Genomic DNA, 72,089 nt, shown 5'->3' on the forward strand with positions numbered 1-72,089 from the left:
CCTACCCTGTATCGAAATGCTTCTATATCTTCATCTTCTTCTTCTTCCTCCTTGAAAAGGTTAAATGTTATAAAATATCACTGTCAGTAACACTATATACAGTATATGACTGTCCCTACTTTTCAGAGACGGCCCTGGCAAATTCGGGCTGCCTAAGGCCAAAATGAGTGTTCCCTGACATGCCCAGAATTTACTAAAATGTTGATAGGTATGGTATCATAGTTTATAAGGCTGAAGAAAGACATACGTCCATCCAGTTCAGTCTATAATCTGGCAAGGTTGACTCAAAACTAAGGCACAAAAACCCATGAGATAGAAGACAATTTTCCTTATTTTAGAGTACATTCATTACTAACTCCAAATCAGGAAATCAGAATAACTCCATAGATCAACGACCCGTTTATTCTAGTTTCACACTAGCTCTAACAGCCTGCTGTATCTCTCTGCATTCCGGCTTTGCTGGAAGCTCGAACGTTTCTGTACTGCCCCATTAACTATAATGGGGACTGGAGGAGATCCGGCCACAACCTGGCAAGTATGCCAATAATCAGCTGGAAGGATCCCTAGTGCTAGTGTGAAACTAGTCTAGCTGCTTTTAAAGTAAAAAAAAAAAACCTTCTATGTTGATGTAAAAACCTTCTTTCCTCTAGACCAGGGGTGGGGAACCTCCATGTGGCCCCCAGCCCCCTGCCAGAACACATAATGAAAATGCTAATGACCTCTTCCATTATGGAAGTAGCCATTAGCATGCGGGAGGCACGGGAAGATGAGAACAGCACTGCACTGGCTGTCCTCACTTTCCCTGGTCTTCTTCAGGCCCTGCTTTGTGTCCTGACACGTAAGGTGTAAGGACATAGTGCACGTAGATGTGCACTATGACCTGACGCTGTGTGCTGTCAGGTCACAGTACAGCGCGGCGGGAAGACAACCAGGGAGGGTACGTGAATCTGCCAAGTGGCAGCACCATCCAAAGCTGGAGAGGTAAGTTTATTTATTTAAATGTCTGATCTGAGTTCTGATTGGATGCTGGGGGGTCTGATTTGAGGCTGTGGAGGGTCTGATGGGGGTCTGATCTAAGACTAGGGAGGGTCTGATCTGAGGCTGGGGGGTCTGATGGGTGTCTGATCTAAAGCTGGGGAGGGTCTGATAAGGGTCTGATCTTTAGCTGGGGGGTCTGATCCGAGGCTGGGGGGTTTGATGGGAGTCTGATCCGAGGCTGGGGGATCTTATCTGAGGTTGGGGGGTCTGATGGGAGTCTGATGTAGGCTGGGAGGTCTAATAGGAGGCTGATGGAGGTGGGAGTGCGGATCTGAGGCTGAGAAAGGGACAGAGGCAGGGAAAGTTGCAAAAGAAGAGGCAGGGAGAGTGAAAGCTGGATGAACCCCTCTCTGGATCCCCCTGGGTTTAGCTTGTCTACCATTAATGGCAAATAAAGAACTAAATATATAACATTCTGAACTTAAAAATTAGACTGCTATGTTTGGTCAAAATGGCTCCTGTGCTATATGTAATATATATAGTGCAGGCGCCATTTTGTGCTACAAAAATACAGCTCTCTAGATTTTTTTTTTATTGATATGCAATTTATGTAACTTAATAAGTCAATTATACGTTAGACCAAATATAGCAGTCAACTTTTTAAGCTGAGAATTTTGTAAGGCCCATGAACGATGTTCCAAATATCCAAATGGCCCTCGGCAGCAAAGAGGTTCCCCACCCCTGCTCTAGACGCAGAGGATGTCCCCTCGTCACAGTCCTGGGGATAAATAGATGATGGGAGAGATCTCTGTACTGACCCCTGATATATTTATGCAGTTATTAGATCCCCCCTCAGTTGTCTTTTTAAAAAAACTAAATAACCCTAATTTCAATAGTCTTTTGGAGTACTGTAGTCCGGCCATTCCAGTTATTACTTTAGTGACCCTCTTCTGAACCCTGTCTAGCTCTGCTATGTCTTCCTTGTGCACAGGATCCCAACACTGTACACAATTCTCCATTTGTGGGCAATGCTTCATTCCAATCTCTGTTACACCAGCATTATTTTTAAGGTTAGGTTCACATCTGTGGCAGAGATTCCAGCAGAATGTTACAGAATCCGGCAAAAAGAAAAAAAACAACAAAAACAAAATACAGCTACAAGGAGCAGTTTTTTGTCCAGCAGAATGCATACTTAATGGACCCCATAATAGTCATTAGGATCTGTCGGGCATCGGTGGTCTCTAGCATAAGCCGGATCTTGATCCTGGATTCTATACCAGATCAGAAAATCTGAATTCTCAGCTAATACAGTACTACTTACATAGGACATTGCGGCGATCCTCAGGATATCTTCAATTGGCATAGGTGGAGGCTACAATGGAACACATTACATATAGATTTTGCCTTAATTTACAATATGGAAGATGAGAAATGAACATCTCTTTAATCAAACACAATTTTAAAGATATTCCTAATAAAAAACATATGGAAATAGGAGATGTTTAGAAACGAGAGTTTCACTTTCACTTAGACACTGGGCCACATTTACTAACGGGAGTACTCCTAAATGTGGACATAAATGGTGCCTAAAAGTGTCACAATCCTGTGCATCTAGTCTGTGGATATTGGAAAGGGGTGTAGCTTCACTGAAACGGTGCCTGGCCTAAGATGCAGTATTTTGCACCAAAATAGCGCCACTATTCTTACGCAAAATTCTGTTTTAAACTAAGACAGCGAATATCTGGTATAAAAGTTAGCCAAAAGTATCTAGCCCTGCACAAAATTTATCCTCCAGCCTGAGCCACTGTGATAAATCTGGTGCAGCTCAAGACAGCCTGAAATTCACCATCAGGATTAGTAGAAATCTCCCCAGAGTTTTTGACACATTACAGTACCCCTAACCCTGTGCCATATATCCTGTCTTCTTTCAGTCTTCAGTACCCATCCTGACTGGTCATCACCCTACTATTTTTTTTGTCCTATACCGGGTGCAACCCTGGGATATACATCATAACTGACATAACTAATGATGGTTCTACTGGATATGACATTAAAGCCCCTGGAGACCAATCAAAGTTCATTTCTTAACATGCTCTGGAAAAATGAAAGCTGCACCATGATTGGTTACTGTGCTCTGTTAGTCAGTTTTGGTGAATGAGGTCCAATGTTTATGACCTATGTATGAACATCAGACTCCTATGGGACCACAAGGCTGTAACTGCTTCCCCTTCACCACCCATAGCTGGATGTATGTACTGTACTATGACATTATCAGTGCATAGACTCTACTACTGACAGTATTGCTATAAGAGGCCAGCAGGGCTGAAGCCAACAGCCAGGAGACATCATGGATCTCTTCTTCCTGTGGAAGGTGCTCCATCTTCAGTGTTCTAAGCACAGTCTCTGTACTGGACTGGTTCCTGAGCAGAAAAGCAGACATTAAGTCATGTATTTATTTGTACGTGAAAATACATTTAGAAGATATATTGGGGCAGATTGACTAATCCTGTCTAATAGTTAGCCAGTATTCCCATCTCAGACAATGGGGGCATATCGCTAGGATATGCCCCCATTGTCTGATCGGTGTCTCTGGGACCCACACCTACATTGAGAACAGACCCCAGAAAATTGTGGAGGGCCCCATAGAAACGAATGGGAGAGGTGGCCGCGCAAACACAGTGCACTGCACTCCCATTCAATCCTATGGGGAGAGCACTTGGTGGTGGCCGGCCACCAGCTTCGACGTTCAGTCCTCAGTGTAGGTCCCAGAGGCATAGCGATATGCCCCCATTGTCTGAGATGGGAATATCCCTTTAAGGCCCTATTGCACAGGCAGATTATCCTGCCAATTATTGGAAACGAACATTTTTACGAACACTTGTTCCTGATAATTGACCTGTGTAAATGTCTCACCAATGCTCATTCATCAGGTAAAAGCATCGTTGATGTAGCTGATTTTGAATGGAACTTGCAGAAATCTATGTCATTTCTGCCAAAACAACCCTTTTCAGGTGAATGGAACTAATTTTCAATCACAGAAATTTCTGCAACAAAACCTGACACATGTTTTAAAGGCCCCCAAAATCATCATCTCTGAGCAGATGTGCACATTGCTGTACAATTTCACCACCATACTGTGTAAGTAAATGTCAACTATTCACTGGATTGTTTTTTTTAAACAACATAACTGTATATATTCAGAATTTTTTATGATCTATAAAATGATTATGACGTGATGGTGGAACACCCCTATAAACATTATGAGCACATATTGTGATTAAAGGGAACATTTGATACATGTGCAAATTAACCTGAGAGGAGTCCTGTCCCTGACTCATCTCATGTACAGGACTCATCTCAGGTTAATTTGCATATGTATCAAATAGGTTTTTTTACACAATGAAAGCACACAGAGCTATGGGAACTGGGTATTGCGGATGTGCTAGGGGCCATCTAGCAACCCATGTCCTCAGCTCCATACCCAAAATCCCGGTGACAAGTTCCCTTTAAACTCTCTAAAGCTATGTTCACATCTGCACCAGTTTTTCTGTTCCGTTTCTGGATGATGGAAATTTACAGCGCCTGATAGACCTCATTGACTATGATGTTGTCCGTTGGGTTTACTGGACAAAATAGCACCGCATGCTTCAACACAGATGTAAGCCTAGCCTAATATGTAGTACAATCTGTTATTAAAGATGTTCTCCCGTGAATACAACCCATCCACATGCCCGCGTGGATCTCACTCTATGAGCCCAAATGTAGAATGGGTCACCAACTCCTGCAGGGAAAATGACCCACAGCCTTCCCTGACAAAATCAGCTGCCTGCCAGGGATGTCAGAAACCAGTGGTGATATGTAAGAAATGATTTTCTACTTTTAAAGTGTCCATCACGGTCACCAAAAAAGTAATATATGTCATATACAAATGTGTCTTATTGACAGTTACATGGCTCCATAACATGAACAGATCACCTTCCCTATCTGTTCTTCTACATTGTATAATGTGTATAAATTGTCCCATGTGTAGTGTGTAAAGAGTAATACTTACCAGCAGAATGTTCTGGAAAGTACAGGAGATCTGTGCAGTCAAAATCAGATAGCTGTAAAAAAATAATACGCGCAGAAAATTGCTCCTCGGAAATCATGAGTCGCTAGAAGAGCCGCTACAACTCAACTGATCACGGCAGTTGGTCGGTAGCCTCACCAGCCAGTTCAAACCATAACATTCCGTGCAACCAACCAATCACAGCCAGGTATGCTGGTTACATGACCTCTTCACTGCAGCCAATTGTCTTTCAGGGATTATATTTAAAACTTGACGAATTTAGTTATCCAATGAATATAATTCTTTAGCTATAAAATACAGTTTACACAGATATGGTCATTTCATGGATGACAAACGTCCATAGTAAGATCATGTTCACAGCAGCAGCAGCAGATGATGATGATGATGATGAATGCAGTCACTATGGGGGAGATTTATCAAAACTGGTGTAAACTAGAACTGGCTGAGGGTTGCACAGAGCAACCAGTCAGATTCCACCTTTAATTTTTCAGAACTCCCTTGGAAAATGAAAAGTGAAATCTGATTGGTTGCTATGGGCAGCTAAGTCAGTTTTACTTTACACCAGATTTGATAAATCTGCCCCTATACAGTATGTACATCACTGTGTCCTGAAAACTGAAATTATTGAAACCCACACATATATGATATCTGTATGTGGAAGTTTTTGATGGTAAACTGAGTTGCATTCCCAATTATCTAGATCAGTGATGGCTAACCTCCGACACTCCAGCTGTGGTGAAACTATGACTCCCAGCATGCTCCATTCATTTCTCTGGAGCTCTGAGAATAGCCAAGCAAATTTACATCTTGGGAGTCGTAGTTTTACCACAGCTGGCGTGTAGTAATAAAAACCTGTCTGCTCATTGCAGTAATAAAGCAAGTGTCAGATGTAAACCTTTAAAGTGATGTATATGGTGCATTATGCCATTCAGCACCTCAAAAAATGTATTTGGTACATAACCCTGGCATTAGGTCATCCTACAGAAACCTATAAGAATATTACAGTATATAGACCGTTTAACACGGGCTGAGAATGAAGGCAGTTATAAGGAACGAGCATTCGTAGGGACTTAAATTCCCCAAACTTCCTCCATATAAAGGTGCTGATTCATCTGCTGACCATACCTTTTATGCAGCGCATAAAGTCATCGGGATGCTCTGCCAGCAAACAATGAACCGGGGGATGCAAGTATATGCAGCTCTCCTCTCTGCTCAACTATCAGGCAATTATCAGAAACGTTCTGTTTGTTCCCAAATATTGCCTATGCATTGGCCCGTATAAAAGTGCCTAATGTTTCAATACATTTTGGATATGACGGGAACAAAAACAAATAAAAGCTGCCAAACTAGAGACCGAGAGATTAATTGCCAAAGAGAGCAAAACTAACCCTAAAATGTTCTTCAATTATATAAATGGTAAAAAGTATAAATCTGAAGGTGTCAGCCCTTTACAGAGCAATGAGGGGGGAGTTGCAGAGAGCAATGAGGAGAAAGCAAAGCTATTAAATATTTTTTTCTCCAATGTATTCACTGAGAAAAATAAACTGTCAGATGAAATACAAAATGTAAAATTACATTCCCCATTAAAAGTGCCGTCTGACCCAGGAAGAAGTACAACAGTGACTTAAAAAGATTAAAATAGACAAATCGCCAGGACCAGATGGCATACACCCCCGTATCCTAAGAGAATTAAGTAATGTCATAGCCAGACCCTTATTTCTGATATTTACAGACTCTATACTGACAGGGAATGTTCCACAGGATTGGCACATAGCAAATGTGGTGCCAATATTCAAAAAGGGTGCAAAAACAGAGCCCAGAAACTATAGGCCGGTAAGTTTAACATCTGTTGTGGGTAAACTGTTTGAAGGTTTTATAAGAGATGCTATCTTGGAGGATGTCAATTAAAATAAGCAAATAACACCATATCAGTATGGCTTCATGAGGGATCGGTCATGTCAACCTAATTTAATCAGTTTCTATGAGGAGGTAAGTTCTAGACTTGACAGTGGTGAATCAATGGATGTCGTATATCTGGACTTCTCCAAAGCATTTGACACTGTACCACATAAAAGGTTAGTATATAAAATGAGAATGCTCGGACTGGGAGAAAATGTCTGTATGTGGGTAAGTAACTGGCTCAATGATAGAAAACAGAGGGTGGTTATTAACGGTACACACAGATTGGGTCAATGTCACTAGCGGATTACCTCAGGGGTCAGTATTGGGCCCTATTCTCTTCAATATATTTATTAATTATCTTGTAGAAGGCTTGCACAGTAAAATATCAATTTTCGCAGATGACACTAAACTGTGTAAAGTAATTAACACTGAAGAGGACATTATACTGCTACAGAGAGATCTGGATACATTAGAGGCTTGGGCAGTTAAGTGGCAGATGAGGTTTAACACTGATAAATGTAAGGTTATGCACATGGGAAGGAATAATGCAAATCATCCGTACATACTAAATGGTAAAACACTGGGTAACAATGACATGGAAAAGGACCTAGGAATTTTAATAAACAGCAAACTAAGCAGTAAAAATCAGTGTCAGCTCTAGATATGACCTATGATTTCTCCCCCCCCCTCCCCTCCTCTTGTGTGTCACCCTGTCTTCCCCCCTTTTATGTCAAGTTTGTCTAGAATTATTGGCCTATACATCATTTGTTTGAGGCCTTATTAAGCCCTTTAGGGCCTTTGTTTCCGCTGATTTTTTGTCAGCTGACTGTTTGTTATACAGATACAGATACATGCTTATACCTTGTCCTTTATGCTGTACTGCTGTTCATGATTGCATGTCGCAATGTATCTTTGTATGCGGTATGTATACTGCACTTTGGGATGTTCTCTTATGATTGTAATTGATAATAATAATAATAATAAAATCTTATTGAACCATAAAAATCAGTGTCAGCTTCTGCCAAGGCCAATAAGATAATGGGTTGCATCAAAAGGGGCATAGATGCCCGTGATGAGAACATAGTCCTACCACTTTACAAATCACTAGTCAGGCCACACATGGAGTACTGTGTGCAGTTCTGGGCTCTTGTGAACAAGGCAGACATAGAGCTGGAGAGGGTTCAGAGGAGGGCAACTAAAGTAATAACTGGAATGGGGCAACTACAGTACCCTGAAAGATTATCAACATTAGGGTTATTCACTTTGGAGAAAAGACGACTGAGGGGAGATCTAATTACTATATATATATATATATATATATATATATATATATAATCAGGGGTCAGTACAGAGATCTCTCCCATCATCTATTTATCCCCAGGACTGTGATGAGGGGACACCCTCTGCGTCTGGAGGAAAGAAGGTTTGTACACAAACATAGAAGAGGATTCTTTATGGTAAGAGCAGTGAGACTATGGAACTCTCTGCCTGAGGAGGTGGTGATGGTGAGTACAATAAAGGAATTCAAGAGGGGCCTGGATGGATTTCTGGAGCGTAATAATATTACAGGATATAGCTACTAGAGAGGGGTCGTTGATCCAGGGAGTTATTCTGATTGCCCGATTGGAGTCGGGAAGGAATTTTTTCCCCGTTAAGTGGGGAAAATTGTCTTCTACTTCACAGTTTTTTTTTTTTTCCTCTGGATCAACTTGCAGGATAACAGGTCAAACTGGATGGACAAATGTCTTTTTTCGGCCTTATATACTATGTTACTATGACAGGCTACCAATCTGTTTTTTTTATTTTTGTTCTTTGTACACAATGATACAAGGGGTGGACACATACAGTGGGGTTGGAGCCACCTTTTTCTGTAACAGAATTCCAATTCCCCTGCTTCCCCATAAACAGCCATACATTTAAAGAAGTAAATCACTAACGTAAATAATAAGTAACAGTGCATAAGTATTTGTGTTGTTCCTCTGTTGTTCTTCCTGGAAATGTAAGAATAAATAGAAGACTGGCTATTACCATGCTCCTTGTGAATGAGAGGTGTCTCTATACACTTTGACACTATGTAACCAGTGCTGGACATGTCAGAACACATAGGGACATATTCCATCGACAAGAAGATTGGGACAACCAGAAGACCTGATCCATGGGCTCCTAGTATTAAAAAAAAAAAAAAATGGAAAGGGAGGCAATCCTACTTAAAGGGAACATGTCACCTCCAAAAACCATCTGAAGCTGCCAGCAGTACCGGAGAGTAGCGAGCAGTGTGTTTGACGATTGTTTTGTTCCTGAAGACAGATGCGGCAAAAGCTCTGAAAACGTTCCTTTATCCCCTGCCGACGCGCTTCTCTAGACATGCTTGAAGTCAAGGGGGCAGCGGCCTCCTTGCTTCAAGTCAAGGTAACCATGCCCCCTTCCCTGTGACTGACAGCGCTTATGCAGAGAGTTTGGCAAAGCCAGCTAAACTGCCAGCTGTCAGTCACAGCGAAGGGGGCGCGGCTACCGTGACTTGAAGCAAGGCGGACGCTGCCCCCTTGACTTCAAGCATGTCTACAGAAGCGCGCCGGCCGTGGATAAAACAACGTTTTCAGAGCTTTTGCCACATCTGCCTTCAGGAACAAAACAATCGTCAGAAACACACTGCTGGCTACTCTCAGGTACTGCTGGCGGCTTCAGATGGTTTTTGGAGGTGACAGGTTCCCTTTAATAAATGGTCCTCCTTATTTCACCCTTACAAGCCTCAAAAAGGCTTTCCATAAGCTCATAAATTGCAAGGGTGAAATAAAGAGGGCCGTTCACTAGTGCTGTCTCCTTCTCCAATGTTTTGCATTCTAAGAAAAGTTGCTCCAGAATTATTATTTTATGAGTTTGTTTTTAGGTTATTTATCTGCACAGAATTATGGAGATACAAAAAATGAACAATGTAGTGTATCTAGTCAGGCAAGGTGCATACAGAGCTACTGAGAAATGCAACAATACAAGAACTTGGCATCCATTTTTTCATACAACAGTAGCACATTTTATACGTATCATTTAACTGAATATGTCAGCAATATGACTTCTCATTAAAATATGTGGGTGCATATTACAATTCTAACATCAACTAGGGTAACTCTACCAAAAAAAAGCACATCTGGCTGGAGGTACTTTATATGTACAGGGCAGCCCAGTGTGTATCCATCATTGGTGTAAATTTCAGCCACTATGAAAGTGAATAAATTTACTGCTCTCACCTTGGAACCATAGAAAGCACACCAGATATCCAGTATTCACATTTTATTAAGAGCCAGATAAAATTATTTGCATATACAAGTCTAATTAAAATTTGTAATCTTAAAACCACAAAAAGGATTTTATTTACATAAAGCAAAAGCTCACATAAAGGCCTAAAGTTTATAGCCCCTGCCCAGTAGCTACAGGTAAATGTAAAGTGGAATCCGCAAAATCCACAATATACTCATTTCACAAATGACCTACACTAGAGAGCAAGTGTGTGACACTGCCATTCAATTAATAGAGAGTAGAAACACCGTCTGCAATGGTCAAAAATACTGAGAGCTGCCACATGGGTACTTAAAGGGAACCTGTGACCAAAAAAATAAAAAATATGCAATCTGAAGGCAGCGTGTTATTGAACAGGAGGAACTGAGCAGATTAACATATACCATATTTTTCACTTTATAAGATGCACCTGATGATAAGACGCACCTATGTTTTAGAGGAGGAAAATAAGAAAAAATATCTTTTTCATCAGACCTCAGAATAGACCCCCAATCTTCATTAAACCTCAGAGCAGACCCCCACATCAAACCTCAGAGCAGACCCCCATTTCAGACCTCGGATCAGATCCCCATATCAAATCAGACTCCCATGTCAAACCTCAGATCAGACCCCCATGTGTCAGACCCCCATCAGAGATTAAATAAATTAACTTACCTCTCCTGCTACCACTCTGCAGATCTGGAGGTCTCTCCTGCACTCATCGCTTACTGGTCTTCTCCGGGCCCGCGCTGCACTGTGACCTGACTGTGTACAACATGAGATCATACTGCATGTACTACGTCCTGACGCAGTACGCAGTTAGGACAGTGCAGTGCGGAGCCTGGAGGAAGACCAGGGAGCAATGAGTACAGCGCTACACTCACTGCTCCTCAAGACTCCTGGATACTAGTGAGCGCTTCCATAATGGAAACACTCACTAGTATTTGCTTTATAAGAAACACTGCCATTTCCCCCCTTCTTTTTGGAGAAAAAAGTGCGTCTTATTAAACGGAAAACATGTTAGTTTTGTGGGGAAAGATTCAGTACACCATATATTTAATTTAACTCCCTGCTCATTCTGGATTAGGAGTGAAGGAGGCGGCCCTATCAGTGATTGACAGCTATTTGTGTATACACAGTCATAGAGGGAAGGCGGTCAATCACTGATAGGACCACCTTCTTGACTTGGTCCAAGAAAACCACTGCACGTCCTATTTTGATCTGTTTTTGCAAATCAGAATAGTCATGTTTTGCAAACGGAAAATTGGACACGTGTGAGTAACCTTTTCCCACAAAACTATAAATCAATCTGCTCAGCTCCTTTTGCTCTGTAACATGCTGCCCACACATCAGACACTATGTTCAACGTGACAGGTTGCCTTTAAGTGTCTAGGATACAGTATGTAGTATTAGAATGGAAAAATACATAACTGTCTGGAAAGTGAAATGTATGAAAATTCCATGCAGGGTAAGAGTATGCTTTTACAGTAATGGAAATTAAAATTCTCTTTGAGTCGGCAAACTAAGTAAATGACATAAACTGTGACCCTACAAGAATTTCAAGAGTCTAAATTACAAATTCAAACACACACTAAAATATAAAGTCTAAGCAGAAATCCCAGATATGAAGAAGCGTGTGTATGGGGCTTGGGAGACCAATTTTATGTCACAAAACAATTCTGCAAAATAATTCACAACAAATATTACATGACACTGCAACAGTAAAACATCAAATCCATGACAGGACTGCTAAGTACATGAGAGCATCCAAGGAACTGTAAATTTCCTCTCTTGGTTTCTTCCAACCTTGCCAAAAATGTAATGTTGTACCTAATTCTTTTACAGAAAATTGCACAAAAATAGTAGTTTTCTATTTGTACATTTTAAATCAGTAAAAATCTGCTTTTTGAATGAGAACGCTGCTAGCTTCTGAAATCACATTAGTGTGGCACACTGATACATCCCCAGCATGGATTTGTGGCTTTCTAGTCTAGCACAGTCCAGATCCATACCTGTGACATGAAAGACACAGTGATTCTAAGGCTCCCGGGGACATAAGTCAACACAATAATTAGAATCCTGCAGAGCCATAGGATTGAGAGATGAAGGAGACATCTTAAACACATGAGTATATCAGCATGTTGGGCAAAAGGAAACGGTAAGGTGAAGGGCAACACTGCTTTAGGAACTGATGGGTCCATTCTGCCATTTTATGAAGGCTTTCCAGTGCAATAACCCCTTGCCGTTCAAAAAAGTTCATTTTCTTCCTGATTTTATCGTCGAGAAAACCGATTCTTGAAAGCTTTTATTGTTTTGGCCATCATTGGAGCAACTTCTGAAAGACACAAGCATGAGGACCGTGTTGTTAGATAGCTACAATACTGAGTACAGCAAAATCTGTATAATCCATGCAATTGGCAGAATGACATCTTTAACGCCTTTAGGTAGTCTGGGATTTAAAAATGGCTCCCGCTCCTGAGCCATCCTGTTTTAAACTGCAGAAATCTGGGGCTAATGTCTGCGATCAGCAATAACACCAATCGCACACAGTTTAACCCCTCAGATGCTGTGATCAACGCCTTACCCGATCTCCACACATTTATTTCTTTTAGACTGGCTCTTGCTGAAGGGTTCCAGCCGAATAGTACTTTAGTTCCCATTGAGCCCTGCAGGTTACAGTATCAATAAAAACTACCAAAAAAAATTAGCCCTAACCCAGCTCCGCAGACATAAATATAAAAAGTTATGGGTGCCAGAATATGGTGATGTAGATAAAATAAAAAAATTACCATTTTTTTAATACCAAAGTTTAATTTTTTTTTAAACACAAGCAAAACTATATAAATTGTGGTGTTGCTGTAATCATACAGACTGAAAGAATAAAGGGCGTGGGTCAGTTTTACCGCATAGGGAACGCCATCAAAATAAAACCCATAAAACTCCACCCCATTTGCAATTTTCTTCCAGATTCCCACTACATCATATGCTATATTAAATGGTTCCGTTAGAAAGTGCAAGTTATTCCTCAAAAAACAAGACCTCTTATGGCTATATGAAAGGAAAAATAACAAATGATGGCTCAGGGAAGGCCGGGACTAAAAAAGGAAAACACAAAAACTGAAAATGGTCTAGTCATGAAAGGGATCAGTCTCAGACACTAGCACCACCTACAGGGCTGCAGAAGCACCTGCGTCATACTGCTGAATAGGACCGGGCACATTCTGGTTGAGACATCTAGAACATCTTCTCTAACATCAGCACTGCTGTCCGTCACAAGCTCACCATCAGTACAGTGAGACAGTACGGAACGTGTGCATTTAGAAAGCTGGTTGCTAGAGCTGGTGGCAAAACGCGTTGGGTCACAAAGCAGTAAGCAATTTTTTTTCCAATTATGGCTAGCAATGTTTGGCTGCATCAGACAACAACTAATATCTAAAACTTCTAGTAACCAACACATAGCTAGAATCGTACACAGAAGGTAAAGAGGTAAGGGAGGGGAGTAAGTGGCACAGCTGGCAGATATATGTGTTTTGTACAGCGGAGCAGCCACAAGGGGATTTTATAATAATGGTGACTGAACAACCCACCTAGCTTCACTGCCATTTAGCAGACCTAGCAGCTTTCACACAGAAACAGACACCTTATAACAGACAAATAGAAAAGGGGTCTTTTGTATATCACTACTGCAAGCCAGGGGCGGATTGGCCATGGACCCTACAGAGAAATTTCCCGGTGGGCCGATGCCCAGAGGGCCACTCAAGCCCTCTTGATGGCCGCAGGCCAGGTACATAATGATCTGATGCTCAACAGCCGCAGGTGCCATCCTGAACTCAACTGGTATTACTGTCCTCATGATGGTGATACAGTTGAATACTGTGGTGAGGGCGGCAGTATTTTGTGCCGTCCTTCGGTATTTTCTTCTGCTGGGGCGGTATTCTGTGCTGCAATACTTTGGTTGTCCCTGCCTACTAGTTTTGGCCCGTCTTCTGTCAGTTCGAACCCACCTACAACATGGGACCACTTTTCGTTTTTTTTCCAGGGGCTCTTTAAGTTCCCAATCCGCCCCCTGCTGCAAGCTACAAGCTTGAGATCAAACCAAATGAAAATTGCACAATCGTATAGTACCACCATTACTTACTTTTGACTTGTGGCTTCCGTGGATCATGTCCAGACTGGACTACACTGCTTGGTGTGGACGCTGTACTGCTGGTGCTCGGTCTGTCACATGAGCGGGGTTCTTCAGGTGACACACTTCTAGTACTACTACTACTGATTGGCATGAAGGGTTTAATCCTGTCACGATAGAAACATGTCAGGGTCTGAAATTCCACTAAGAATCATTGAGACACGGTTACACAAAAAAATGTCTGCTTGCCCTTCATTGTTTTTACCTTGTTTTTTCACTGACAACTGCTGCTCCCGTCCCAAACTTTTCTTGCCTTCTACGTACATCACGTGGTGGCTTCACTTCTGTATTCACAAATGCCATCTTCGCTTGTCGGACTGTCCAATAATAATTGACATGCAAATGCTAGTTAAACTGCAGTACAAGCCATGAAAAGCGATGGAAATAAAAAGGGTTGATCGATAAAATGACTAGCAGCAGGATGACCGACGTGGACTCCAAAACAGAACTGAGCAGGGGCAATTTTGTTTGCAACCACAGTCCATCTCTTTTTGATTACAATAAGGGCCTGTTCACACAACAGACTTCGTAAACATGCTGAAAAAAATCAGCGTGGAATCCACTCAGATTTTCTACACAGTTTTTTCAGCTTCCCATTCATTTCAATGGGAGAATCAGTGCAGATTCTGCTCCAAGATACAGCATGTGGCTTCTCCATGAATGGGAGGCTTTTAGAGTTTTTTGGGGGCAGATTCTGCACGGAAATCGCATGAAAAACAGTGTCAACATTATGCCGTGTGAATGGGCCCTTAGAGTATATGCACATGGAGCATGGATTTTGTGTGGAAAATCCACAGCCCAATACAATGCCAGCTAAGAAGATCAGCTTCTCAAGGTCTCGCGTACACAGTGCCAACATTTTCCATGTGCAGAACGAATTTTGAAATCCACAGCATGTCACTTGTTTGTGTGGCTTTTCACTGCAGATTTTACCCATTGCTATGTAAAGAGTGACACATGCATATTTGGTGTGGAAATGCAGTGAAAATGGCATGACAATCCGTGTGGAAAATCTGCATAAATGACACTGTCACGTGCATATACCATTATGGTTGACAAATGCAATTTGCTGCCTCTGGTAACATACACAGTGAAAGATGCAGAATGAAGAGGCACACACTGCTGGGTAATAACGTCTAAATGGTAAGAGCGGTCTTGAAGAATCGGATGCAAACTCACTTGGTCTGAATATGAGCCCCACTCTGTTCATGGTAGGGTGGTAAGCTTATACATGTTAAGCCTCTTTAGGTCCCTTTCACATGAGCGAGTTTTCCTCCCGGGTGCAATATGTGACGGGAACGCATAGCACCCGCACTGAATCCTGACCCATTCCTTTTAATGGGTCTGTGTACATGAGCGTTTTTTTTTCACGCATCATTTCTGAGTTGCGTGAGAATCGCAGCATGTTCTATATTCTGCGTTTTTCAGGTAGTTCTGGTCCCATAGAAGTGAATGGGGCTTCAGTGAAAAACGCATTGCATCCGGATGTAATACATTTTTCACTGATGGTTGCTAAGAGATGTTGTTTGTTAATCTTCAGTTTTTTTTTATCAAGCAAGCAAAAAACGCATAAAAACTGATTGCACTCGCGCGGAAATACTGAAAGCAATGGCAGACAAAACTGACTGAAATTGCTTGCAAAATGGTTTGAGTTTCACTGAACGCACCCTGACTCAATCCGTATAGTTTGTGTGAAAGGCACGTTCCCACACTGGATTTGGTGCATATTCCAAGCCAAAATCTATGGATTCCACCTCCTATTAGTTCTCATTGGGAATCTGCATTGCCATTCATATGACTTGCAGATTTTTCCAGTGTCGACGTTTCTTGAATAGTAGTAATCCACAGTTGGATCATTTCAACTACAAATTCCTGGCAGAAATCACAGGGTCAGCCTTGGATTTCTGCCCCAGATTCTGTGGAAAAACACATATTGAATTTTTCTGAAATGTATTTTAACCCCTTCCCGCATCCTCACGTACATGTACGTGAGCGAATGTGGCGGGTGCAGGAGCTGCACCCGCCCAATCCGCAGCACGGGCCCGGCTGTTATTGATAGCTGGGCCCCTGCTGCATCCGCTGGCATCGGTGTGTGTGGTGATGGCGGCGGATTAACCCTTTTACGTATGGCGGTCAGTGCTGACCGCGGCACATGCAGGGTATACAGAGGAAGGGGGCTCCTTCTGACTCCATCGCCCCCCCGCGCTGCGCTGGATGGTTGCCATGGCATCGGGGATCCCAGCCTACGGAAGCCCAAGAGATCCAGCCTGAGCGGTGGGTCTCCTAGGCAACTGTCAGTGTCTCACTGTGTGAGACGCTGACAGTTCAATTCAGTACAATACAGAATGTATTGTACTGAATTGAAACAGGGATCAAACCCTGAAAAGATGAAGGCCCACAGTGGGACAAATATAAAAAGTAAAATAAAGTGAAAAAAAAGTGTGGGTTCTTTTTTATAATAAAAAAAAATGAAAGTTTCAAGTAAAAAAAAAAAAGCGTCCTTTTTCCAAAATAAAGTTTAAAAAAGTTTTTTTTAAATGAGGGGAAAAAAAGAACAGTAGACATATTACATATCGCTGCGTCTGTATAGACTGGCTCTATAAAAATATTACATGACCTAACCCCTCAGGTGAACAATGTCAAAAAAGTAAAATAAAAACTGTTACCTTACATCACTAAAAGTGCAACACCAAGCGATCAAAAAGGCGTTTGCCCCCAAAATAGTACCAATCTAACCGTCACCTCATCCCACAAAAAACTATAGCTCTCAGACTATGGAGACACTAAAACATGATTTTTTTTGTTTCTAAAATATTAGTGTATAAAACTTTAATAAATAAAAAAAGCAGACATATTAGGTATTGCCACGTCCGTAACGACCTGGCTCTATAAATATCACATGATTTAACCCCTCAGGTGAACACCGTAAAAAATTAAATAAAAATAAAAACTGTGAAAAAAAAGCCAATTTTTGTCACCTTACATCACAAAAAGCATAATACAAATCAATTAAAAAGTCATACGCACCCCAAAATCATACCAATCATACCGTTATCTCATCCTGCAAGAATGAGACCCTACCTAAGACAATCGCCCTAAAAAATTAATAAAAAATATGTCTCTCAGAATATGGAGACACTAAAACATGATTTTTTTGTTTCAAAAATGCTGTTATTGTGTAAAAACTTAATAAATAAAAAAAGTATACATATTAGTTATCGCCGTGTCCGTAATATCCTGCTGTATAAAAATATCACATGACCTAACCCCTCAGGTGAACACCGTAAAAAAAAAAAGAAAAACGGTGTCAAAAAAGCAATTTTTTGTCACCTTACATTACAAAAAGTGTAATACCAAACGATCAAAAAGTCATACAAACTCCAAAATTGTACCAATAAAACAGTCTTCTCATCACGCAAAAAATTAGACCCTACATAAGACCGTCGCCCATAATTAAAAAAAAACTGGCTTTCAGAATATGGAGACACATAAAAAATTTTTTTTTTCAAAAATGCTTTATTATATAAAACTAAAACAAACAACCAAAAAAAGAAGTCATATTTGGTATTGTCGTGTCCGTAACAATCTGCTCTATAAAAATACCATATGATCTAACCTGTCAGATGAACATTGTAAATAATAAAAAAATAAAAATGGTGCCAAAACAGCTATTTCTTGTTACCTTGCCTCACAAAAAGTGTAATATAGAGCAACCAAAAATCATATGTACCCTAAAATAGTACGAACAAAACTGCCACCTTAACCCATAGTTTCCAAAATGGGGTCATTTTTTGGAGTTTCTATTCTAGGGGTGCATCAGGGGGTCTTCAAATGTGACATGCCATCTAAAAACCAGTTCAGCTAAATCTGCCCTCCAAAAACCATATGGCTTTCCTTTCCTTCTGCGCCCTGCCGTGTGCCCGTACAGCAGTTTACGATCACAAATTGGGTGTTTCTGTAATCTACAGAATCATGGTAATAAATATTGAGTCTTGTTTGGCTGTTAACAAGTAAAATTCAGAAATTTCATCTCCATTTTCCATTAATTTTTGTGGAACACCTAAAGGGTTAGCAAAGTTTGTAAAATCAGTTTTGAATACCTTGAAGGGTTTTGTTTCTAAAATGGGGTCATTTTTGGGTGGTTTCTATTATGTAAGCCCCACAAAGTGACTTCAGACCTGAACTGGTCCTTAAAAAAAGGGTTTTGGAAATTTTCTGAAAAATTTAAAGATTTGCTTCTAAACTTCTAAGCCTTCTAATGTCCCCAAAAAAATAAAATGGCATTCACAAAATGATCCAAACATGAAGTAGACATATGGGGAATGTAAAGTAATAACTATTTTTGGAGGTATTACTGTCTATTATAAAAGTAGAGAAATTGAAATTTGCTAATTATTCCAAATTTTTTGTAAATTTAGTTTGTTTTTTTTTTATTAAAAAAATTTAATTTTTTTGACTCAACTGTCATGAAGTACAATATGTGACGAGAAAACAATCTCATAATGGCCTGGATAATAAAAGTGTTTTAAAGTGATCACAACATAAGGTGACATGTCAGATTTGCTAAAAATGAAGGTAAAAACTAGCTTGGTCTTGAAGGGGTTAAGCTGTGTGAACATACCCCTAAGGCCCCTTTCACACGAGCGAGTATTCCGCGCGGATGCGATGCGGGAGGTGAACGCATTGCACCCGCACTGAATACTGACCCATTCATTTCTATGGGGCTGTGCACACGAGCGGTGATTTTCATGCATCACTTTTGCGTTGCGTGAAAATCGCAGCATGCTCCTCTTTGTGCGTTTTTCACGTAACGCAGACCCCATAGAAATGAATGGGGTTGCGTGAAAATCGCAAGCATCCGCAAGCAAGTGCGGTGCGATTTTCACGCACGGTTGCTAGGAGACGATCGGGATGGAGACCCGAACCTTATTATTTTCCCTTATAACATGGTTATAAGGGAAAATAATAGCATTCTGAATACAGAATGCTAAGTAAAACAGGGCTGGAGGGGGTTAAAAAAATTAAAAAGTCATTTAACTCACCTTTATCCACTTGCTCGCGTAGCCGGCATCTCCGTCTGACTCTTTTACTGTCTAGGACCTGTGGCGAGCATTAACTATAGTTTAAGGACCTGGGATGACGTCACTCCGGTCATCACATGGTACGTCACATGATCTTTTACCATGGTGATTCACCATGGTAAAAGATCATGTGACGTACCATGTGATGACCAGAGTGACGTCATCCCAGGTCCTTAAACTATAGTTAATGCTCTCCACAGGTCCTAGACAGTAAAAGAGTCAGACGGAGATGCCCGGCATCGCGAGCAAGTGGATTAAGGTGAGTTAAATGATTTTTTATTTTTTTTAACCCCCTCCAGCCCTGTTTTACTTAGCATTCTGTATTCATAATGTATAAGGGAAAATAATACTATTTACAGAACACCGATCCCAAGCCCGAACTTCTGTGAAGAAGTTCGGGTTTGGGTACCAAACACGCGCGATTTTTCTCACGCGAGTGCAAAACGCATTACAAGGTTTTGCACTCGCGCAGAAAAATCGCGGGTGTTCCCGCAACGCACCCGGACATTTTTCCGCAACGCCCGTGTGAAAGAGGCCTAAGGCTTTAAGCAGCAGTTTGGTAAAAGTGATGTTTAATTGATGGACTCATTGGTTTCGTTTCCGATATCCTCAGTCTGGAACAGTGTGTTTGGAGGATCCAAATTGCCAGTGACATTACTGGACAACATCCAAGAGCCTAGTAACCAGTGCCATGGGAAATTTGCCAACTACATTTTATGGAAGTTCTTATTGTGAGGCTACTTAAAAATGTTCCTGCTTTACTGGGATTGACTAGGAAATGTGGCGTGATTTATACAAGCTTTCAAGAAAGGAAAATAACCTCCGGATGAAGAATAGATGTGTAATGTCAGAAGCACACAGACAGCCACTATACCGTCTGTAAAGCCATTTAAAGGGATTTTGGGTATAGAGCTGAGGACATGGGCTGCAAGATCGCCGCTAGCACATCCACAATACCCAGTCCCCATAGCTCTGTGTGCTTTTATTGTTTAAAAAAAAACGATTTGATACATATGCAAATTAACCTGAGATGAGTCCAGCGTGAAGAAGCTCAGCACCGCCCCGCATCCTCAGAATCTCCTACTTGCTCCCTGACGTCAGAAAGCTAGAGCGCCGTAATCTCGTGATGCGTGAGCTAGCGCATGCGCAGTTCGCTCCCTGAGGCTAATGCCAGCACAGGAAAGGAACACTATGACGACTCTACACAGAAGGCTACATGTAGCATTCCTTTGGTCCAGGATTCCTTGCTTTCCTCTGACAGACTTCATCCCTACCTTACATGCCATACATGCCTTTAGTTGTGTACTGTCTCTCTAAACCTTACCTTTGGGTTTATTTGCATGTGAAGAGCGGATATTCTGAGTCAGCATGACCAGCCTGTGCTCCCGGGCTTCGTGGAGGCGAAGATACAACTCTCTCCATGTCTCATACTCATCTGGAGTCTCTTTTTTGAAATCTCTTTGACAGTGATTTTTCCATAGTTGGTCTGTGTCCTCAATCAGTACCTAAATTATAAAATAAAAGGTCAGTAACACACTAGGGAGCCCTGGAGGGGTCCATATTTGATTTATAATAAGACATTGGAGTAACAATGAATGGATATAAAATGTCCCCCTTGCCTTCTTTGATGAAAAAGTGCAGTGCAAAATGGTTTGTGCTCTTTAAAAGTGGGATATTAAGGTTATCAATGCCATGTAGAAAAAGCTTGTAGGGGTTGTCACTTCAGCAAATTTATCATGTAGAGAAGGTTAATACAAGGCACTTACTAATGTATTATTATCCATTTTCCCATCACATTATACACTGCTTGTTTCCATGGTTACGATCCACACTGCAATCCATCAGTGGTCGTGCTTGCACACTATAGGAAAAAATGCCGGCCTCTCTGCTGACCGGGACCGTGGGAGCGCTCATAGGCTGGTGCTTTTTTTCTATAGTGTGCAAGGGACAGCCACACTGATGGATTGCAGGGTGCTCGTAACCATGGAAACAAGCAGTGTATAATGTGATAGGAAAAATGAATCCAGACAGCAAAGGAGGCAATATGGATAATAACAATACATTAGTAAGTGCCTTGTATTAACTTTCCTCTACATAATAAATGCCATTTGCTGAAGTGACACAACTCCTATAAAAATATACTAGTTTTCAATCCAGCACCTGCATCTGAATACTTTTGTAATTGCATGTAATTCTAAATTTAACATATCCACCGAGTTATTTAATAAAATGTATCTGTATAGCGCCACCTGCTGTTTTTTTTTTCTTTTTTTACTTGTCCTGCTCACTGAGAAGGCCGCACATGCTCAGTTTCATCCTTCAACTGCCTCCTGAGCTGTGATAGGGGGAGCATAGACACGCCCCCTGAGCTGCAGCAGAAAAGACCCTCCCCTCGAGCTGTCAGCTTGATATAAATCTAGCAGAGCAATGGATGTGGAGAGCTCTGGATCCATGTGAACTACAGGGCTGGTCTAGCTTTGTTAGAAAGAGGCTGTCATGTACTATATCAGGGCTGGCCAACCTGCGGCTCTCCAGCTGTTGTAAAACTACAATTCCCACCGTGCCATGCTGTAGACTGATAGCTGTAGGCTGTCTGGGCATGCTGGGAGTTGTAGTTTTGCAACAGCTGGAGAGCCGCAGGTTGGCCAGCCCTGTACTATATGATGTCATTTATTACATTAGTCATGGGATAACCACTTTAAGGGGTCTAATAATAGACATCACCAGGGCCTAGTGCAAAGAAATCTGTGGAGTGGGGTAGCAGACCAATGTGACTTCTATAGCATGAGTGTGATTGTGTCAGTTCCACAAGGGGTGCCATTTCAAGGAGGACGACAGCATTTTCTAATAAGCACTTTTTAAAACTGCAAAAGTTTTTTTTTTACATTAATGATAACTACAAATTGCCAAAGGCATATATGTCACCAGACTGGCAAAACTGATAATCTAATTGCCCACTATCCTCTATAGCTATCACAGCACCAGTTAAGCAATGTTCACCTGCAGAGGATCATTTTTGTTGAGTAATATGCATCTAAAACCAGAATAAAAGTACAAGACGATGCATGGAAATGAATTTACCACACAAACCTCATACACATGCTGCAGGAAAACTCTACACAGATGTAAGGGCATGTTGAGTTTTTTTTTAAATATCCAGCATTTCTTATCTGTCATGGATGTCTTGTCCCTGAAACATGGAATTTCAGTTCACAGTTCACGCAGCTAATGAAACCAGCTGTATGTGAACGTAGCCTAAGGCTGGGTTCACACGGGCGTTGCAGGAAAATTTGCGGGTGCGTTGCAGGAACACCCGCGATTTTTCTGCGTGAGTGCAAAACATTGTAATGCGTTTTGCACTCGCATGAGAAAAATCACACATGTTTGGTACTCAAACCCGAACTTCTTCACAGAAGTTCGGGCTTGGGATCGGTGTTCTGTAGATTGTATTATTTTCCCTTATAACATGGTTATAAGGGAAAATAATAGCATTCTGAATACAGAATGCATAGTAAAACATCGCTGGAGGGGTTAAAAAAATAATAATAATAATTTAACTCACCTTAGTCCACTTGATCGCGTAGCCGGCATCTCCTTCTGTCTCCTTTGTTGAATAGGACCTGTGGTGAGCATTAATTACAGGAACAGGATCTTTGATGACGTCACTCCGGTCATCACATGATCCATCACCATGGTAAAAGATCATGTGACGTACCATGTGATGACCGGAGTGACGTCATCAAAGGTTCTGTTCCTGTAATTAATGCTCACCACAGGTCCTATTCAACAAAGGAGACAGAAGGAGATGCCGGCTACGCGATCAAGTGGACTAAGGTGAGTTAAATTATTATTATTTTTTTAACCCCTCCAGCGCTGTTTTACTATGCATTCTGTATTCAGAATGCTATTATTTTCCCTTATAACCATGTTATAAGGGAAAATAATGATGATCGGGTCTCCATCCTAATCGTCTCCTAGCAACCGTGCGTGAAAATCGCACCGCATCCGCACTTGCTTGCGGATGCTTGCGATTTTCACGCAACCCCATTCACTTCTATGTGGCCTGCGTTGCGTGAAAAACGCAGAATATAGAGCATGCTGCGATTTTCACGCAACGCATAAGTGAAGCGTGAAAATCACCGCTCATGTGAACAACCCCATAGAAATGAATGGGTCGGTATTCAGTGCGGGTGCAATGCGTTCACCTCACGCATCGCATCCGCACGGAATACTCGCCCGTGTGAAAGGGGCCTTAGGGAACAACCACACATGATGGAAACGCTGCCAATTGCATGCAGGAAATCTGCAGCAGGAGTAGACCTGCGGTGCATATTTTAAATCTGCAGCATTTTAATTCATGCTCTTAATTTCGGCCTCAGATTTGACCCTTTGCAACACAGAACGTGAAATCCGCAGCAAATATGCCTTTAAATCGTGTAGGATTTGTCGCCAAAAATTATGGACGCACCCTTAGAATTATATTATGTAACGCAATCCTGGGCCTGCTAAATAAAAAAAATGATCTTAAATTTAGAAGTTAATAGGTAGTGTTGTGTGATAGGGTTGTTGCGGGTATCGAAATTTCGATACCCAATCGATACTTTTGTCCCGGTATCGAGACGATACCGGGATTTCCATTTTTTCGATACTGGGCTGCGCGGTCTAGTATCTCTGAACATGAGCGCGCTGCCGTGAGTCCGCTCATGTTCTCTCAGCAGCACAGGGGAGAAGGAAGCAGTCTCTCCCTCCCCCCTGTGCCGCTGCCACCAATGGGGAGAGAGGGGCGGAGGAGGGGCGGGCGCACTGCGCCACCAATAATAAGGACTTTTCCTGGGTCCGGACTTTAAGTATTAGGCTACACAGAGCGGCACCCAGAGATGTCCCAGCACTTGCTATTAATCCTGGGCGCCGCTCCGTTCGCCCGCTGTGCGCCATATTACTGTCCCCTGCTCAATATTCTAATTACTATGGAGCAATGGGGAGGAGACATCAACTTCTCTAGTGGGCGTTCCTTCTCCCTGCGCTGTAGCGCTGTCTAATCGCAGCGCAGGGAGAAGGAACGCCCAGGAGAGAAGCTGATGTCTCCTCCCCATTGCTCCGATAGTAATTAGCATATGGAGCAGGAGACGGTCCCGGGGCCACAGCGGACGAACGGAGCGGCGCCCAGGAATAATAGTAAGTGCTGGGACATCTTTGTGCGCCGCTCTGTGTAGCCTAATACTTAAAGTCTGGACCCATATAAGGAGGTCTTTAACCTTGAATACAGGAGGCAGGTGCCGGCAGCAGAATCTCATAGCCAGCACCCTGCCTCTGACAAGGAGCTGCGATCAGCGGCAGTTAACCCCTCAGGTGCGGCACCTGAGGGGTTAACTGCCGCTGATCTGCTGCTGGCACCTGCTTCCTGTATTAAGGGGTTATTATCATTGGTGGCGCAGTGCGCCCCCCCCCCATTAAAATCATTGGTGGTGCAGTGCGCCCTCTCCCCCCTCAACCCCCCCAGTATTAAAATCATTGATGGCAGTGGCCATAGGGTCCCCTCTCTCCCCTCCCTCTCATTGGTGGCAGTGGCAGCTTCTGATCGGAACCCCAGCTGTGTAATCCTGGGGCTCCGATCAGTTACCATGGCAGCCAGGACGCTACTGAAGTCCTGGCTGCCATGATAAGCTCCCTGCTGCTGTGTGCATAAAGCACAGGGCAGCAGGGAGAGTGTGAAGTCCTATTCACTCTGATAGATCTCTATTAGGGTGAATAGGACAAGGGATCAAAAGATCCCAGGTTCTGGCCCCTAAGGGGGGGAAATGGTTATTAAATAAAAAGTGTAAAAAAATTAATTAAAATAAATAAAAAAAACACCAGAATATTAAGTATAAATCACCCCCTTTCCCAATTTCACATATAAAATATATAAACAATAAATAAACATATCACCACGTCAGAAAAGTCCAAACTATTAAAATATTTTAAAAAAAATCAATGCGGTGAACGCTGGAACAGAAAAAAGAAATTAAAACTGTGCGATTCGCCATTTTTTAAAATGCGGAAAGCACAAGGCTTTTTTGGGTTATTTTTTCGCGTGGTATCGAATGGTATTGAGTATCGCAATACTTTTTTATGGTATCGAAATCGAATCTAAAATTTGGTATCGCAACAACTCTATTGTGTGATTGTTCACCCCTGGCACGCCAGCTGTTGTAAAACTACGACTCCCAAGATGCAAACTTGCTTGGCTGTTCTCAGAACACCATAGAAATGAATGGAGCATGCTGGGAGTCGTAGTTTCACCACAGATGGAGTGCCGGAGGTTAGCCATCACTGAGGTAGTGCATATTCTATCTTGTATCCTTTATCAAACAAGGTGTACTGTACACAGCATTCAGTTTACAACATGAACTAAAAAAATAGCAGATATGATTCTTGACACATTAGTGGGCACGATAAACTCACATGATTGCAATCCTCTATCCGGTACAATTGCTCTGGGGTGCACTTCTCCAAAACTGGTTCTAGCATCGAAAAAGGGACACCTCCTACCTCATAGATTGCTTTAAAAAAAAGGAAAGGAAACATTACAAAAATACAGACGTCAGTACATACTAGCGTATACTGATCTGTCATGCTGCACAAAGTCTAAGTGGCAGCCTGCATGCTGTGTCTGGTTCACAATGGGGGATATTTATCAAACTGGTGTAAAGTAGAACTGGCTTAGTTGCCCATAGCAACCAGATTCCACCTTTCATTTTTCAAAGCTCCTTTGGAAAATGAAAGGTGGAATCTGATTGGTTGCTATGGGTAAGTAAGCCAGTTCTACTTTACACCAGTTTGATAAATCTTCCCCAATATACTCACTAAAAAGCTGCTTTATTGTTTTGCTGGCTGCTGACAATGGCTTAGCTGAGTAATTTCTGTGGCTTCATTCACACTGCCATAGACTAGGAATGTGCGAACTAATTTGTACAAATCGATTCTTTTAGGGCTCATGCACACCGATTTGCAAAAAACACGGATACCGGCCATGTGAACAGTCCTATCCTTGTCTGTAAAACGGACAAGAATAGGACATGTTCTATTTTTTTGCAGGGCCTCGGAACGGACATACCGATGCGGACAGCACACGAGTGTGCTTTCCGCATCTTTTGCAGCCCCACTGAAGTAAATAGGTCCATAAAAAATGCAGATTGGTTGCGGACCAAATATACGCTCATGTGCATGAGCCCCAAGTCTGTGAGGCAGCATTCCTCTACAGGCAAATAACCAATGTACCAGCAGATTAAGGCCTCTTTCACATGAGCGATACGGATTGTGTCAGGGTCTGTTCAGGGAAAAACTGATGGTTTTGCACACAAATTCAATCAGTTTTCTCTGTGATTGCATTCAGTGTTTGCTTTTTCTCCCTCCCGAATTGTATCCGGATTGCATGCATTTTTCATGCGCGTGAAAAAAAACCCCCTGAAGAATAACAATCTACATCTCCTAGCAACTATTGGTCCACATACCTTCTGTTTTTCATGCAAGCCCCATACATTTCTATGCAGCCAGGTGCATGCAAAAGACACAATATGGAACATGCTGCGATTTTTCCTGAATGCAGAGATGAGGCATGAAAAACCATAGCCATTGAAATGAATGGGTCAGGATTCGGTCTGGATGCTATGCGTTCACTACATGCATCACATCCGGAAAAAAACTCGCTTGTGTGAAAGAGCCCTAACATGGGCACACATCTTACATTTAATAATCTTGCTCATGCACCATTACTGCAAGTATCAGTGCATGCACAAATTATATGACTAGTTAAACGAAGCAGAGGTTGTGCACGCATCTCTAAAATTCACAGGAAATCTCAGGTCTCACGAGATGACGGCAATAGGCGTTGCTGAGACCTGAGAGCGCTGCCGTCCGGATGCCTATCGGCGTTATCGTGACGGCAAGCGGTTAAATATCATAGCTCATGCTATGCTAAAAAATGCGGCCTTATTAATCTGCCGGCAGAGGGAACATCCTGAGCTGTGGAGATTCTCCTTAAAAAGTGTACATTTGTTCAGATGACTGAATATATTTGTTAGAATCGATTTGCCAATCCCTACCATAGAGGAGATTGGTTTCCCAATCTACCACAAACTACAAAAATCTGGAAATAATCACAAAAACCTTCCCAAACTGGAAACCAAATCCCACATTTAGTTAAAGGGATTCTGTCACCAATTTTCAACCCTGTCAGCTAAACATATGCTGATGTTCAGGGCCTCATAACGATTCCTAATGTGGGCTTATAAATGTCATCTGTGGGCTTATTTAGCTAAAAAAAACAGCTTTTACTGACCTGTCAGTCAATCAAATAAGGTGCCCAAGGGGATGTGAAGCGATGCCAGGTGCCGGCCGCACCCGCCGCCGTTCGTGCCCAGCGCCGCCTTTCTGGACTTCTGCGCCGCCTCCTAATCCTCTGTGCCGCCTCTCGCTCTCCCTCCCTCCCTCCCCCCTCCTCCTGCTGCTGCTGCTGTAAGATCTCGCACGTGCGCACAGGCCTCTGCCTGATGCGCCCGTGCGGACTTCTCCATTCGGCTTCTTCCAGCGAAGTGCGCATGCGCCGGCACTTCGCTCAACCGAGATCTTACAGCAGGAGGAGGGGGGAGGGAGGGAGTAAGAGCGAGAGGCGGCACAAGGATTAGGAGGCGGCGCAGAAGTCCGGAAAGGCGGCGCTGGGCACGAACGGCGGCGGGTGCGGCCGGCACCTGGCATCGCTTCACATCCCCTTGGGCACCTTATTTGATGACATTTAAAAGCACACATTAGGAATCATTATGAGGCCCTGAACATCAGCATATGTTTAGCTGACAGGGTTGAAAACTGGTGACAGAATCCCTTTAAAACCACCTGAACTGAATGGATAAAGACCTGGAAATTGTTGTACGGAGGAATCCTCACTCAAATGGTTACTTAACTTTTCACATAAGGCTACTATCACACTCGCGTTTGGTGAGGATCCGTCTTGTATCTGCACAGATGGATCCGCACCGATAATGCAAACGCTTGTATCCGTTCATAACGGATCCGTTTGCATTATTCATTCAAAAAAAAAAGTTTAAGTTAAAACTGATCCGTCTTGACTTACATTGAAAGTCAATGGGGGACGGATCCGTTTTCAATTTCACCATATTGTGTCAGTGAAAAACGGATCCGTCCCCATTGACTTACATTGTAAGTCAGGACAGATCCGTTTGGCTCCGCATCGTCAGACGGTCACCAAAACGCTGCAAGCTGAGTTTTAGTGACCGTCTAAAAAACGCAACAGAGACCAAACGCAGCCAAACTGATGCATTCTGAACAGATCCTTATCCATTCAGAATGCATTGGGGCTGAACTGATCCGTTTTGGGCCGCTTGTGAGAGCCCTGAAATGGATCTCACAAGCGGACCCAGAAACGCCAGTGTGAAAGTAGCCTAATTTTGCATAAATCAATAGTACAAGGTGAATATAAGAAGCTTTGTAATATATCTTGCTTAAAGTAAGGGCCTTTTTACATAGGTTGAGGACTGGGACAATTATCAGGGACTAATGTTTGTTTGAACACTTGTTCTGGATAATTGTCCTGTGCAAAGGTTCCGCCAACTACCTGACCATTAACAGTTTGCTCATTCATTGGGTGATCTCAGCTTTCATGTGCCATCTAATATGTTTTGTGGGCAGCACATCGTCCTGTGTAAACAAGGACGCGCTAACAAACAATGGAGATACATGGGGATGAATGATCACAGTGGCGTTCGTTCATCCTCATACAGAGGGGATGATTGTTGCATGTAAGTAGATCTCTACTGTGGCTCAACAATCTGTTCATTCCCAATCAGTGTCCTAAGCATCAGCCTGTGTAAAAGGGCCCTGAGATGGACTTGTCAGTTCACTAAAGGATTAGAGTGCATGCTGCTCATAGAAGTCTATAAAGAGGTGAGCTGAAAGTCTGTCTTGAGACAGAGAATGTTAGCTTAGGAGGGTGTGTAAAAGGCATTTTTCTCAGATAAGATATATTACAAAGTTTGTCACATTCACCTGTACTATTGATTTAGCGAAAAAAGCTAGTGGCCGTTTAATAGTTCAACAAAATATAAAAGTATTAAAAGACATAAAATAATAAAATGGGTAACCGTACAAAAAGGATCTATGCCGTTTCGTGTCTATACATACAGAACAATATTGAACAACGTACAAGATTTATGTATGAGCACCTAAACTCCACACCTGTTGGATAGCTACATGACACATTATACTTACAGTCTATGTTGTTAGCCAGGACTCGGATACACTGCTGGTAGAGGGACATCATCTTTGGCAAGTAAGCGGATTTAGATCCAGAATACACCTGCATCTTGGAGTTTAACCTACGTCCAGTAAATCCGTTACCTTCATCTTCCTCTTGAGACAACAATGGAGCTAGGGAACAATAAAAGACACAGTCAGAATTTCAGATTACTTACCCCTACTTGCTGTCTGCATTTCTTCATCACGGTATCTTACCTTTCCTCTTATTAGGCAAGTAGGTTACCGCTTCAATGGAAGGAAGAGGTCGATAATTTGGCTGGATAGTTGGCAATGGTATATCAGGTAGAACAGGGACTTGATCTATCTGCACCTTAGTGACACAAAAATACTGGTCACTATTAACAGTAAAAATACCATAGTGCAATTTGAAGATTTATCCTGAAGCCCCATGTATCATGCATCACCAGGAATTTTTTATGTCTATAATTTAAATTGCTCCCTTTTACAAATGGAATTCGGGTCATTAATACAGGAAAGCAGTAGAGAACAAAGGTAGATCGGAACTATCCTCAAACTCTTGTCAGCTGACTACAGAGATAGAGATATATATATATATATATATATAGTAGATGAAAAACGGACAGCACTCCAGGTAAAAGTAGATGGTGTTTATTCACCCATGTGGATGGCAACGTTTCAGCTCATACAAGAGCCTTTGTCAAGCAATGAACACAATACAAAAGGGGGTTTATATAGGTCAACCCCTATGACATCACAATGTGATCAATTATCAGCCAAATACAATAAAGTGCAAATAGTGCATATGTGATACATAAAAGCATAAGTATATCAGTGTACAATATATCAATAAATCAGTGGTATATGTCAAATACATTATAATATCAATGCGTAAACGCAATAAAGTGCATAAAGGTAAATTGACAAATCAATAAACATCAGGTGTATCCTGGAATATATAATAAGTGGGAAGGACAAAACGATGCTGCCAAAGGGAGGAGGAGCAATGACATACCCGATGTCGCTCGATGCCACACATGTCGATAGCCGCCACGTCCGGCGTTCAGGTGGATGCAATGCGCAGGCGCCAAGTCGCGTGAGGAATAAGATGTAACTTCCTCAAGTGACGTAACCGGCGCATGCGCATGAGTTTCAAAAGCTGTGTCGGCCATCTTGAAAGTGGTAAAAACCACATATGGGAAGAAACGCAAGCAATAAACCGCAACAAGAACGCGATATAGTGTGATCTCCTCACAAATCACAGTGGGAGCATGCGCAGAATGACACTACTTAAATCAAACAGAAAAAAAGGTAACCTTTTTAGTTACCTTTTTTTCTGTTTGATTTAAGTAGTGTCATTCTGCGCATGCTCCCACTGTGATTTGTGAGGAGATCACACTATATCGCGTTCTTGTTGCGGTTTATTGCTTGCGTTTCTTCCCATATGTGGTTTTTACCACTTTCAAGATGGCCGACACAGCTTTTGAAACTCATGCGCATGCGCCGGTTACGTCACTTGAGGAAGTTACATCTTATTCCTCACGCGACTTGGCGCCTGCGCATTGCATCCACCTGAACGCCGGACGTGGCGGCTATCGACATGTGTGGCATCGAGCGACATCGGGTATGTCATTGCTCCTCCTCCCTTTGGCAGCATCGTTTTGTCCTTCCCACTTATTATATATTCCAGGATACACCTGATGTTTATTGATTTGTCAATTTACCTTTATGCACTTTATTGCGTTTACGCATTGATATTATAATGTATTTGACATATACCACTGATTTATTGATATATTGTACACTGATATACTTATGCTTTTATGTATCACATATGCACTATTTGCACTTTATTGTATTTGGCTGATAATTGATCACATTGTGATGTCATAGGGGTTGACCTATATAAACCCCCTTTTGTATTGTGTTCATTGCTTGACAAAGGCTCTTGTATGAGCTGAAACGTTGCCATCCACATGGGTGAATAAACACCATCTACTTTTACCTGGAGTGCTGTCCGTTTTTCATCTACTATTGACGGGGTAAGCTGCTACATCCCTGGACATAGCACCCTTTCTGTATTGTTCTTCCGGTGCCGCCATTGTTTTTCTTTTTTTTATATATATATATATATATATATATATAGTGAGCACACTTGGTTTTTATTATGACTGCATTCATACAGGGCACACACGCAAACTGATCCAGCATGGAAAAGAAATAAGACCAGTTGGAACATTGTGCACACATCTATGGTGCTCTGTACCGAAAATTTATTTTAAGACAGTCAAGTTCTCTAATGTTCAAAAACATCCAAAAAGCAAAGTAAAACATATTTTAGTGCAAAAATATTTAAACATTTTTATGTGATAGGGTTGTTTCTAAAAAAGGATTCTCGTAAAAGGATTCTCATAACATGCATTGCTCAAGTGGTTCTGGCATGTCCATGCATTGCATGGGGTCCGTTGGGGTTCCTGTACTTTGACGGCAAGAAAACTGCTGCAGATTATGCTAGTCTTGCCACCAAAAATCCCTGAAAGCCTGATGGTAGAGTGAATGATGCCGTACATTACACATAGAGTTCAAAGCAGTAAAGCAATACTCCGCTTGATAAAGTTTATCTCTTACCTTGGGCTCCCTCTTTTCCTTTTTTTCAAGCGGTTGCTTTTTTGATTTGCTTTTCTCTTTATGTTCTGCTTTACTCTCGCTGTGTTTCTTGGTGCTCTTTTCTGGTGTCGTCGCCTTCACAGTTGGTTTCTTCTTCTTAGCTTTCTGGGGTTGGTCATAGCTGAGATAGGACTCAAAAGACATTGTTGGTTGTTCAAATACATCTTCAGGCTCAGGTTCTGCAGGTGGGAGAGAGATCTTAATGGCTTTCTTATCATGTGCTCCTGAGTCATTTGGTTGGCTTTTGCTCTTGGTTTTATCTGATTTGTCCTTGGTCAGATTTTTTTCAGAGACTTTTTCTTTCTCAACATGCTCCGAACTTATTTTGTGTTTATCAGGTTTTGGTTTCTCCTGATGTTTCGGTACTTTAGCATGTAAAACATCATCTGTTTGACTCTTTGAAACACTATGCCTATTCTTTTCCTTTTTATGAGTACGATCTTTGCTCTCTGGAGATGGCAACTTCTCCCGGCTACTTCCTGCATGTGATGGAAAGTCTCTTGGTGGTTCCCTTGAGGATAATTTCTCCTTCTTTTTTTCTGGGCTAAGATTCTTCACCTCAGATCTGTGTTTATCTTTGTGAGAAAATTTGTGCTGTAGATGTTCCTTATGTGTGGTTGTGTCTCTGGACATACTTGGAGGACTGTAAGTGAGTTCAGGGGAATATCTTGTAACATCGTCAAAATCTTCATGGTCTGAATACTGTTGCCAAACATCTTCTTTTCCTGATCCACTGTGAGAGATATACCTTTCATCACTTTCCTCCTCATATTCATCATCTTCTACAGGGGATGGAGATCGTGGCCTCTTCCTAGAGCTGCTTTTACTGGGTTCACCTTCTTCCGGTTCTGCAGTCCTACATAAAAATGTAAGTGTAACAAGCAAATTAGCAGTTTTGTACATGAAGTTTTTTTGCAGATACTAAAGGGGTTGTACTGCCAGGAAAAATGTTTTAAAAAGGGACATAATGGCTTACAAACTGTTAAAAAATGTAATACTCACCTTACTGAGACCTTGTTGCTCCCGTTCTGACACTTCCAGGTTCCTCTCAACACAGAAAATGTGAGCGCTCAGCCAATCACTGCCCAGAGCAGCACCCTGACTTAGCCAGTGATTGGCTGAGCGTTCATATTTCTGTGTCAAGAGGAACCAGGAACTTAAGACCAAAAGGAACCTGGGAAGCGTCAGGGGATCAGTGAGGTATGACTTTTGCCATTTTTTTTCCAGATGGACAAACCCCTTTAAGAAAGCAAAGCATTGTAAAACAGCGTTACCTTGGAATCTCCTGTGGCACTAGTTTTTTCCATTGGGCAACCAAGTTCTTTGCAAGATCTCCAACTAGCTCATGCTTCCGCAGTCCATTTACAGACTTCCCGATCCTAGTGTCCTATATAAGGCACCATAGAAGATGTCGGTTAAATTAACAGTTAGGGCTCATGCACACGACCGTTGTTGTTTTGCGGTCCGTTTTTCACAGATCCGTTGTTCCGTATTTGAGGTTTTTTTTCCTCCGATTTAAGTCCTCTTCTGTTCTGTTATTCCACAAAACATATCCGTATGGTTTCCGCATGGGATCCGTTTTTTGCGGATCGGAAACGGAAACAGTAACTTATTAATCACCAAACACATGAGCAATATGGGCTGGGCATAGCATTTCTACAGTATGGATCCACAAAATACGGATGAAATACGGATGTGTCGGACCGTGATTTGCGAACAATAATAGGACATGCACTACTTTTTTGCGGAACGGAAATACGGAACGGAATGCCCACGGAGTACCTTCCGTTGTTTTTGCGGACCCATTGAAGTGAATGGTTCCGCATACGGTCCGCAAAAAAACCGGAATAGAAGAGCATGAGCCCTTATAGACACCCCTGTTTATACATATACATAAGCTGGCCTATATAATAATGAGATTTCAGGGATTAACCCCTTAAGGACACATGACGTATGGGTACGGCATGTTTCCCGAGTCCTTAAGGACACATGACGTACCGGTACGTCATGTGTTGTTCCGATCACTGCCGCCCGGCCGGCTGTGATCGGAACAAGGTGCCTGCTCAAATCATTGAGCAGGCACCTCGGCTAAATGCGCGGGGGGGTCCCGTGACCCCCCCATGTCCGCGATCGCAACAAACCGCAGGTCAATTCAGACCTGCGGTTTGTTGCGCTTTCTGCTGTTTCTGATCGCTGCGGTCCCTGACCGCGGCGATCAGAAACTTTAGTGTGCCGAAAATATATTTTTATCACCCCCCCCTGCACCTCTGAATGATTTTAGCCCGGTGGGAGGTGCAGGGGGGGTGTTGCGGGCGGTGGGGGCGGTGCGGGAGGCGGGCGGTGCGGCAGGCGGGATCGCGATCCCCCGCCCGCCTCCCATTGAATAATCGTTGGTGTAGAGTGGGTATACCAGGGTGCCAGCACATTGCTGGCACCCTGGTATAAACGGCTGACATCGGTGATGCGATGTCAGCCGTTTAACCCTTTCCATACAGCGGTCCGTACGGACCGCTGTATGGAAAAAGTTAACAGTAAGAGGGAGCTCCCTCCCTCTCCGATCGGGGGGCTGCTGTGCCTTTGCACCCCCCCGATGGAGAGGGAGAGAGCTCCCAGACAGCCCCCCGCCAGATCCCATCCTTACCCTTCCCCGTCTGCGCAGTTCTGAGCAGACGGGGAAGGTTCCCATGGCAACAGGACGCCTCTCAGGCGTCCTGCTGTCCATGGTGCTGAACAGATCTGTGCTGAAAGCATAGATCTGTTCAGTGTAAGTAAAATACAGTACAGAACAATATATATTGTACTGTACTGTATTATACAGACATCAGACCCACTGGATCTTCAAGAACCAAGTGGATCTGGGTAAAAAAAAAAGTGAAAAAAAGTGAAAAAAAAGTAAAAATCAAAAAACACATTTATCACTGATTAAAAATTAAAAAAATAACATTCCCTACACATGTTTGGTATCGCCGCGTCCGTAACGACCTGATCTATAAAACGGTCATGTTACTTTACCCGAACGGTGAACGCCATAAAAATAAAAAATAAAAAACTATGATGAAATTGAAATTTTGCTCACCTTACTTCCCAAAAAAAGGTAATAAAAGTGATCAAAAAAGTCGCATGTACGCCAAAATTGTAGCAATCAAACCGTCATCTCATCCCGCAAAAAATGAGACCCTACTTAAGATAATCACCCAAAAACTGAAAAAACTATGGCTCTTAGACTATGGAGACACTAAAACATAATTTTTTTTGTTTCAAAAATGAAATCATTGTGTAAAACTTACATAAATAAAAAAAAAGTATACATATTAGGTATTGCCGCGTCCGTATCGACCGACTCTATAAAAATATCACATGACCTAACCTCTCAGGTGACCACCGTAAAAAAAAAAAAAAAAAAAACTGTGTAAAAAAAGCAATTTTTTGTCATCTTACATCACAAAAAGTGTAATAGCAAGCGATCAAAAAGTCATATGCACCCCAAAATAGTGCCAATCAAACCGTCATCTCCTCCCGCAAAAAATGAGACCCTACTTAAGATAATCGCCCAAAAACTGAAAAAACTATGACTCTTAGACTATGGAGACACTAAAACTTTTTTTTGTTTTAAAAATGAAATCATTGGGTAAAACTTACATAAATTAAAAAAATGTAATACATATTAGGTATCGCCGCGTCCGTGACAACCTGCTCTATGAAATTACCACATGATCTAACCTGTCAGATGAATGTTGTAAATAACAAAAAAAAAAAAACGGTGCCAAAAAAGCTAATTCTTGTTACCTTGCCGCACAAAAAGTGTAATATAGAGCAACCAAAAATCATATGTACCCTAAACTAGTACCAACAATACTGCCACCCTATCCCGTAGTTTCTAAAATGGGGTCACTTTTCTGGAGTTTCTACTCTAGGGGTGCATCAGGGGGGCTTCAAATGGGACATGGTGTCAAAAAAACAGTCCAGCAAAACCTGCCTTCCAAAAACCGTATGGCATTCCTTTCCTTCTGCGCCCTGCCGTGTGCCCGTACAGCGGTTTACGACCACATATGGGGTGTTTCTGTAAACTACAGAATCAGGGCCATAAATAATGAGTTTTGTTTGGCTGTTAACCCTTGCTTTGTAACTGGAAAAAAAATATTAAAATGGAAAATCTGCCAAAAATGTGAAATTTTGAAATTGTGTCTCTATTTTCCATTAAATCTTGTGCAACACCTAAAGGGTTAACAAAGTTTGTAAAATCAGTTTTGAATACCTTGAGGGGTGTAGTTTCTTAGATGGGGTCACTTTTATGGAGTTTCTACTCTAGGGGTGCATCAGGGGGGCTTCAAATGGGACATGGTGTCAAAAAAACAGTCGGCGCACCTTTCACTCTACGCCCCGCTGTGTGGCCGTACAGTAGTTTACGGCCACATATGGGGTGTTTCTGTGAACAGCAGAGTCAGGGCAATAAAGATACAGTTTTGTTTGGCTGTTAACCCTTGCTTTGTTAGTGAAAAAAATGGGTTAAAATTGAAAATTAGGCAAAAAAATGAAATTCTCAAATTTCATCTCCATTTGCCAATAACTCTTGTGCAACACCTAAAGTGTTAACGACGTATGTAAAATCAGTTTTGAATACCTTGAGGGGTGTAGTTTCTTAGATGGGGTCACTTTTAGTGAGTTTCTCCTCTAGGGGTGCATCAGGGGGCTTCAAATGGGACATGGTGTAAATAAACCAGTCCATAAAAATCAGCCTACCAAAAACCAAACGGCGCACCTTTCACTCTACGCCCCGCTGTGAGGCCGTACAGTAGTTTACGGCCACATATTGGGTGTTTCTGTAAACAGCAGAGTCAGGGCAATAAAGATACAGTCTTGTTTGGCTGTTAACCCTTGCTTTGTTAGTGGAAAAAATGGGTTAAAATGAAAAATTAGACAAAAAAATCAAATTCTCAAATTTCCTCCCCATTTGCCAATAACTCTTGTGCAACACCTAAAGGGTTAACAATGTATGCAAAATCAGTTTTGAATACCTTGAGGGGTGTAGTTTCTTAGATGGGGTCATTTTTGGGTGGTTTCTATTATGTAAGCCTCGCAAAGTGACTTCAAACCTGAACTGGTCCCTAAAAATTGAGTTTTTGTAAATTTCGGAAAAATTTCAAGATTTGCTTCTAAACTTCTAAGCCTTATAACATCCCCAAAAAATAAAATATCATTCCCAAAACAATTCAAGCATGAAGTAGACATATGGGGAATGTAAAGTCATCACAATTTTTTGGGGTATTACTATGTATTACAGAAGTAGAGAAACTGAAACTTTGAAATTTGCAAATTTTTCCAAATTTTTGGTAAATTAGGTATTTCTTTGTGCAAAAAAAATAATTTTTTTGACTTCATTTTACCAGTGTCATGAAGTACAATATGTGACGAAAAAACAATCTCAGAATGGCCTGGATAAGTCAAAGCGTTTTAAAGTTATTAGCACTTAAAGTGACACTGGTCAGATTTCCAAAAAATGGCCTGGTCCTTAAGGTGAAAATGAGCCCGGTCCTTAAGGGGTTAAAGGGGCTGTCCAGTTTTATGTATTTGTATCAGGAAAGGTCAGTAATGGAAGCATTCTTCTTTACATCCAGAGGCTGAAAACCGATAGATATTACTAACAGCTGAGGGTTTGCTACAGTCTAGTCATGCTGATAGCACTTACCTACACTGATTATGTAGGTATGCCAAATACTCAACGTGGTGAGAGAGGTGTGTGATGGTGCTGGGCTCTGCTCATAGAAGTCTGTAGAAAACTTAGCTATGAGAAGCATTAGGTATCAGTCTGTATCCCTAGATGTAAAAAGGAATATTTCTACTCATTTGCAGTAAGTGGTCATGCACACAAGCTGATTTTTCTTCAGTGTGCTGTTTTTAAAGCAGATAGAGACTGATCCATATAAGTCAATGGAGCTATTCACACATCCTTTTTTTTACGGATCCGTCTGCCAGATCAAAGAATCTCACTGCAGGTCCTATTGCTGTCTGCTTTTCGGTAGATGAAAAAAGCCCATTCTATGGATGTGAGTGGGGGGAAAAAATGGAAAGCATGCAGAAATTATCAATTTTTCAAGGATAATTTTTTGCGGACCAAAAATCGAATGTGCATGAGGCCTAAGCAGGCTCTTGAATATGGTTGAGAAATCCAGCACAAAAGTAAATTAGGATATTGCATAACTTCTTTATACAGTTATTAAAACATATTCATATAGGATAGACAACCCTTTAAAGGCTTGTTTCCAGGGCTTCAATAGTGCTAATCTATCATTAGGATTAGATCGGTGGGGGTCCGACATGGAGTAACTCAACCGAGCAGCTGTTAGCAGGGGACATGGCCACCAGAATTTATACAGTGTACCGAGCTGGAAGCACTGAGCTGTGCTGGGTTGCTGCAGCTCAGCTCCCATTCACTAGAATAATACGTTTGTGCGAATAGCCCCCAATAGTCAGCTGGTCTGACCTCTTCTGATCCATTTTACAACAGAACCAGCACAAATATGAACAGAGCCAAACTAAATTACCATTCAATGCATGTTTATATAATGTACACAAATGTGACAGTACAATAGCCTTAAAGGGTAACTGTCATATTTTTTTTTATTTGCTAATTTATTAGAGCTAGGCAGGTATACCTGAGTTAGTCTGTCAATGATTGCCAAAAGATCAGTAATTACCTTATAATAACAGCTTTCATTAATGTCCTCTGTCCCTTTCCACTGCTCCCTTAAAAGACAGTTGCTATAGCTTGTCTGTCTCTGGCTAAGAAGACAGAGGGGCGGGTCCTTCACACTGCATACCTGCATTAGGCTTCAGAGTGAGGAGGTGTGTCTATCAGTAATCCAATCTGATTGGCTGGCAGGGAGCTGCTGGCTACAGCAAGTGTGTATGAGAAGTGAGGGAAAGCAGTTTTGGCCTCAGAGAACTGGCAGAGGAGCCATCTTGAGAAGGTCCTCAGATTGTAAATGTTTAAACAGCCGTAACTAAGGGAAAAACTCAAGGAAAACAGTGGTATGTGAAGAAACTAAAGATTGCTTTATGCATTATGCTAAAATAGTTTTTTATATAAAAACATGACAGTTACCCTTTAATAATCCCATTACACTTACCACCAAGATATCAACCGTAATTGGCAACTCAGCTAATCTCTTCAATGTCTTCAGCAGCTGTAACAAAAACAAAAAAAAGGTATAAAAAACAAAATAGACAGTCACAGGGCTCCAGGTGGCGACCAAAATGGTCGCCAATGCGACTTAGGCTGAGTTCACATCAGCGTTCAGCCTTTCCGTTCTCGGAGCAGGAGAACGGAAAGGACAGATTCGGTACATAACTGAGCCGAACGGAGTCTACAGACCCCATAGACTATAATGGGGTCCGTTAGGTTTCCGCTCAGAAGATGATTTTGGAGCGGAGACAAAAGTTGTGCATGCAGGACTTTTGTCTCCGCTCCAAAATCATCTTCTGAGCGGAAACCTAACAGACCCCATTATAGTCTATGAGGTCCGTAGGCTCCGTTCGGCTCAGTTATGTGCAGAATCCGTCCTTTCCGTTCTCCTGCTCCTATAATGGAGCAGGAGAACGGAAAGGCTGAACGCTGATGTCAACTCAGCCTTAGAATTTACAAATGGCGACAAGACTTTTTAGTCTTGTCGCCATTTGTGACTAGACCCGCCGCCGCAGCTCTGCAGTTGAATACAGTGGCGGGCACAGGAGCTGATAGTTCTCTTCCCCGCCGCCAATAAGAAGAGAGACAGGAGGAGGAGGGGAGGGGCTGTGGCCACTGCGCCACCAATGAAGATAACTGACCTGTTAATACAAATACAGGAGGAGAGTGCGGTACCTGAGGGGTTAACTGCAGCGGATCGCAGCTCCCTGTCATAGAAGTCGGGTGCCGGCTATTTGATTCCGGCACCCGCCTCCTGTATTTGTATTAACAGGTCAGTTATCTTCATTGGTGGCGCAGTGCGCTCCCCCCCAACACCCCAGTATAATAAACATTGGTGGCGCAGTGCCAATGAGGGTTAAAAAAATAAAAATAAAATGAACTCACCTCCTCCAATTGATCGCGTAGCTGCTGGTCTCCTGTTCTTTCTTCAGGACCTGTCAAAGGACCTGTGGTGACATCACTGAGCTCATCACATGGTCCATTACCATGGTGATGGATCAAGTGATGTACAATGTGATGAGCACAGTGATGTCACCACAGGTCCTTTGACAGGTCCTGAAGAAAGAACAGGAGACCGGCAGCTACGCGATCAATTGGAGGAGGTGAGTTCATTTTTTATTTATTTTTAACCCTCAATTGACCTTCTAAGCATTCTGTATTAAAGAATGTTATTATTTTCCCTTATAACCATGTTATAAGAAAAAATAACAGTGAATAGACTTTCATCCTAGCAACCATGCGTGAAAATCACACCGCATCCGCACTTGCTTGCGGATGCTTGAGATTTTCACGCAGCCCCATTAACTTCTATGGGGCCTGCATTGCGTGAAAATGCCCGCTCATGTGCACAGCACCATAGAAGTGAATGGGTCCGGATTCAGTGCGGGTGCAATGCGTTCACCTCACGCATTGCACCCGCGCAGAAATCTCGCCCATGTGAAAGGGGCCTAAGGGTGAATAGGACAAGGGTTCCAGCCCCTAAGGGGGCTAATAGTAAGTAAAAAAACAACAACAAAAAAACACAAACACTAAGGCTACTTTCACACTTGCGGCAGTGTGATCCGGCAAGCAGCTCCATCGTCGGAACTGCCTGCCGGATCCGCCGATCTGGATGTGACTGAAAGCATTTGTGAGAAGCATCCGGATGCGGATCCATCTCACAAATGCATTGCAAGAACGAATCCATCTCTCCGCTTGTCATGCGGACAGACGGATCCGTCTTGCATCTTTTTACACATTTTTACCGGTCTACGCATGCGCAGACAGGAAGGATGTGTACGGCATGCCAGGATTTTGAATGCCGGATCAGGCACAAATACATTCCTATGGGGAAAAATGCAGAATCCGGCATTCAGGCAAGTCTTCAGTTTTTTTTCGCCGGAGATAAAACCGTAGCATTCTACGGTTTTATCTTTTTCCTGATCAGTCAAAATGACTGAAGACATCCTGATGCATCCTGAACGGATTACTCTCCATTCAGAATGCATGCGGATAAAACTGATCAGTTCTTTTCCTGTATAGAGCCCCTGTGACGGAACTCTATGCCGGAAATGAAAAACGCTAGTGTGAAAGTACCCTAAAATATTAAAGGGCTTCTGTCACCCCACTAAACCTTTTTTTTTTGCTTACTTATAATCCCCACACTGCGATTTATGCCTACATAATCAAATTCATCATTTTGGTCCTTTAGATTTTGTTTAAAACATGCTTTTAAAATATGCAAAATACCTTTCTACCAGCAAGTGGGGCGGCTACTTGCTGGTAGCAGCCGCATCCTCCGATCCTAAAGACGCCCCCTCCGCATTGTGAATGACAGGGCCAGGGAACGGAATCGTTCTCTGCTGGCCCTGCCTGTTAGCATTCAAAATCTGGCGCCTGAGTACCTGTCTTCAATCGGCGCAGGCGCACTGAGAGGCGGCCGCTCCATCCTCAATGCGCCTGCGCCGGGTGTAGATGTGACATCATCGGCGCAGGCGCATTGAGGATGGAGCGGCCGCCTCTCAGTGCGCCTGCGCAGATTGAAGACAGGTACGGCCGCGGCGCAGGCGCCAGATTTTGAATGCTAACAGGCAGGGCCAGCAGAGAACGATCCCGTTCCCTGGCCCTGTCAATCACAATGCGGAGGGGGCGTCTTTAGGATCGGAGGATGCGGCTGCTACCAGCAAGTAGCCGCCCTACTTGCTGGTAGCAAGGTAATTTGCATATTTTAAAAGCATGTTTTAAACAAAATCTACAGGACCAAAAATATTAATTTGATTATGTAGGCATAAATCGCAGTGTGGGGATTATAAGTAAGCAAAAAAAATAATAAAAAAACATTTTAGTGGGCTGACAGAAGCCCTTTAAATTTAAATCCCCCCTTTCCCAATTTTACATATAAAATATATAAACAATAAATAAATAAACATATTACATAATGCTGCATCCGAAAAGTCCAAACTATTATATTATAAAAAAATATGTCCTATGCGGTGAGCGCCGTAACAGAAATAAATAAATAAAAAACATGCGATTCGCCATTTTTTTGTCCCCTTGTCACCCCAAAAAATAGGATAGGACTGTTCTATTATGGGCCGAACGTTTCATAAAATGCGAAATGCATGTAGATTTTTTGGGTATTTTTTTTTTGCGTGGCATTGAGTATCGCAATACTTTTTTATAGTGACTAAAGCGAATCAAAATGTTGGTATCGGCGTAGCGTTGTCACAATACCAAAATTTTGATTCGGTTTCGATTTGGCGACTAAAAATTTTATTTGGCTTCTAAATTTTTCAGTTCAGGAGCCAATGGCTACTAGGTATTTTTTTTTTTGTCTGGAGCACTGAGTCACAACTATGGCTATGGGTCACAGCAGTGTTAGTGCACCTACACTTTGTCGTAAACTGTACCAAAATCTGGTGCAAGCTGTGCATTTCCGCCATAGTTTTTTTAGAGAAATCTTGAAGGCTTGACAAAAGGGGGTGGACCCCCTAAACGTAGCAACTTGCTTGCTGGGCGCTGTGTATGCTGAATCCGGACTGTAACCCATTAATGCACACCGGATTTTATGATAAGTATGAACTTTAATAGACTTTCTTATATGGATTATGTGCTTGAAATACTGAATTTGCACACATTTCCTGAATAAAATACTGCAAAGTGAAGAATATGCGATTTTGGTGCGTCTTTTGGAAAATATTATTGGGAGAAGGTGCATGTCCTAAAATGAGACATTTTGCACAAAACTGCAGCACAGTTCTGGTGTAAAGTTCTGTCACAAAGTAAACCAACCGATAAGTGGTATAAAGTGTCTAGCCATACATCAAATCCACCATAGGCCACTTTGGTAAATCTGGTGCAGGCCTGGACAGCCGGTCTAAACTTGCACCATCTACAGGATTAAACTAGTATGTACAAAAATGGATGGTACTCCACACAGTTTGTGTAATGAAGGGGCTGGTAGCAGTGGTTCTCGATCAGTTTTGCACTAAAGCACATGCCTATGGGAGTCTGTGGAGGTTCTCATGCACCCAGGTCACGGTATATCAGTAGTAATAAGTCAGAGCCACTGGACTTGTATTTTCTGTAGACGAGGGCGTTTCATTAGTCATCCAACCGGCTTGCTCAGTTAGGAAGCCAGTCGAATGACTAATGAAACGTCCGGTTGCTCTGACTTATTACTACTGATATTATGGTCACCTACCACTGCTGCCAGAAAGGAGCTCACAGAAAGTGATGCAGAAAAGGGGATATGCTGCCATATTACATTACTCAGCTACTGATGGCCAATCCTTAGGATAGCTCACCGATCAGCCTTTTCAGCTAGGCGGGGGAAACTATACATTAAATGCAGCCTAAATCCGAAGTTCCAGCCGGGGGACTGCAGTTCAGCTCCCATAGAGGTGAGCTGCAATACTCTGGCACCAGAAACTACACAGCGGATGGAGCCTTTTGTCCATTGTATAGTTTCTGGCACCGGCAGCTACTGAAAACACCTGACTGATGGGGGAGCCAGCTGTGTGAACCACGCCAATCTGATACGGCTGACTCATCCCGAGGATAGGTCATCAATATCTAAGTCCTGGCAACCCATTCAAACTGTTGGAAAATTATTATTATTATTTTTTTAATTCAAACCGGTCTCTCTGAAGGAGCCAATATACATGATACAAAGGCACCGGGGAAATGCATAGGTTTACAACTTTTTCTGTTAAGGTCGTGTATCTCAACCATATAAGCCCAACATGCTTATTACAAACCTTTGAGGCGTTAAAAAAAAATAAAAAATAACAGAATCTTTACTGGGATGCTTTCCGGGTTCCTGACTTCACTTGCTGCTCTATGCCGGAAATGGCAGGCTCAACCAATCACTGTCCGCAGCAGTGACCCGGCTCAGCCAGCCATTGGTTGAATGGGCCTTTCCGGTAGTCTCCTGTGACAAGACCGGACCAGGCAGGTGACCAGTGAGTATCAATTCTTTTACTTTTTTTTTTTTAAACCACAATAAATAAATAAAAATCATAAATACACTTATTATTTTCCCACAAAACCCAAACCCATTAAAACAAAAGAATAAAAAATTGAATTAGATTCTAAAGACTCCTTTAGCGTGGTCAAGCATCCGCCAGATAATTGCTAGTAAGCATTCGTATGATAATCAGCCGGTGTAAAGGTGCTGCCGATTCCACAATGAATGAGCAAAACGCTCGTTCATCGGGTAATTGGATCTTTCATGCGGACACCTAAATCATCATTATGCCATCTAAACAGTCTCTGCTGCCGCCAGACAATGATTCTGTATGGGGACTAGCGATGGCATTAGCGGTCACTCCTCCCCATATCGTGGAGGAGATCCCTGCGTGTAAATGCAGCAGTTTCCTCCACTGATGAGCAGGATTGCTTCCTTCCCGACAACAGTCTGCTATAATCTAGCAGTGTAAAAGGGGCCTTTCTTCAAGATCCATTTTTGATGGTCACCAAGCAGCTCAATCCATATAATAGTACATTTCCAAACTTCACCTCTTTTTGAACAGCATGATTCTATTAACCAGATGAAGGCCACTTTCACACGGGCAGTATTTAGTCATATTTTTCGTCAGTACTTCAAAAGCTCAAAAGCAAGCATGGGACCTACAGAGTGGAAGGATTTGTGCCTCTTCTGCATTCTGGACCCACTCCTGGTTTTGTCTTACAAACTGATGAAAAATACTGACCAAAAACTGACCATGTGAAAGTGGCCCAATTGGAGAACTTTACAAAAAATGTTCTCCACTGGATAACCCCCCTTTATACACTTCTCAACCTACACCATACATGTACTGTGAGGTTGGGCTTTTAAAGATGGTGCCTGCTTAGGACCTGAGCTGACACTATAGCCAGCGGGCGTCTACTGTTTTACACCCTAGACACCTGGCAGCAGAGTCGGTGATGGGAGACAACTCTGATCATGGACTTTTAACCCCTGTGATTGTGACCAGGGCACTCACAATGATCGAACAGCCCCCCTGTGTTGAGGTCATAGGAACCATTCAGTTGCTATGGCAGCTTGAAACCTTTTTCTATTAGGGCTCATGCACATGACCGTATGTATTTTGCGGTCTGCAAAAAATATACATGATGTCCGTGTGCATTCCTTATTTTGCAGAACGGAAAACAGTCCTATCCTTGTCCGTATGCGGACAATAATAGGACATGTTCTATTTTTTTGCGGAACGGAAATACGGAAACGGAATGCACACGGAAAGAAAATACCCTTAAAGGGGTTGTCCAGGCTACAGATATTGATGACCTATCCTAAGGATATGTCAATAATATCAGATCAGCGAGGGTCAACACCTGGCACCCCCCCCCCCCCCCCCCCGGCGATCAGCTGTTTTGGGCTGATGCAGCTCTGGAAGCTAACACTGTAAGGAATGGAAGCAGAAAGCTCAGGACACTGTGTAGTTTTCGGGACCAGCGTTCTGAAACTCAGCTGCCATTCATTTTAATGGGAGCTGAGCCACGGTACCTTGGCACATCTACTACACAGTGTACTGAGCTGTCTGCCTCCAGCTCCATACCCTGCATAGTTTCTGGCACTGCAGCAGCCCCAAACAGCAGATCGGTAAGGGTGCCAGGTCATCAATATCTATAGTGAGCCCTACGGCAGGGCTTAAGGGTCCATTCACACATCCGTAGTATCGTTCCGCGGGTGCAGACCCATTCATTCTCTATGGGGAAGGAATACATTGTGCTGTCCGCATCCGCATTTCCGGAGCGCCCCCCCCCCCAATCTTCCCGTCCGCAGCTCTGGAAAAAAAATAGAGCATGTCCTATTCTTGTCCGCAATTGCAGACAAGAATAGGCATTTCTATGGGGGGTGCCGGCCGGGAGTATTGCAGATCCACGTCTGAATGAAGCCCAATAGAAACACAGTGCTTCTCCCATAGACTAAAATTCCCTGAGGGGAGGGGGGGGGGGGTCTAAAAATCTATTTAAAAAAATTTAAAAAGTTCAAATTACCTTATTTCCATTTTACAAATGAAAATAACAAAAATATACAAAACTGCATCTGCAAATGACTGAGCTATTAAGATATATTTGAAAGTATTCATTCCATATGATGAATGGCATAACAGAAAAAAAGGCAAAATTTATATTTTGTCACTTTGCCTCCACAAAAAAGTGATCAGAAATTCATACATACTCCAGAATAGTATCAATAAAAACCACTGATTGCCCTGCAAAACGGAGCCCCTACACAGCTCCATAGAACCATAAAAATGTTACAGATGTCAGATTAAGGCGATGCAAAGAAAACGTTTTTCCAAAGTTTTTTATTTTTAAAAGTATCAAAACAAAAAACAAAAAATTGGTATTGCTGATATCGTACTGACTCGCAGTACCGAAAAAAGAATGCTGTAAAAAATAAGACGGCTGTGCATTTTCCCCCCACCCCATTTAGAATTTTTCAGCTCCCCAATAGACATGGAATATTAAATGATGCCATTAAAAAGTACAACTTTTCAAGCAAAAAACAAGCCATGTGAATGGAAAAAAAAAAAAAAAAAAAAAAAAAAAAGGTATGGCTCGTGGAAGGCAGGGAGCATGAAATGAAAATGGAAAGTGGCTGCGTCGGGAAGAGGTTAATGCATTTGCGGACTTGTCAAATGCAGACAAAAAGAAAGGGAAGGATTTTGGTCACGTAACTAAACCCTGGATGTCCCTCACTGACCACATCCATGCAAGTACAGTCCACAGGGCACCGTTCGGTTATTTTTACATCTTCTCGAAAAGATTATGCAACCTAGTGCCAGGTACTGTGGTGGCACGGGCTTTTTGGGAAAGGACTGCAGTGGGGTGGAGTAGTACTGATGATGTCAGCGCTGTGCCCATCTCTTCCTCTATCTCAGACTACCAATGTCACACTGTGAATAGGGTCATCCGAGAAGCTAGCAATCAATGACAATCAGCAGATCTGTAAAGGTGGCACCATATGCATTGCCCGGCTGGTGTTCAATCTCTATACACAAAAACACCAATGGAAAAGAAGCAGGAGGAACTGCTCCCAGTGAAAACTTCCCAATTTTGCTGTAATAAACTCTGTGTGAACTGCACAGAATACATCCTGGGTAAGAGAGAACAGATTCACACGGGCGAGATTTCCACGCGGGTGCAATGCGTGAGGTGAACGCATTGCACCCGCACTAAATCCGGACCCATTCATTTCTATGGGGCTGTGCACATGAGCGGTGATTTTCACTTGTGCGTTGCGTGATAATCGCAGCATGCTCTATATTCTGCGTTTTTCACGCAACGCAGGCCCCATAGAAGTGAATGGGGCTGCGTGAAAATCGCATCGCATCCACAAGCAAGTGCGGATGCGGTGCAATTTTCACACATGGTTGCTAGGAGACGATTGGGATGGGGACCTGATCTTTATTATTTTCCCTTATAAACATGGTTATAAGGGAAAATAATACAGAATGCTTAGTAAAATAGGGATGGAGGGGTTAAAAAAATAAATAAATAATAATTTAACTCACCTCATCCACTTGTCCGCGCAGCCCGACTTCTCTTCTGTGTTCTTCTTTGATGCCCAGGAGGAAAAGGACCTGTGGTGACGTCACTGCGCTCATCACATGATCCACCACCATGGCCAAATTGTGGTTGTGGCCATGGTGATGGATCATGTGATGAGCGCAGTGACATCACCACAGGTCCTTTTCCTCCTGGGCATCAAAGAAGAAGACAGAAGAGAAGCCGGCATACAGTTCCGTCCTCCGGGCTCAATACTGGAAAAGAACTGATCAGGATTATCCCCATGCATTGTGAATGGAGAGCAATCCGTTCAGGATGCATCAGTTCAGTCATTTTGACTGATCAGGAAAAAGAGAAAACCGTAGCATTCTACGGTTTTATCTCCGGCGAAAAAACTGATGACTTCCCTGAATGCCGGATTCTGCATTTTTTTCCATAGGAATGTATTAGTGCCGGACCCGGAAAAAGGTGAAAAAATAAATGCCTGATGACACTGGAAAGACGGATCCGGCATTTCAATGCATTTTTTTTTTTTGACTGATCAGGATTCTGATCAGTCTTAGGGCTCTTTCACACCTGCGTTCTTTTCTTCCGGCATAGAGTTCCGTCGTCGGGGCTCTATGCCGGAAGAATCCTGATCAGTTTTATCCTAATGCATTCTGAATGGAGAGAAATCCGTTCAGGATGCATCAGGATGTCTTCAGTTCCGGAATGGAACGTTTTTTGGCCGGAGAAAATACTGCAGCATGCTGCGCTTTTTGCTCCGGCCAAAAATCCTGAAGACTTGCCGCAAGGCCGGATCCGGAATTAATGCCCATTGAAAGGCATTGATCCGGACTTAAGCTAAACGTCATTTCGGCACATTGCCGGATCCGACGTTTAGCTTTTTCTGAATGGTTACCATGGCTGCCAAGACGCTAAAGTCCTGGCAGCCATGGTAAAGTGTAGCGGGGAGCAGCATACTTACCATCCGTGCGGCTCCCGTGGCGCTCCAGAGTGACGTCAGGGCACCCCAAGCGCATGGATCACGTGATCGCATGGACACGTCATCCATGCGCATGGGGCGCTCTGATGTCATTCTGGAGCGCCCCGGGAGTAAGTATACTGCTCCCCCGCTCCTACTATGGCAACCAGGACTTTAATAGCGTCCTGGCTGCCATAGTAACACTGAAAGCATTTTGAAGACGGATCCGTCTTCAAATGCTTTCAGTACACTTGCGTTTTTCCGGATCCGGCGTGTAATTCCGGCAAGTGGAGTACACGCCGGATCCGGACAACGCAAGTGTGAAAGAGGCCTTAAAAATGCCTGATCAGTCTTACTAATGCCATCAGTTGGCATACGTTTTGCCGCATCCAGCAGGCAGTTCTGGTGACGGAACCGCTTACCGGATCACTCTGCCGCAAGTGTGAAAGTAGCCTTAGGGAGATTTATTAAACTGGTGGAAAGGAAAACTGGCTTAGTTGCCCATAGCAACCAGAGTCCACCTTTAATTTTTCAGAGCTCCTTTAAGAATTAAAAGGTGGACTTTGGTTGCTATGGGCAACTAAGCAAGTTTTTTGTTTTTCCTTTACACCAGTTTTGACAAATCTTCCAATATAGTAGTCATTAGAACATTACAGATCCGTTATATGGTGCCCATATTCCATAAACCTAGATAGTACTGTACCTTCAGTTTTACAGTGTAGGGAACTACTGTATGTGTGCTGCCATACACGGCTGGTACATGCATGTACTAGAACATTCACATATATGTTGTCACAATTGATCCTCCCACACAAGACTTGACCATCTAGTAGTAAGCCCTTACAAGCAACACAATCAGTTTGGGCAAAGTTGTCACAAAATTCCTCAAGATTTAAAGGAAACATACATTTGTGCCGGTCAGCTTCCCAGCACACCATGAAGTCACTGATGTAAAGGGATATGGCATATGGCTACCACACTAGGCCTGGCAGCACTCTGGTTCATTAGACTGAGCCCATACCAGGGTTCATTTTACCATCAGAATTGTGGGAGTGGGCATCATTACTGACACTGGACCTATGCCAATGGAGCCACCCCCTTATAAGATGGCACAGAGTAAGAGAGAAGGCAGCTACACCACTATGTGACCCAAATGATCCAGGAAGGGATGCCAGCATCCAGGCAGGCGGGGCGTAACAGAGCGGCCGCTGGACGGTGCCCACGGAGCAGGCATATGGCGGTGGTCGTAGCATGCAGCAGCCGTGCACGGTCGGCAGCACACCGAGGCACGGGCAGCCCTCCCGCCGCCGTACAGCACCGGCACCACGCGCTTCACACTACACTACCTTCTTAGGTTCAGCACTGGGCGAGAGTCTGGACTGCAGCTTCTCCACAACTTCCACCACGGAGTCTGCCATCTTTACCACTGGCAGGTGAGAGACCGGAAGACTTCTTCAGCTGCCTTCCTTCCACAGAGAGCTCGCCATCACAAATCCGGGCTGAAGGAAGCGGATGTTGCAGTGACGCGGTGGTGACGTACAGCGCTCCGCCATCTTGACTACTGGCAAGCAGCTGCCACACGTCACGGAGGCTGTCCCTCAGTACGGCCACCTGACGTGGGAAATACTCCACAGCTACGACTACTGTGCACGCTCCTGCTCCTCAGCTAGGTCTGCTCCTGCCCTAGTGACAGAGCAAGGCCCACAATTACTGGCTCCCAGAGCCCCTGCAGGGAAGGGGGTTACTATGGCGTGAGTAGTTCATAATTATCTGGCATTCCCCAGATACAGGGGGAACGAAGAGATACCACTGGAGGACGACTAGTCCTGGCAGCCATGTTCTTGTTTACTGTAACATGTTAGAATGGAAAAACTTACAATTCTCTGTAGTTTCAGCTCTAAGGGGGGTTGGACGCAGCTGTAGCACACCTAGCAGGTAGTAAATGCCACCTCTACTCCATGTCCAAGCAACACAGGATTAATATATACACGAATAGATCCATGCATACCCTGTGATGTGGCCATAGACATGTATAGCCCAAGGTGCAAAAGGCTGCCACCCCAGCTCCTGTACACCACACAAAGTAGAGAGCTGTATAATCATTCATCAAGCCTGTCCTTAGGGTTCACAGTAACCAAACCTCAGCTTGCCCTGCTCAGGGAAGTTGCTTTGTGATTGTTAGGTGTGTCAAATGTGGTCTTCACTGTTACAGATGGGTCCACTATATCAACCACATGGCCATAAGCCAGTGGAAGCCTAGTCTCCTCTAGTGTGTGGTGGTGGTGGTGGGGCTCCTGTTCCTCTGAAACCACAACTCTTAGCATGCAAACACACTGTTCTTTGAACTCCCATAGATGTTAATGAAGCATTCTGGGAGTTGTAGTTTCAGAAAAGCTGGAGTGCCAGGGGTTGCTGATCTCTGCTCTAGTGTGGTATGTACATTGGGAGATGCATGCAATCCATAGCAAGGCCTGAAGAGCACAACGGGTCTTCTCATAGAAGCTTACTGGCTGTTTGGCATGGAAAGCCAACCACTGCAATCTGTATATTGAAGAATACACAAAATAAAGACCAGGCACAAAGGCGTTTCAGAAGATATTTTATTGATTTTATATAAACTGACGGAGCTCATTTTCCAGGAAGGATGATTCCATCGTACTGAAAGAGAAAAACACAAGTTACTAAATTTTACACCAACAGCTATTTTAATTTATCAACATTCAGCCAGAGGTAGACCCATTTTCTGGTACCTACATTGAAGCAATATTCCATTGCTGTGCAGGAGTAGACCACCAATAAGTGTTTGGCACCACGCTAAACAAGTGCTATGCTTCAATAGATTGCAAGTCCATGCCCATCAGGGCTACAGACTATTCTGACCAGTAATCTACCAACTGTGCCTAGCATGGCATAAGTGTTTTTCCACCTTGCCATACAATGGGTGTTATTTAAAAACTAAAAACTTGCCACACTAACTTATGCTACATTCAGTTGCAGTCAGACATCTTGCAGGCTGTTCAAGCATGAAATGTCAGCTGGACAAAACATTGCATGTCATTTGTCCAGCCAAAACAGCATTTATGTGAAGAGTGGCTGATGTCATTATAGTCAATGGGATCTGGCTGTGAACGGTGGAATTCAGGAGTGCTGGATCCAGGTAACTCCAGCAGGATGCCCTCTACCAGATTAGTTGACTGGATGGGAATGAAGCCAGGAGGGGTGGTGTAAATTTAGACTGGGCAGTCTATAGACACCAGATTTATCAACCAGCATCAGCCACCGATAAACCTGGTGCAGTTTCAGACTTCATTTACCCTAGCTTTCAGACTATTACTAAACGACTTACCCCAGAGAAGCATCGCTTCGCTGTTTGGAACCCTAGTTGCATACTGTTGGCAATGGTTAACCCCAGTCAAGCTAATATTGATGCTCTGTCCTCAGGACAGGTCAATCAGCTGCTTACCAGCTCTGACATTGCAGTGGTGAGAAGGTGTAATTACAGCTCCTGTCCCATTCACTTGAACAGGAAGGTGCCGTTGTAGTTCCACTGTCCTATTCAACACCTGTTCACCACTGCAATAGACTGCGAGCAGGTAACGAGTGAACAGAACAAAGCACTTGCTGAACGTCAGGAGTTGGAACACCTATCTGATGTTGACCTACCCGTATGCAAACATTCCTGAAACAAGTCTGTTTCATATTACCATACCCTTAGTAACATGCTTTGAACTTCGTTATATGGCCTACAAGATGCAGGTAGTTCTGAGAGATCTGAAAAATGGTGCTTGTTGGTTGTATGCACCAGGCACAGCTACTGCAAGTCACCCATGTGGTTATGATATTGTTCTACAAGCCCCAAAAGCTTAAGTGTTTTTCCTACCCTCTGGATATGTCTTCTGTATTTGATCATGTGGGCCTAACACCCAGGCCCCCACTGATCAGCTGTTTGAGAAGGCAGTGGCACTCCTGTGAGCACCTCTGCCTTCTCCCTGCTTACCAAACAGCACTGTACATTGTATAGCAGGCTGGGCTTAGTATCTGCCCCATTCACTTCTATGGGGCTGAGCTGTGACTAAGCCTTGTGACAGATGTCTCGTCACTGGCCTAGGAACAGCTGTGAGGAGGCAGTTGTGATCCTGTGAGCACTGCCACCTTCTCAAACAGCTGATTGGCAGTGGTCCTAGGTGTTAGACCCCCACAACCTATGCAGAGGATAAAGGTCATCAGTACATGTCTCAGAAAAGTTTGATTCCAGTTAGAGCCAAAATTAAAGCACCCCACAGCTTACCTTCTGTTGGAACCAGCGCATTGCTTCCTCTTTACCAATTCTGTGCTTTGCACCAATAGTGCCAGCCTTGCGCTTTTTGTCTGCAATACTGAATCCGGGGCGCCCAAGTACCTGTAATATTTATATTTACAAAAGATTAAATCATGAAATGTGTATCATATTTCCCTATTGACTTCAGTCTATCAGCTTCAGAAAATCAGTTGGAGCATACTCTAGTTATGAGGACAAGGGGTCAGCACCCTCCAGCTGTTGTGAAACTACAACTCCCAGCATGCTCCATTCAATTCTATGGGAGCTGCAAAACCTGGTATTCATAAATTCAACCCATTCCTCGGCAATAATTGTCATACTGCAATCAGCACCCACTATCTGCTGACTGCTAGAGCTCATGCAGCTGAACGTAATAGTGTTTTAAAAAAAGTTCCACAATGAGAACTTGGTGCAGATTTTTAACCCACAGGCTGTCCCATTTAGGTTTGAGTTTTAACCCATGCAAAGCAGAGTTAAGTCTATGGCAAACCTGCAGAACTTGCACTATGGAGGTAATCATTCTCCCCTATGCCAGTTTCAGACAAGTCAAGCCATGCCACTAAATTTAGCTGCAAAATGTTTCTACACTGCCCTTGCCATTTTGCAAGAAGGGCGAGTGCCAGTGGGCCCAGCACATTTATCTTACTCCATTTTATCTGTTGTAAATGACAAGTCTATGACAGCTCAAAGCTGCCATAGATCTTCGTTTAGGTACCCAGACCACCAGGGGATATGCACAATTCTGCTCCACCACAAGTGAAGCACATCCTCGGGCAGAGCTGGGGATGGCAAAGACAAGCATACCACACCAGTCTTGTCTGGTGCAGAATTGCATATATACCACACTGTCTCATTTGATGTACCCCAAGGACAAGTAATAGGGACTATACAACTGATCACTAAGTGAATAGTACATTTGCATCTGCAAACACCTAAAGTTCACTGGAAGCCACACCAGACAAAGGAAAAGCATAACCAGGGCTTAAAAAAGACCCTTTTCAGAGTAAGTCAATAGGGCAGATTTATCAACATTTACACCAGTTTAGTATAAATACATTGATAAATACATTTGGGGCAGTTGTGATCAGAACTCTACAAACCCTGACTTTGTACTAAGGATTTCTGACACTTCTAAATACCTGGCGTTTCACAAACAACGGTCCAGATATACTCATGTATCTGTGCCACAAATTGGTGCATCCAGGGTTCCTACACTTCAATGTGCATAAAGTGTGGGGTTTAGCTAAAGTAGGAGGTGCTGCATGTGAAGGGGGACAATGCCTAAGGTGTGCCTTCATTTTGGTGCAATTCTGATGTAAAGCGGTCAAAGAACCAATAGCGAAAACCCTGCATTGCTCTAGGTAACTGATTGCAAAATACTGGATTCAATCTCAGTCCAAATGAGAAGGAACTGGCAGGGGCTGTAAATCAAATGGTTTGTTAGAAAGGGGAATTTACTTGAGAAGGGGAGCACTTAGAAGTCAGACCTCCAATTGTTTCTGAAATTTAAGTTCTGGCTTAGCCTCCCAGGATCTGACAAGAGCACAGCTGGTAGATACTATGGGAATATTTAGTTCTGCTCAGAGGTAGGAATACCAATAGATGACAATTGGATGTAGATGAGTGGAGTGGTTACCTTCTGGTAGGAATGAGGTATAGAAACTGCTTAGGGAGGGGAGGGGATTTTGTTTTGTACCACCGATTTGTATAAATTTTTTTTTTTTTTTTTAAAGAAAACCAATAGTTGGCATGAGGTTGAAGAATCTTAATCCACCCTGTTGGTGCAGGTCTTAATTAGTAAGTCTAGCCAATGCCTGCTGTCTTACACAAGACCAGTAAGTGTTCCCTGGTGGATACATTTACTAAAGGTTTAGAATAAAAGCACAATACCTCCCACTGAGGACACATTCTAGGTCCACTGCCACCCTCATATCTATCTATATAGAAACTATGGGTGAGAATTTGTCCAACCGTGCATTTAAAGATTCAATTTTGGCATTTAGGCCTTATGCACACAGCAAAGTCATTTTTAGTCCACACAAAACAATGCAGTTTCCATGGGGAGTCTGTTTCGTCACTCCCATCAATACAAAGGACTATTCTCCTCTAGAAATAGTCAATAGGACCTTGAGTGACATGCTCTGAGCACAGAACCAGGGAGGAAAAAAAAAAAAGAAAAACTACAGTCCATGTCCTAAAGCAGACCTGTACCTAGTCTAACCTTTTGCCAAATCTGGTATGAGTGAAATCTGCCAGCCAGAAGCACCCTGCCTCTACAATGAAGCAAGTCCTTGCCGCTGTCTTGCAGTTAAGGGGAACACGGAAAGAGCCCTGGGTCTTGTCATCCCTGCAGTCAGACCACAGCCCATCTGGTTGGAAAATCTGATCCCATGATCACAAGCCTCTGTAGTAATACACTAGTGTAGTTTAGGTTTCTTTGCCACTGGCCTCCCCATCATTCTGCCACTATCCAAATTTAAACCTGCACAGAAACAAGTCAGGACTGCCATGCATGTGCACAAGTTCTCCCCTTTATGTTGGCATAGCACAGCAGTCCAGACTATTAGCACAGATTTGGGTACTGACAGTGGGGGAACAGTACTAAAGTATTACTGTAGTTAATAGTCCAGATTCAGGGCACCAAATTCTAGGGATCGACCGATAGATTTTTTAGGGCCGATAGATAATTTGTGAATTTTCAGGCAGATAGCCAATAATTTATACCGATATTCTGGGAATTTTCATTTGAGAAAAAAAAAAATTCCTACACAAATCTGCTGAAAATGAATGTTTATTGTTAACGTGTATTTTTTTGTAAATCTTTTTCATTTATACTTAATTTGTGTTTTTTTGTTTTGTTTTACTAACTTTTAGCCCCCTTAGGGACTAGAACCCTTGTCCTATTCACCCTGATAGATCTCTATCAGGGTGAATAGGATCTCACACTGTCCCTGCTGCTCTGTGCTTTGTGCACACAGCAGCATGGAGCTCATCATGGCAGCCAGGGCTTCAGTAGCGTCCTGGCTGCCATGGTAACCGATAGGAGCCCCAGACTTACACTGCTGGGGCTCCGATCGGAGGAGGAGAGAGGGGATCCTGTGGCCACTGCCACCAATGAATACTGGGTGGGGGGGCGCACTGCGCCACCAATGATTAATACTGGGGGCTTGGGGGCACACTGCGCCACCAATGAAGATAAGTCTCAGTCATTCATATACAGGAGGCGGGAGCTGGCTGCAGAATCACATAGCCGGCTCCCGACCTCTATGAGCGGTAGCTGCGATCCACGGCACCTAAGGGGGTTAACTACCGCAGATCGCAGCTACCGCTCATAGAGGTCAGGAGCCGGCTATGTGATTCTGCAGCCAGCTCCCGCCTCCTGTATATGAATTAATGAAAGACTTATCTTCATTGGTGGCGCAGCAGCCACAGCCCCTCCCCTCTTGTCCTCTCTCCTGTCATTGGCGGCTGCACAGGGGGAGGGAGACACTGCTTCCTTTTCCCCTGTACTGAGGGAACACAGAGCGCTGAGAGCAGCGCGTTCTGTGTTCCCAATACGTTATCGGTATATCGGCAAAATAGATGCCAATACCGATAACGTTCAAAATCCTGAATATTGGCCGATATCGGTAAAACCGATAATCGGTCGATCCCTACCAATTTCCCACAGGTCAAAAGCCTAGCAGCCTGCACAGGCTATGGAAGTGAAAGACTTGCAAAGGCAGAATAAGTTTAGTTAAGCCTGTATTGGACTGGAAGTTCGTTGTAGTGATTGTTAGCAATTATCTGTCAGTGTAATACTGCCACCGATTACCTGATAAGGCTACTTTCACAATAGCATTCGGGTGTCCGCTTGTGAGCTCCGTTTGAAGGGGCTCACAAGCGGCCCCGAACGCATCCGTCCAGCTACCAATGCATTCTGAGTGGACGCGGATCCGCTCAGAATGCATCAGTCTGGCAGCGTTCAGCCTCCGCTCAGCAAGTGGACACGTCCAGACTTACAATGTAAGTCAATGGGGACGGATCCGTTTGAAGTTGACACCGTATGGCTCAATTTTCAAACAGATCCATCCCCCATTGACTTTCAATGTAAAGTTTGGACGGATGCATCTGAAGCTACTTTCAGACTTAGAATTTTTTCTACAATATAATGCAGACGGATCCGTTCTGAACGGATCCGTCTGGGCAGACCCCAGACGGATCCGCTCTGAACGGTAGTGTCAAAGTAGCCTTAACCAGCAAACTCATTCAGGTGGTAATCCCAATCTTTCAACAGATTTAAAAATCTGCCGGTGTAATTAATCTGCTGCTGGCAAACAATGATTCCGTATGAGGATGAGCAAATAGCTACTCCTTATGCTGCAGAGAAGACCACTGCATGTAAAAGTAACAGTCTCCTCCACTAACAAGCAGATTGCCAGGAACAAATGCTTCCCTCCTGACGATCTGCTGCATAATCTGGCTCTTGAAATCCAGATCCGATTTCTTTGTTCTAGTAGCATCAACTCATGTAGCACCGTTACAGTACATGCAACTCAAATAATACACCATACCCTGTATGCTACATCTACTTTAATAGGGTTAATGTAGCCAAATGCAATATAAAATTTACATACCACATAGAAATCCAGCCCATAGATGCCAATGCTTGGGTCGTATTTAATTCCCAGATCAATGTGCTCCTGGATACCAAAACCAAAGTTTCCCGTGTCAGAGAAGTTGTTCTTCCTCAGTTCATATTCTCGGACCTAGAAGGGAAATAGACAGAACTGTACTGACCAGGTCGTTTTAGTGTGCTCTGCAGTGCATGTACCATTAACAGCAGTGTCAATATTAAACCATGCAAAACCCAGTGTGTCAGGCCAGTGAGGGGGCTAGATTACAGTATAATATGTCAACCATTCAAGCAAGTGGCCGGCTGAACAGCATGCAGCAAGCTACCCTTTGCCAGGTTGAAGGGAAAGATTCAGAAACTGATTGTTTAAACCATATGTTAAACATGGTTACATTTATTTTAATTGTCCAGTCAAAATTGTAAAGCCTCTCCATTACATGTTAAAAACAGTCTAGTGTGCAGAGCCCTCAACAGATGTTGTGTGAGAAGGATCAGGCAAAGGGAATATTTTCAGCTGGTCCTTTTATAACAGTGTTTGGTGGTGGCTCATTAAATACACACACATTCAACCAAACATGTATGGAGGAGCCAGGAGGTGGTCAAGAGCTGTCAGCCGGACACTCCAGCTGACAGCTACTGACTGTAGGCCACTTTAAGTCTGTACAGATCACTTTTCAGCAGTTACCACAGGGAAAATTACAGGATTCACAATAGGTGATATCACAGCTCATCTACTCCCTCCTGACCTCTGCACAGGTCAGAGCATGCCTACAAGTCTCCCACAGAAGTAAGTCTCTTCTAGGTCATTATGTGCATCATCCATGGTGGCCGCAGTAAAAGCATCTCAAAATGCTGTTACCCGCTCAGGTAAGATGGGAGCTCCCATAATCAAGTACAGAATAGGAGACAAACTACATCGTAAACCATTTTTTTTTCTATATGGTTTTGATTGACAAAATATGGATGACATTTAACCCCTTCCCAACCACCGAATGTAAACTTACATTAGCAGTCGGTAATTTAAAGGTGGCACCCGCTGCAGCACCATAGCCACAGGTGCCTGCTGTTTGTCAATCACAGTATCTGGGAGCATGTGCTCAAGGCTGTGCAGTAGTGAGAATCTGGGGAGCCAGATGCTGTGGCAGCCTTGGTCCTCCTGAATGATCTGAGGTTGCCGCTCAGCCTCCTATGGAGAGCCTGCCTGTGGCAGAGCTCCATAGGAAACCAGTAGCAGACTTCAGTAATAAGTGTAAACAAGTTTAAAAGAAATGTAAATTCTAATCCAACTTTGTTTTCAGTATCAAAACACAATAAAAACTACATGAGGCATCCATGAAACTATACTGACCCAGAGAATGAAAGAACAGGTCAGTTTTACTGCATAGTGAACGTCAAACTCATTAAACTGGCGGAAGTGTTTTTTATAATTCCACCTCATTTGGAATTTTTTCCTGCTTCTTACTACACTGTATGCAACAGTAAATGGTGCCATTAGAAAGTACATGACTGAATGGAAAAAGTTACGGCTCTGGGCAAGCATGGGGTAAAAAAACAAACGAAATTGCCTGCTTATGAAGGCGTTAAAGTTCTATCTACCCATTTCTTTAATACCTATAAAGTGTTGGTGCCACGCAACACAGCCTGGGTTAAGGGACAAACTGACTAATGACAGGACTGAGACGTGGATAAGAGTCCACTGCGGCAGCTGTCACTTTAGCTCTGTCCATTGTTGTATTACTGTTAGGACCAATACAGACTTAACAGATTAGTTTATTAGAGCGGTTGTTCAGCTGCCTACAAGTTCCCGAGAGTTCTCACCAAGTATTACGCCCACCTTACCATTCTTGCCGCTTTCCAAGTCCCTCAGTCTGTATCCTGGCCCCCAGCAATGACACTGCAGTGTTAACAGCAGTCACAGGTGCTTGCTTAACGCCAGGATACAAACAGGGGAATCATGGAGTGTGGCACAGGTACATTCACATCTGCATGATGAAATCCATCAGGCCGTTTTCACCAAGTCTGGCACTGACATATCCCCATTGACTAGCATGGGATCTGGCGGAAGCTGGAACAGCCTACTGGATCACCTAATGCTAGTGTGAACCGAGCCCAAGGTAAATGGCCTGTATTGGCAGAGTGACTGTTTAGATTATCTTCATTCCAAGAGCGTCCCAACTGCTCAGCAATTTCACGCGTGCATGTGTGAACCCAGCCTTAGCAGGTGAGATCTCCCAGACCAAAATTACATTACGCTAGGTACCTTAAGGCCTTTCTCAAGAATTTCTTCTGCTTTAGCTCCCCGAACTGTACAGTGAACTGCGATCTTTTCATTTCTTCTGATTCCAAAAGATCTCACGGTGTAGCGAGCTATAAGAAAGAAAATGGCCGATAACACAAAGCTGAGAACTCCAAAAGGGTACTAGCTACAGGCTCTATGCATTGTATACGCTGGGCCACAGGTAGAGAACAAGGCATGGGCACTACATACAGTACATAAGAGGAAATGGTTAAACTGACAGTATCTGTAAGAAACAGCAAGGATCTGTCTCTAGTATGCCAGTATTGTGCCGAAAGTATGTGAATATGAATATATATTTAAAAAAGTAGCCACGATAATGACCGTAACAGCCACACTTACCCTTAGAAAAGACAGGGGTCTGCCCGGTGAGCTGTTCCAGCACTTTAGCTGCTCGGGTCAGTCTGTCACCACTCTCCCCAACACAGATATTGAGGCACAGTTTACGGATCCTCAGCTCACGCATAGGATTCTCCTTCTCGGATTTGTCCTATAAGAACAAATTAGGAATGAAGAGTGCACAGACAAGGAACACAACCCCTTACATGCAAATCCCTGCAGGAAAATTAAAAGGGTCCTCAAGCTCTACAGGCTTCTAGAACACACAGGAAGCTCCATGTTATCAATATAGTGCACTGAGCCCGGCTGATTGAGACTGTCATCTGTGCACTTCAACATACCATGTTGTCTAGAAGACCCCTTTAAGATTGCACCACTGTCCAACAGACTCATGAGAGCAATGCTGGGCTGCGGAGGTCCGTCCAGCCTTAGTGGGCAAGTCCAGTCATGTCTCCTATACAGAGGAGCTGCTATCTACACACCACAGCTAGAAGCCACACATCCATACAGACACACACAACATATCCAGACCAGTACAACGGTGTATAGTGCAGGACACAGGGAAAAGACCTTGCGCCCTCCATACAGCCATGGGGAGACAGAAGGCCAGGCTACCGTCCGTCATAACATGTAGACACTCAATAATGGCGCCGACACCGCCCTCACGCAGTGAGCAGACCACCACCGAAAGCCGGGCCTCGCCTCACAACCACAAGAAGAGGATTGCAAAGGATGAAGATGCAAGAATTCGCCCCTTCATCTCGTACTCACAGCCATGTTGGGAGATTGGAAGAGATCGCGAGATTTCCGCTTCCGCCTTATATACTCCGGGAGTAGTGACGCTTACGTCTCCAGGACGTTGTCAAACGCTGCGTCCGCGATCACGTGACTAGCTTTTACCCATCTCTTGGTAGAATGAAGGTGTCATGCGCAGTACAATACGTGCGTGTCAAATATGTGATGTGTGTGGGTATCATTTTTAGATTTTTACATCGACAGCTTTTTAAAAATATAGTTATATTTTGATACACTCACAAGTGTGTGTATAATGACCTTTTGTACTAGAGCAGTGGTTCTCAAGCTGTGAGGCTAGTGAGGCACCTCAGGGATGTGGTACTCATTATGTGTTTGTTTTTTGTTTGTTTTGTATCCTGTTGTGTTCAGGAGACAGGTTAAGGCTCTATTCACACGTCCGCAAATGGGACCCATTCATTCTCTATGGGGATGGAATGGATGCGGACAGCACACAGTGTGCTGTCAGCATCCGCATTTGCGGAGCGCGGCCCTGATCTTCGGGTCCGCAGCTCCGCAAAAGATAGAACATGTCCTATTCTTGTCCGCAGCTTGCGGACAAGAATAGGCATTTCTATAGGGGTGCCGGGCGGGTGTGTTGCGGGTCCGCAACACACCACGGACGTGTGAATGGAGCCTTAGGCCATTTTTACAGATTTTACAATGGATTGCCATCATTATAATCATACCTGTCAACTTTTGAAAAGCCCAAGGAGGGACAGTATCAGCGGTGAAGGCCCTGAAGTTTAACTAGAATAAAAAGTAATACTCCCCTAGCCCTGTTCCCCTGATGAACAAAGCACATAGTTCCCCAGCCTGTGCAATATCACTGCATCGCGCCTGCCTGATGGGGAGTGCATAGGCGAATGGTGCAGCAGGTAGATGCGGGCTCCCTGCTTCACCATAGTATTGAAACTCTATCTGAAACCTAAGGGCACAGATACAGTTGAAATTAGGAAACACCACAACCCTCCCAGGACCAAGGAAATTCAGGAGTGTCCCTCTGGATCTGAGACAGTTGAGAGTTATGATTACATCCAGTGAGAAGGCCCAGGCGTGTTTGAAACACTCAAGAGATGTTTTGTTAACGCTCCTATTTTTGGTCCAACCTGACCAAGAGAAGCCTTTTGTGGTCGAGGTCGACGCCTCTGAGGATGGGGTAGGAGCGGTACTCTCTCAGGGGTCATCAACTTTCACGAACCTGAGACCATGCGCATTTTTCGCTTGTAAATTTTCTCCTACCGAGAGAAATGATGACATTTGGAACCGAGAATTGCTTGCTATTAAGTGGGCCTTTGAGGAGTGGCATCATTTTCTGAAGGGGTCCCTACATTGTGTTACAGTTCTTACTGACAATAAAAATATCATGTTTTTGGAGTCTGCTAAACGTTTAAATCCAAGGCAGGCTAGATGGGCATTGTTCTTTAAACGTTTTAATTTCTGTATTACTTTCAGGCCAGGAAGTAAAAATATTAAAGCCGATGCTCTGTCCCGAAGTTTCTGTGCTTTCCAACCTCCCAACACTCCACCTGAACCTAAATTGCCGGCAGGAGTCATTGTGGCTTCGGTCTCCGCTAAATTGACGACTGAAATTTCTGCTGAACAACACTTGGCTCCGATACAATCTCCTGGTGATAAATTATTTGTCCCTGGTCATTTATATCTCCGACTGTTGGGTGAGTGCCACAACTCTGTTTTTAGTGGACATCCGGGTATTAATGCCACCAAGGAACTTGTTTCCAGGTTTTATTGGTGGCCTTCCTTGTCTAGAGATGTCCACTCATATGTTTCCGCCTGTGAGGTTTGTGCCAGGTCCAAGACTCTTAGGTCCCGTCCTTTGGGTGAGTTACGACCACTGCCCATCCCAAATAGACCATGGTCCCATATTTCTATGGATTTCATCACGACTTACCGGTTTATGAGGGTAAGTCAGTTGTGTGGGTGGTGGTGGACAGATTTAGTAAAATGGTACACTTCATCCCTCTGTGAAAATTGCCTAAGGCCAAGACTCTGGCTTCCTTGTTTGTTGATCATGTTATACGTTTACACGGAATCCCAGAGAATGTGGTTTCGGGTAGAGGTGTCCAATTTGTTTCAAGGTTTTGGAGGGCTTTTTGTCGTAAATTTAACATCTCTTTCTCTTCGGCCTTTTATCTGAAAACCAACGGTCAAACTGAATGTTTGAACCAGTCTCTAGAGCAATATTTAAGGTGCTATGTCTCCGATAACCAACAGCTGTGGGTGAAACATCTGCCTCTGGCTGAACTTGCCATTAACAACCAGGTGAATTCATCTACCGGTATGTGTCCTTTTTACTGTAATCTTGGTTTACATCCGCAATTTAGTTAGTTTTCTCCGTCCTCTTCGCAAATTCCAGAGGCTGATGTAATGGCTAGAGAACTGTGCACAGTCTGGGCCCAGGTTCAGTCGAACCTGAGAAAAGCCCAGGAGATTCTGAAAAGTGACGCAGATAAAAAGCGCTCTCGAGGAGTAGATTTTGGGTTGGGTGATAAAGTGTGGTTGTCCACCCAGAATTTGTCTTTGAAGGTACCTTCGAATAAGTTTGCACCACAGTTCATTGGGACTTATCAGATTGTGGGCATTATTAATCCTGTATCTTTTAAGTTAAGATTACCCGACTCCTTTCGTATCAATAATGCTTTTCACAAGTCTTTACTTAAAAAGTATGTGTCGCCTGTATCCCCTCCACAAGAAGCTCCACCACCAGTGAAGATGGCCGGTCAACCAGAATTCGAGATCTCTAGGATTATTGATGCGAGAAAGGTCCGGAACTCTCTGCAATATTTGGTCCATTGAAAGGGCTTTGGTCCTGAGGAGAGGTCTTGGGTCTCGGCAGGGCCGGTGCAAGGATTTTTGCCGCCCTAGGCAAGATAAAAATTGACGCCCCCCCCCCCCCCTTATCAGATGATCTGCCCATATCATGTTCCACCCCTTTCTCAGTTTTTAAATTAAAAGAACTGCTATGTTTCCCTTAGGGTTAATCCAGCTTCTTGTAGCTGTCTCTTTTTGCGGAACGGAATTGCGGGCCCATACAACGTGCGGCCCCGATCCGGAACTGCGGACCCGGATCCGCAATTCCGATCCTGAAAAAAATAGAACATGTCCTATTCTTGTCCGCAATAGTGCCGGCAATGTGCGGTCCGCAAAGTGCGGAACGCACATTGCCGCTGTCCGTGTTTTGTGGATCCGCAAAACACACATGGATGTGTAAGTGGACCCTAAATGTGAGGTAAATTAGTTTCCAATGTAGTATTAATAACTAAACAATTACATAATAAACATATTGCATTGTCTACTTACCACCAGGACAATAAGATGATCTGGTCTCTGGCTGCAGTCTGGCTCTTGGTCTGGCTCTGGGGACTCCCTTGTCACTCTCATTATTCCCCCCCCCCCCTCTCCCTTGTCACTCATTATTTCCACCCTCCCCTCCCCACTCATTATTTCCACCCTCCCCACTCATTATTTCCACCCCCCCCCTCCCCACTCATTATTTCCACCCTCCCCTCCCCACTCATTATTTCCCCCCCATGTCACTCATTATTTCCACCCCTCTCCCCCCTTGTCACTCATTACTTCCCCCCCTCCCCAGTCATTATTTCCACCCTCCCCTCCCCAGTCATTATTTCCACCCCCCCTCCCCACTCATTATTTCCACCCCCCCTCCCCCCTTGCCACTCATTATTTCCACCCCCCTTGTCACTCATTATTTCCACCCCCCTTGTCACTCATTATTCCCCCCCCTTGTCACTCATTATTCCCCCCCCTTGTCACTCATTATTCCCCCCCCCCTTGTCACTCATTATTCTCCCCCCCTTGTCACTCATTATTCCCCCCCTTGTCACTCATATTCTTCCCCCCCTTGTCACTCATATCCCCCCCCCCCTTGTAACTCATTATTCCCCCCCCTTGTCACTCTTTAACCCCCCCCCCTTGTCACTCATATTCTCCCCCCCCTTGTCACTCATATTCTCCCCCCCCCCCGTCACTCATATTCTCCCCCCCCCTGTCACTCATTATTCCCCCCCCCCTTGTCACTCATTATTCCCCCCCCCTTGTCACTCATTATTCCCCCCCCTTGTCACTCATTATTCCCCCCCCCTTGTCACTCATTATTCCCCCCCCCTTGTCACTCATTATTCTCCCCCTCCTTGTCACTCATTATTTCCCCCCTTGTCACTCATTATTCTCCCCCCCCTTGTCACTCATTATTCCCCCCCCCTTGTCACTCATTATTCCTCCCCCTTGTCACTCATTATTCCCCCCCCATGTCACTCATTATTCCCCCCCCCTTGTCACTCATTATTCCCCCCCCTTGTCACTCATTATTCCCCCCCTTGTCACTCATTATTCTCCCCCCCCTTGTCACTCATTATTCTCCCCCCCCTTGTCACTCATTATTCCCCCCCCCCTTGTCACTCATTATTCTCCCCCCCCCCTTGTCACTCATATTCTCCCCCCCCTTGTCACTCATTATTCCCCCCCCCTTGTCACTCATTCTACCCCCACCTCTAGTGTAGCGTGGCCGAGCTCTGTTCGATCCGCGGTACAGGAGCATTTGTTTCCTGTACCCGGCCGGACTGACAGGAAGTGCACACTAAGTGAGCACTTCCTGTCAGTCCGGCCGGGTATAGGAGACAAAAGCTCCTGTACCGCGGACCGAACAGAGCTCGGCCACGCTACATTAACATAACAGCACAGAGCAGGATTCTTTAGAGCGGCAAGCGCTCAGCCTCAGCCGCTCAGGCGGCGCCGCGGCGCCCCCAACTTATATAAGCAATTTTTTTTTTTTTTTTACCGCAACGGGCGCCCCCTGCTGCATGGCGCCCTAGGCGACTGCCTAAGTCGCCTTACTGGTGGCGCCGGCCCTGGGTCTCGGCTAGTAAGATGCATGCTGCGAGGCTGGTGAAAAGATTCCATCTTACTCACCCGGAAAAACCCGCTCCAGTAATTATGGGTCCGGTGGCCCCTCGTGGAAGGGGGGTACTGTAAAAGGGAGCCGGCGATGCTTTTCCTCCTTGCGGCGCCGCCGGCATCCCGCATCTGTGCATGAGCGAGGACCCGGCCTGCATCCTTGTCTCCAGGGGGCAGGGAGGACCCGGCCACGCACACCTCCTCAGCGTGGCCGGCATCCTCCTAGCTGAGAGAGGTGCTGAGTGCCGATCGCAATTTATCGGCGCTCAGATGGTTTGGGCTGGAATTGGGTCACGTGACGCTGGCCACATCATGTGACCCACTTGTTCTGCTATTTAACCACCTCCCGACCGCCTAATGCACGGATGCGTCCGGAAGGTGGTTGATTCATTCCTCCTGGACGCATCCGTGCGTCATCTCGCGAGACGCGAGATTTCCTGTGAACGCGCGCACACAGGCGCGCGCGTTCACAGGATCGGAAGGTAAGCGAGTGGATCTCCAGCCTGCCAGCGGCGATCGTTCGCTGGCAGGCTGGAGATGCGATTTTTTTTAACCCCTAACAGGTATATTAGACGCTGTTTTGATAACAGCATCTAATATACCTGCGACCTGGTCCTCTGGTGGTCCCTTTTGTTTGGATCGACCACCAGAGGACACAGGTAGCTCAGCAATATGTAGCACCAAGCACCACACTACACTACACCCCCCCCACGTCACTTATTAACCCCTTATTCACCCCTGATCACCCCATATAGACTCCCTGATCACCCCCCTGTCATTGATTACCCCCCTGTCATTGATCACCCCCCTGTAAGGCTCTATTCAGACGTCCGTATGATTTTTACGGATCCACTGATACATGGATCGGATCCGCAAAATGAACACGGACATCTGAATGCAGCCTTACAGGGGGGTGATCAATGACGGGGGTGATCACCCCATATAGACTCCCTGATCACCCCCCTGTCATTGATCACCCCCCTGTAAGGCTGCATTCAGATGTCCGTATGATTTTTACGGATCCACTGATACATGGATCGGATCAGCAAAACGCATACGGACATCTGAATGCAGCCTTACAGGGGGGTGATCAATGACGGGGGTGATCACCCCATATAGACTCCCTGATCACCCCCCTGTCATTGATCACCCCCCTGTAAGGCTGCATTCAGATGTCCGTATGATTTTTACGGATCCACTGATACATGGATCGGATCCGCAAAACGCATACGGACATCTGAATGCAGCCTTACAGGGGGGTGATCAATGGCGGGGGTGATCACCCCATATAGACTCCCTGATCACCTCCCTGTCATTGATCACCCCCCTGTAAGGCTGCATTCAGATGTCCTTATGATTTTTACGGATCCACTGATACATGGATCGGATCCGCAAAACGCATACGGACATCTGAATGCAGCCTTACAGGGGGGTGATCAATGACAGGGGGTGATCACCCCATATAGACTCCCTGATCACCCCCCTGTCATTGATCACCCCCCTGTAAGGCTGCATTCAGATGTCCGTATGCGTTTTGCGGATCCGATCCATGTATCAGTGGATCCGTAAAAATCATACGGACATCTGAATGCAGCCTTACAGGGGGGTGATCAATGACAGGGAGGTGATCAGGGAGTCTATATGGGGTGATCACCCCCGTCATTGATCACCCCCCTGTAAGGCTGCATTCAGATGTCCGTTTGCGTTTTGCGGATCCGATCCATGTATCAGTGGATCCGTAAAAATCATACGGACATCTGAATGCAGCCTTACAGGGGGGTGATCAATGACAGGGGGTGATCACCCCATATAGACTCCCTGATCACCCCCCTGTCATTGATCACCCCCCTCTAAGGCTGCATTCAGATGTCCGTATGATTTTTACGGATCCACTGATACATGGATTGGATCCGCAAAACACATACGGACATCTGAATGGAGCCTTATAGGGGGGTGATCAATGACAGGGGGGTGATCACCCCATATAGACTCCCTGATCACCCCCCTGTCATGTATCACCCCCCTGTCATTGATCACCCCCCTGTAAGGCTCCATTCAGACATTTTTTTGGCCCAAGTTAGCGGAAATATTTTTTTTTTTCTTACAAAGTCTCATATTCCACTAACTTGTGTCAAAAAATAAAATCTCACATGAACTCACCATACCCCTCACGGAATCCAAATGCGTAAAATTTTTTAGACATTTATATTCCAGACTTCTTCTCACGCTTTAGGGCCCCTAGAATGCCAGGGCAGTATAAATACCCCACATGTGACCCCATTTCGGAAAGAAGACACCCCAAGGTATTCCGTGAGGGGCATATTGAGTCCATGAAAGATTGAAATTTTTGTCCCAAGTTAGCGGAAAGGGAGACTTTGTGAGAAAAAAAAAAATATATCAATTTCCGCTAACTTGTGCCAAAAAAAAAAAATTGCCCTGGCATTCTAGGGGCCCTAAAGCGTGAGAAGAAGTCTGGGATCCAAATGTCTAAAAATGCCCTCATAAAAGGAATGTGGGCCCCTTTGCGCATCTAGGCTGCAAAAAAGTGTCACACATCTGGTATCGCCGTACTCAGGAGAAGTTGGGCAATGTGTTTTGGGGTGTCATTTTACATATACCCATGCTGGGTGAGATAAATATCTTGGTCAAATGCCAACTTTGTATAAAAAATGGGAAAAGTTGTCTTTTGCCGAGATATTTCTCTCACCCAGCATGAGTATATGTAAAAAGACACCCCAAAACACATTGCCCAACTTCTCCTGAATACGGCGATACCACATGTGTGACACTTTTTTGCAGCCTAGGTGGGCAAAGGGGCCCACATTCCAAAGAGCACCTTTCGGATTTCACAGGTCATTTACCTACTTACCACACATTAGGGCCCCTAGAATGCCAGGGCAGTATAACTACCCAACAAGTGACCCCATTTTGGAAAGAAGACACCCCAAGGTATTCCGTGAGGGGCATGGCGAGTTCCTAGAATGTTTTATTTTTTGTCACAAGTTAGCGGAAAATGATGATTTTTTATATATTTTTTTTTTCTTACAAAGTTTCACATTCCACTAACTTGTGACAAAAAATAAAAACTTCCATGAACTCACTATGCCCATCACGAAATACCTTGGGGTGTCTTCTTTCCAAAATGGGGTCACTTGTGGGGTAGTTATACTGCCCTGGCATTTTAGGGGCCGAATGCGTGAGAAGTGGTTTGAAATCAAAATCTGTAAAAAATAGCCGGTGAAATCCGAAAGGTGCTCTTTGGAATGTGGGCCCCTTTGCCCACCTAGGCTGCAAAAAAGTGTCACACATCTGGTATCCCCATACTCAGGAGAAGTTGGGAAATGTGTTTTGGGGTGTCTTTTTACATATACCCATGCTGGGTGAGAGAAATATCTTGGCAAGAGACAACTTTTCCCATTTTTTTATACAAAGTTGGCATTTGACCGAGATATTTATCTCACCCAGCATGGGTATGTTCTGGTTCTGGCCAAGCTGCCAGTTCGGTTGATGTACTGATCCAAATCAATTAGTGTACGTGCACGGAGAGATCAAACTGAGACAACCCACAGCACGGGGTTAAACAGGATCTCTGCTTTATTTTCTGAAAACAGCATAATACATAGGTTTTACGACAGGGAGAGGTGGGAGGGGGGGGTGAGTGAAAGATAAAGTATATCTTCCCTATTGGCTACAAACACTATACTTTTTCTGTAACCTTCACAGCTCAGAGTAAATTCCTCCCCCCTCCCTCCTGGCTCGTCGGAGAAACCGTTACTTCTTTCTACTTTCTAACTGCTTGCTTGAGCTGAACGGAAACCTCAAAGAAACACATGATAAAACACAAAGTAAGATTCTAGTTTATAGGTGTTGGCTGAATGCCTGGCCGCCATCTTAGCTAAACATAGTCCTCAACAAGCAAGTATCCATTTTGTATTAATAGTCCATAACAGTCCCCCCTTGGAAACTTGATTGTAGACTTTCCCTTCGCCTAGCGAATCCCCTGGGCATACCATTCGTATCCTCTTCACCCGCAGTGGCGACAACCTACCCCTTATAGGTAGGCTCCCGGTTGCTCGGACTTGTGGTAATACCCTGGGATTCATCTCACCCTATCTCAGCCAGGCATCATTGTGAGGAGGGGGAGCTGTGTTGAACGATGTTTCCTTCTGTCCTTCCTCATCGTAGAGGAGCATAACAGGTCGTTCATCAGTTTTCTTCATTCTTTTTGAAAAGCGGGTCACACAAATAAGAACGAGCTTAATCACTACATATATCACCAATATTATTAGGGCTACCTGTAATATTACTTGGACAATTCCCATGAGCCAACCCCCAATACCTTTTGACTGACTTTCGGTGTCGTTAGCTAATATACCTGTGATAAGGTCCTGTACAGTACGGTTGTTACAGGGCAGATCCTTTCCGTTCACAGCATCTACACCAATACACTGCACGTGGCTGTCTGTTTTTTTAATCATTGCAACCTGAGTGTATGTGTGGACTAAATGTCATACCTTTGGTTTGTACTTGGAGACAATAACAGTGTGTCCAGCTAGGAAAACATGTGACATTAGCCCAGTGTCCCTCTTGCCAAGGAGTAGAGCTATGATCTACCGAGGGTCTTGATCTGTTTATCATGAGCCATGGGGCATCTGCCCACCCTGCAACAGGTAAGGCTACTTCCCTGTCCTTGTTTGTACTGGATTTAACTTGGTGTATACTAGTGAGAAAGATGGTAGAATTAGACAGGTCAATCAGTTCAGAAAGGTCCAGGGGTATTGCAAAATAAGGCATACTGGTTGAACTCACGGGACTGTGGGTACAGATCCAACAATCTCTCAGAGTTTCAGTCTCCTTCAACCCCTGGACTAAAATTTGATGGTGCCGTATCAGTGAATTGTCCCATTCATCACCCAGTGGCGTGAATACTGCAGATATGCCCACTGTCAAAGTCATGATCAGTATGTGAATCCTCATGGCTTATGGTTCCTGGGACGGTGGGACAGCCTTCACTCTTTTACAATGTGAAGCGTGGATCCAGGTGAGTCTCCCTTCGAGTTTCACAGAGGTTGGGGTGGTCAGCAACACCTGGTAAGGTCCCTCGTATCGTGGTTCGAGGGTGCTTCTGACGTGTTTATTGACCACCACCCACTCTCCAGGTTTGAGAGTGTGGCTTCCCTCCAGGGAGTTAGGATCTGGAATGGAAGAGAAAACTTGTGCATGTATATTAGACAATTGCTTGCTCAAGGCTATCACATATTTTGCAACAGATTCATAATGCATTTGTAACTGTTGTGGGAAATACTGTCCCATTCTTGGCCCTGTTCCAAATAAGATCTCATATGGGGTTAGTTTGTGTGGGGGCCTTGGTGTATGCCTAACTGAAAAGAGGGTTATAGGCAAACACTGAACCCAATTAAGCCCTGTCTCCCTGGTCATCTTCAGCATTTTAGATTTTAACACCCCGTTCAATCTTTCGACTTTGCCGCTGCTTTGGGGCCTGTATGGGGTATGATACGCCAGGTGTGACCCTACCATCTTCCAGACCTCTTGGGTTAGACTAGCAGTGAATGCTGGGCCCTGATCACTCTCAATGACCTCAGGTACTCCGAACCTACAGACAAGCTCCTGCATCAGTTTTTTTGCAGTAGTGGTTGCTGTCTGGTTTCGGACGGGGTAGGCTTCTGGCCACCCAGAGAACAAGTCTATCACTACTAGCACATATT

General features: G+C 43.9%; 2 protein-coding genes across 5 annotated transcripts; both read right to left on the minus strand.

The window, feature by feature from the left end:
- Nucleotides 1-10,779: 10,779 nt before the first annotated feature.
- On the minus strand, nucleotides 10,780-50,566 carry ELOA (elongin A). Of its 4 annotated transcripts, none has more exons than XM_040424636.1 (11): nucleotides 50,415-50,566; nucleotides 39,550-39,606; nucleotides 33,697-33,809; nucleotides 32,384-33,278; nucleotides 29,993-30,101; nucleotides 29,750-29,908; nucleotides 25,931-26,028; nucleotides 20,811-20,991; nucleotides 14,611-14,722; nucleotides 14,354-14,512; nucleotides 10,780-12,554 (listed from the first exon to the last, which is right to left on the minus strand). In XM_040424636.1, exons 1-11 carry the CDS (start codon nucleotides 50,484-50,486, stop codon nucleotides 12,476-12,478), a joined length of 2,034 nt encoding a protein of 677 aa, XP_040280570.1. In that variant the 5' UTR covers nucleotides 50,487-50,566; the 3' UTR covers nucleotides 10,780-12,475. The 4 variants fall into 4 exon arrangements, with proteins under 4 accessions (XP_040280570.1, XP_040280569.1, XP_040280573.1 ...); XM_040424635.1 differs by having other exon boundaries at nucleotides 29,993-30,107; XM_040424639.1 differs by having other exon boundaries at nucleotides 12,484-12,554; nucleotides 14,358-14,512.
- Nucleotides 50,567-51,653: 1,087 nt separating this feature from the next.
- RPL11 (ribosomal protein L11) lies at nucleotides 51,654-61,516 on the minus strand. Its single transcript, XM_040424640.1, has 6 exons — nucleotides 61,408-61,516; nucleotides 60,640-60,787; nucleotides 60,262-60,368; nucleotides 58,003-58,134; nucleotides 53,357-53,467; nucleotides 51,654-51,726 (listed from the first exon to the last, which is right to left on the minus strand). The coding sequence occupies exons 1-6, from the start codon at nucleotides 61,411-61,413 to the stop codon at nucleotides 51,697-51,699; spliced, it is 534 nt and encodes a 177-aa protein (XP_040280574.1). The 5' UTR covers nucleotides 61,414-61,516; the 3' UTR covers nucleotides 51,654-51,696.
- Between the last annotated feature and the right edge of the window lie 10,573 nt (nucleotides 61,517-72,089).

The sequence above is a fragment of the Bufo bufo genome, chromosome 3 (assembly GCF_905171765.1).
Source record: "Bufo bufo chromosome 3, aBufBuf1.1, whole genome shotgun sequence".
In the NCBI taxonomy this organism is placed as follows: Eukaryota; Metazoa; Chordata; class Amphibia; order Anura; family Bufonidae; genus Bufo; species Bufo bufo.

Bases quoted from the DNA above. Each gene is read 5' to 3' on its own strand.
- ELOA (XM_040424635.1), bottom strand. From the start codon at position 50,486: ATGGCAGACTCCGTGGTGGAAGTTGTGGAGAAGCTGCAGTCCAGACTC. The intron at 39,607-50,414 runs GTAGTGTAGTGT...TTTTTGTTACAG, and splicing joins CCAGTGCTGAACCTAAGAAG to CTGCTGAAGACATTGAAGAG. The intron at 29,909-29,992 runs GTAAGATACCGT...ATTGTTCCCTAG, and splicing joins CTTGCCTAATAAGAGGAAAG to CTCCATTGTTGTCTCAAGAG.
- RPL11 (XM_040424640.1), bottom strand. The intron at 60,369-60,639 runs GTAAGTGTGGCT...TCTTTCTTATAG, and splicing joins GACCCCTGTCTTTTCTAAGG to CTCGCTACACCGTGAGATCT. The intron at 53,468-58,002 runs GTATGTAAATTT...TAAATATTACAG, and splicing joins ATGGGCTGGATTTCTATGTG to GTACTTGGGCGCCCCGGATT.